We start from the raw sequence: 72,089 nt of genomic DNA on the forward strand, positions 1-72,089 counted from the left end.
AATGAAAAAGATTATTAATACAAGGTTTATAGGTTAATTAATTGAATATTTATATTAAAACAGGAAAAAATAATATTTAATTTACGGCAAAGAAAAGCCACACGGCGTAATATTGTTAATTGTATATCACGGAGCGGCTCTGATGATCAGTTACCGGCATGTATAATAATAATAATAAATATATATATTATATATATATAATAAATAATAAAAATACCTAATTAATAGAGTAGTGATCAAAGTGTTTTTATAAGTGTTAGATAAATATATATATTACTGTTGAGCGTCGTCCCATTGACTCTATTTTACTTGGGCATGTTCGGCGAGGAGGACGAAAGAAAATAAGAAAATAATGTCCGTCGTCGGGTATATCACACACTGCACAAAATAAGACGATGACGTTATGTAATAAAATAATAATTAACACAATTGGCCGGTATTATCTATATTATATTTTGATAATTATTAATTAGCTCAGTGTCGGCCGGTTACATCCGAACCACGGCAGGTACGGATCCAAGGGGTGGCAAGGGGCCACGCACTTCCCCACCATATACTCTGCCACGCAGGTAAATTTTAGGATTTCTGTTTTTGGCCGCCGATAAAATACGATACACATATGGTATTGCCTCTTCCCTCGCCCCCGTAAATATATTCTGGATCCCTGCTTGAATCACAGGTACTAGACAGCGGTGATAGTGTGTGTACACGTCGATTGACCGATATCTGTGTTGTCTCCGTGCGGCGGAAGAGGGGCCTGCGAGACAGAGTCGCTATTGAATAATATTTTATAATAATAAAAAAAAAATGAATTTTGACCGTTACAAAGTATAAGATGTTTAAGTCACCGTATTGTATTATATGTTAATATAAATTCAGTGATAACCAATATGGCAATGTAACTATATAATGAAAAAAGATTTTAAGTGGATACGGTCTATCAGCTAACCAAATAATTACAAATGTAGACGAATTTCGATAACATTTAAAGTTTAATAAAAAAAAATTTAAAACTTTCAAAGTTTGATTGGCTTAAACCGACTGCCCACGTTATTTAAAAACTTTATACGAACGTCACGTAAAAATTCTTTCCAAAATTGAAACAAATGCTCCTAAACATAAATAGGAAACTTAAATGGCAACTAAAGACTTGATTATTGTGTAGTACTTATCTTATAATCTTATCTTTCCACTATTTTCACCAAAAATAGTATGGAGTTTTAACCCACTCTAAATGTGCGGTAATTTGTTATAAAATGACCGATAAGCTGTGCGGTTTTTGTTTATCAACCTTTTTAGGGTCAAAATCAAAATTGTGTGGTTTTAGGATGCAACTGTTGGCTCACCGTTCTAGTCCATACCTGTAGGTACCTTATTACAAATGTATGTAACTTTTAGTATGTTTTTTTAACGTCATCAAAACTGAAATTTGTAGGTAACTAATTATTAAAGACTATCATTTCAGCTTTGAGAATATCTACTGAAACATTTATAACATCCTAAAAATAAAATTTTAATTAAGATAGTAAATTTTATATTGAAAATTAATTTCAAATTGTGTAGTTCTCGGTGACACCTTATAACAATTATAATAAATTATCTGATATCATTTTTGTCAGATTTGAAATTGATATGTTTGGGTGAGATTTTAAAAGTATTAAAATTATATATTAATATACTTCCAACTAATTTTTTTTTTCTGTAAAAACTATAATTTGTACAGAAATAAATATATTTTAATGTTGTATATTAAATAAAAAAAATAGCTTTATATGAGTAGGTATTTAGGTATAATTAACTAACTATTAACTAGTACGTATCATGGAACAAAATTAACTCATTAGTCATTTCACCTACGTTAGAAGTACAATGAAAAAAATAAGTCTTATGTAACTTAATTAAAGTTAACTTAATTTAAATTTTTCACTAACAAATCGTCAGTTTTGGGCCACTGTATTCAATGTTTTAGATTTTAATTGAATGAAATAACTTGACAAAAAATAAAATAAAACAATACCTATATAATTCAATTGTATACAATTTAATGAATTGTAATGCTGATTACAACCTATCAAATTGTTTATGAGTTATGATTTAGGTAATTATTACTTGTAATCTATAATATTTGTATCTACCTATTACTATATTTTGATTTACTATTTGTCAATTAAACTTCAAGTATGCATAATTATTAACCAGTTTTAATTTTTTAACATTTTTAGAGAAAACCAAATTTTAAATTTATACGTTATAATTTTGTTCCAAACAATTTTACTTCAAAACGAACTTCAATAGTAGATAGACTTCTTTTAAATGAAGTACATTAAAACCAATATAAATATATTTTTAATAACATGATTTTTTTAAGAGTCTAGGACTTTAGTTTCCTGTGTACAACGAACATGTGTAGAATATTTAATTATTTAGGCTTTTTATTCTATAAAGAATATTTTTTTATAAATTAGATTTTAAAGCCTAAATTTATAGTCTATAATTCATAAAAAAAATAATCTTTATGGAATAAAAAACCTAAATTAATAAAAATGAAATATTAATTTTTTATTTATGAGGGGAAGGAGTGTCGTGCAAATGTCGAACCTAGACTTGCGAATTCGTGCAAATTACGTGTTAAATATTTGCATAATTTTTTTTTACATTTTCCATTGGGGGGGGGGGGCTGGCAAAACGTACGTAAAAAAGAAGTTGGTACAATGTATTATATTAACAGAAGTAATTGTGCTGGTGACTGGTTCAAAGTTAAACAAAATGAGAAATAATTAATAAATGAGGTCAAATATGTTAGGTAGTTGACATTTTTTTATTTTTGTAGAATTAAAAATAAACCGTATAATATGTGTATTATTTGTTCATACACGACTCATCATTTTTATAATATGTATGACTAAATTGAGTACTTAGTTGTTAATAATTAAACACCACAGTGTAATATCGTACTATTTGTTAATAGTTATTACTAGGAAACGGATTTAAATGCTCTAAAAAACAAACAAAATGCCTCATAAAAATATGACTTAATGCCCTCACAACAGAATTTTTTTTTTAATATTCTAAAATTATTTTCAACATTGGCGAAATTTGTATAAATTAATTAAAAAATATATATGTTATACATTTTTATTTTTATTAATTATTCTTATTTTCTTTTTACCCTGAAAATTATTTCCCAAAAATGAATATACAATTTTGATAGATATCACATTCGTTAAAAAAGCTGGCGTTATATTTTTCTGATCGATTAATAACATAGATAAATAATATTATAATGCATTTTAACTAAATTGTTATCAAATTTTATCTATTTTTAATTTTTTATACAATAATGACTTAAAACATAAAAATGTCAAAAAATGCTATAAAAGGAATAGTTTTAAACATGAAAAAAAAAAATGAGAAATAAAAATCACATTTTTGCTCGGAAAGCAATGTTTTGGACATTCAGAAAGAAATGCAATTAGCTAACTAATACTTACTAAGACTTAATTATAAATGTTGTTTGTGCTGCCGCCAATTGACATACACAAACAAACAGCAGTAGTAGCTGCCCCAGGACACCTAATGGACCAATGTGTTTACTCTATTTTTAAACAAAAAAAAAAGTGTAAACAAGTCTGAAGTGTAAAGTTAAACGTTGGCAAAATCCGTTAAACAGTTATTACTATATATACTTTAATTTTTAGTTGTTGTGTAGTGTATTATGTATTTATGTTAATAGGTACAACACAAGTTATATTCTGAAAAGTTGATTAATCTGATTAATCTGGATTCATTTTTAATTTATACAAAATATAAATTATTATATATAACTCAAACATAGGCGTGCGCACGGTGTGAGCCGGATGAGCTCCGACTCGAACGGAATCTTTTTAAGGGCATACTAAAATTTCAAATTTATGTATATATTATATTTACTCTATCATGATATTCGTAGAGATGATGAACATTATATTTGTTCTAATAGTGATATAAAATTAAAAATATTTGTGTAACACTTCATAATTTTTATTGATTTATTTATCTGACTAAAAAAACATTGTACACAAAATATCAAAATATGTACCTAGTATGACTACAATAGAAGTACTACAGAGTCTATACTCTATACTCTATACCTAGTATAGACAATGGCCTATCGTCTATAGGAAATAAGAAAATTCATTTATTAGTTATTACATAATTTATTAAACATTTATATATTACCTAAGTACTAAGTTTATATGTATAGTTACATATAACAATATGCATTAGGTAGGTAGGTATTAATATAATATGTATTTTATTTTTAACTTCATACATAGGTAATATGTTATATGTTATATTGTTTGCACATACAACTTAATTATTTTTGTATGGGTAGGTGTATACATTGTATACAGTTTTAAATTTAAAATTAGAATATATGTAGTATGTTAATGTGTTAAACAAATTAGGTGCACTGTTCAAGTATTGAGGCACTAATTTTCACAGGCTCGACCTCTAACTCAAATAAATATTTTTAAAACCTTTAAATAAAATTAATTATTTTTTTAATATATCTTGTCAAACTCATCATTTGTGTATGAAGATGTTATTAATTTAGAGTTAGGGGAGTGTGAAGGGCGAATCCCTTACGTTTTTTTTTATTTTAAAATTATTTTGCACCTATAGTGAGATACTTCTGTGTGGGCGTCTCCGATTGTATATTTAACTTTTATACTTATTCAATCGTAATAAATTCAACAATACCAGTTTTGAATTACATTATGTAATTTATACAATATTGATTAGTATCCATTAATTTAAAAAAACAATATAATGATAGTAAAATATATAGGTATTACATAAAAATTAGGACGTCATACCCGCATGTGTTGTCTCTGTCTTACTAACGTACATCATAACAAATTTTCGTTCGGCAGAATACATTTTGTGATGTTAGCTTTAATATTAGAGTAAATTTATCTATTATCAAATATAAAGGTAAGAATATTATCTAGACAATGATTTATAAATGTATTGATATTATCGTTTTAAAGTGAGTTATGAACATTTTAAAGTTGTAATATTTTACATAGCCGTAACTCGCTTGTAAAATAACAATATCATTAATAGTATATGTCATTGTCTAGATAATATTCACACCTTTATATTTGATGATATGTAAATTTACTCTAGTATTAAAGCTAACATCACAAAATGTGAACGAAAATTTGTTATGAATATGATGTACGTTAGTAAGACAGAGACAACACATACGGGTATGGCGTCCTCTTAATCTTATCTCTTACATAGTAAAATATAATAGTTTAACCTAGTTTTCTAAACTTACTAACTAAAACTTATTAACTAAGACTTAATTATAAATGTTGTTTGCGTTAAAGTCAACTGAACGACATACACACACTTGCGCACCCACCAGCTATTATGTATATTGAATATTTATTTTTGCATTTTAATTGTGTCTTTTGTTAAATATAATATAATATAATAGCTGAATAACCCGGCTTCGCTATTATTTTTATTTTTTTATTATTATTATTTATACCACGTCCATATTCAGGCACGTATACAGGGGGTGGGGTTTTGGGGTTCAACCCCCCTTTCCCCTAAATAATTTTGAGTAACGAGGAAAAAATTGTTTTATTTTATTGAGACATAATTTGTATTGCTAAATTTTTGCCCCCAAATTTTTTTTTTTATACGTGACTGTCCATATTATATTATTCTATATATTCCGCGGTACTATTTGTCGCCGTATTATTATTAATTTATATCGTTATAATTATATTTATTGTTTTATTGTGTGTGATTTTTTTAATGTTTAGTCATCGGTAGCAACTGCAAGCCAGCAGTACACCAATAAAGCTGCGAGCTACTGTTTATAATGTTATTTACTTTATTGTGACACTATTATACATTTTCATTGATGAGTCAAAAGGACTATCATTTTCTATATTTAGTATTAATTATCTGAAGTAACAGCTTTAATAGCTGTTCCTGTTCTTATGTTATAATTATGTTATCGAGCCAGAAAGGCCATAACTTATTGTTGCTTATTTTATACTTATATCAGTTATATCTAATTAACACCTCCTCTAGAGAATGGACGAGGAAATTTTCAGAAATATATATTTCTTTAATACATAATGATGGAACAATCATTTTTCAAAAATGGAATTTTGCATAATATAATAATATTTTCAAAATTTTTAACCTTGAAAAAGTGCTCCAGCGGTTCTTTAAAGGTGATGTTAAAAAATGTTTTTATTTTAATAGCATTAAAATAAAATCATCTAAAGTCTCACAATCTTGTCACTGAGGAAAGTCTAAAAACGATTTTATTTTAAATTGACTAAAGAATATATTATATCACTACAAGGCCGTGCATTTGTCATATTTTATTATTTGTACGTTTATGTTAAGTTAATGTTAGTTCTTTATTTACTTGTACTTATCAATTATTACGCATTATTATTATTATTTGTTAAATTATTATATTATCGTTTTTATTTGTTTGTTGAGCCATAAGGGCCGTATTCATTATTTTATATTTCTTATAGAATCTAAATAAGGATTTATTTTATTAATTATTTTTATTTATACCTTAGTTATACCATATTTATGACTACTTGTATTTGCCACTGAGTTACCCTTCTTTTCTATTCGCGTTAATAATTATTTAATCATATTAAATATGACATAATATTTATCCTCTTTGAAAAAAAAAAATAAGTACAAAAGCAATAACAATTTATTGATTTTGTTAATAGTAATTTACTATTATATATATTAAAAAATGCTAGGATAAAATAATAATAAAAATTACGTCAAATTAAATTTCTTATTTGAAAGGTTGAATGTAAAAAGTTAATTTAATTCATATAGTTGACCATTTTATTGTTATACAATAATATTATAATGTTTTAATATTATTGAAGAAAATTATTATTTTGTAGTATTAATTTTAGTAAAGTCAATTATTATACCTTTTATTAGATACGATTAGATACAAATATTATGAGTGTATAATAATTTTATCTTAACTACCTACAGATATGGACATGATAAAATAAGTTGATTATGTACGTATTTCTCTGTTATTGTAAAGTGTATGTCACTATGTTAGTGTAGTATTAGTGTTCCGACGTTGTCACGTTGTTTAATTTTTTAACAGTTATAATTTTGTTCTATATGTGTAATAGCTTAATACTTATTTGTATTTACTATTGTTTTTAAGACTAATAATGAATACTAGGATCATAGACGTAACTAGAGCCATTAAATTGAGTGGGTTCAAGCCTCATGTCCATAGTTAAAATGTTTAACAGAGAGATTGGGTTAACAAGAAAATATATTAAAATTATCAATAAAAAAATACAATTTCAATAACTTGCTTGTTTTCAATTTCTATTTCATTTTAGGGGGGCTTGAGAAGTTGAAGGGTGGGCCAAGCCCAACCAAGCCTTCTCTATTTACGTCTATGACTAGGATATTACGTGATAAAATATATTTAGTCGACCATTATACCAATGAAGTAACTGGAAGCAAATTAACGTCCAATATTCAAGTGTTAAGAACTTTATTTTTCAATCTGCATTCTACACGTTGTAAAACTTAATGTAAGAGATAGTGCAAAGTTTGTAATTAAAGAAGTGTTCATATTTTGGAAGAAAGCATGACTACCAACTAAAACGGATAAAATTTGTATTAATAAAGTAGACTTGTTATACAATGAATAGAGAGAATTACAGAGATATGCAGGTTATTCTGCATACGAGTATATCTGCAATGTATGATACATTATTAAATAGGAATATTCAAAAATCTATAAAAGCATTAAGTTTCGATACAATTGCGGTAAATACTGGTCGACTAAATGGTAAATGTATATTATTGGAAAAATATGTACTACATTTATTTCGCTATGAATTTAAATTAACCGAAACAGAAGAGAAAGGTCTATGTAACATTTCAATATTTTTGTTCTTTGTATAATATATTGAAGCGAGGTTTGATACAACATTAGCTTCGACCACACCTTATAAATTATAACGATCTTAATTTTACTATAAAAACTTTACAACTATAAAACAATATTGACGAAAGAATATGAAGAAATTCTTCATTTATTTCTTCTTTATTACTTCTGTTCACCATTTCGTTTTTTTAGTAGACCCTTATAGAATTCAATTTTAACCTATTAGTCGTCTTTATTTGTTAAATCGTACGTACTGACTATAGATAAAATTATACTGATTTTTATTATTAGGGATATGATTTCTATGAATTTACATGTTTTTTTCCTTAAGTCCAAATTTATTGGTTGTCAGTTATGTCCACGATTTGGTTTATTCTTGATCAAATAGTTCAATTTTATTTTTGCATATTTTGAACACAAACTTCCATTACAAATGTTACTATATTTGTTAAATAGTCCTGTTACACTCTGTGTATAATGTTATGATATGTTTGAGAATCTTGTTAATTTTAAATGGCATTTATTTAATGAACGTCTATAATTATTGGTTTAAGAATTTATTTTATTGCGGAAATGTTATCTTAACTTAGTTTTGGGCAAATATATCATTTTTATCATTTTTTTTTTTGTTATGTTGTTAGTTATAAAATCATATGTTTGTTTAATTATAACATAATTTCTTTAATGCTTTTTTAATATAGTTTTTACGTAATACTATTTTGTATCGCTAGTTAATTTAATCTATACATAATTTATATCTTAATACACCAGTTATCGTATAGCAAAAAATATGACCTTACATTTTGAATTCCTCTCTAGTGTTGTTTAAAATCGTTTTTATTTTATGTTAAATGTGTAAAGGAATATGTAAAAACGTGTGTGGAAATATGTTGGCTTAATTTTGTGTTGTTTGCGTATAATTTAAAGCCTAATACAACATAAGGTTGAAATGTGTATTTAATCGTTAGTAAATAGCCGTGTGTTTTCAGAAAATAATCACATCTACTTTAAACTTTCAATAATAAAGTATATTCTTATTGTTCTTTATAATAATCTAAACAATAATAATGATTTCTTCTAAAATTATAATAATATTAACAGCGATGAGTATTATAAGCTACTGTGATTCCAACAAAGAAGGTAACAAAAATAATTTTTTCGCACCGAGCGAACGCGCAATCAACGTGTCTCGAACAGTCGTCGACTGTCCAGACATCTAAGTTCCAACTAGCTATCAAAAAAACCAACTTTTTAAAAATAAATTCTGAATAAATCTTGCATTTTTCTTCGGACACAAATTAATTTAATAATTTAGATATTTTTGTATAAAATTAACATTGAAAGTCGATGTTAACACGTTAACCTTAATAAAAGTAACTCAATATGTTAAAAGTTCATTTGAAAAAAAGCAATGAGTTAATTAGCTTAAAGTTTAAACTTAATTTTAACTTTTAATTCGTTAATGCCTATCCTTGATAATATAAAATAATTACAAATACATATGAACAATTTTTATTTATAAGTTTTTTTAATGACTTCATTTTTCTTTTTTTTTAGTCTGCATTGGTAAGGCATATCATATAAGTAAATAATATATTTTACAATTTTTTCATACAACATTTACTTTACATTTCCGGCTCCCGGCGTAATTATACCACATTGTCCATATATAATATTAAAAAACTACAACCATGTACTATGGTCTATGTAATTATGCAAGCACAACATTTAATCTCCACTTCTTGAATATTTTAACTATATTTTCCTTCAGCAGCCTCTCATGACTTGTACGGCCCATAATTATTGTCGCGTCCCATCGAGTTTAACTCTGTAATTCGATTAATTAATCCGGCATTGAACATTACTATTTTTGTATTTAATATACTGTTAAGCATAACTTTATGATACATTGATACTTAAAGAATAATATAACCAAATACAACTTTACCTACTTTATTCGTAAGTCGCATTCTATATTTAACAACCTTTTCCCTCTAAAAACACACATAAGCAATAATTATTTGAAGATTAATATTATCTAATTTATTTAATTCACATACTTTATTATACCTCATTATTTTCAATATAGTTTTATGTTTATCAATATTATATATTTGTAATACTGGTATTTAAACAATATAGAAGCTTTAGAAACCACTGGGTTTAAATGTGAGTAGTTATAAGTTTATGATATCAACAATCTTTTATGAACTTAATTTTTAAAATTACGAGTTATCAATTCAAATTGTTTAATAATTTAAACTATTTTATAATAATTGAATCAAATTTAGACAAATCAACTTTGAAACTAAAGAAAAATTATAACGTGTAATGTATTATCATTTTTACAGATGAAATTGGATTTTTAAGCTACTGTAATGTTATGCATTTTGGTGAGTTTTTTAGTGATAATAATTTATAAATTAAAATTATGATAGAGACTTTTGTAATTTAACAAAGTTTTGCGCTTGGTGACCGTTTTAATTTTGTTCTTTATTGATAACTTACATTTATAACGAATTTTATATTTAACTCTTTATTAATTGTTACCAAATCCTTTATGACTATGAATAAATATTTGAATTGAATTAAAAAAAAAAAAAAAAACAATAATAATATGTTTATATTATATCACAGTAAGTAATACATATTACTTAATATTATGCACATAAAAAATTAATTTTTATATAATGTCTATATCAAATTTGAAACTATTATAAACAGTTTAAACAAGTGCATAGTTTATTAATTTATAAATGAACAAAAAATGACACCTGATATAGTCACCGTATCAACGTCCATACTAATTTATACGTTACAAAAAAACATTTCTTTTTCATTAATTATGTGATACTCTGTGTGTGCGGATGACTATATTTAAAAAATTAACAATTACAGAAAATAATGTTGAATATAGATCATATGTAGAAAGTCACGAAGAATGGGATATAAAAGATTTAAGTAAGTTTTTACATTTATTATCGTGAACTACGCATTCTAGTTTACAACCCGTTAGAATTGTTAGATGCGTTAACAATTAAATAATTTTCGCTTTTTCATCATAACCAACGCCAAACCTTATATTGCCGATGCCAATGTCAAATGCTAGTATACATTAGTATTATCTCCAAGATAATGTAGTAGAAAAAAGAGAGATAATTAAAAAGGACGTCTGTACCTAATAACGTGTAAGTATAATAAAACAAAATGAATATGTGTATATTATGGATAGGGCTGGGATTTTTATTGTCTTAAAAAATCTCAACAAATGCCCTTAACAAAATGCAAAAATAACTCAAAACAACTCATAAAATGAATTATAAAAATGACTTTAAATTGATAAAATATACATTATAAGTTTATTTTTGCTTTATTAAATAAATATTAGCATAAATAAAAAAAAATCGCAAAGAGAGCTAGATCCAATCGACTTGTACTTTGTTTAATCTGAAAAAAAATTATTTTCATAAGTTATTTAATTTTTATTTTCTTAGGTTTGAATTGTATATTTATGTATTGTATATCCTATTGTAATCCAAAAGAATAAACCAATAACCAATAATAATTTAAGTAATTTTTATAAGTCATACAATTTTGGATATTTTATTATTTTTATTGTAAAAAAACTTTTCTTGACTTTTGAATAATATGTGTATACATCTTTCCTGACCTACAACTATTTGGTGTAGACAATAATCGATTTAATATAACAATTTAAGACAATAATTTTATAATTATGTAGATCAAATTATATATTAGAAATTAGAGTATTAGACACATTAGTAATTTCTAATAAATATTAGTTCTATAATATTTTTTGCAACCAAAAAATAATATTATTAATATAAAATTTATATTTAATGTAATTAAAATATCAATACAATTATTTTCTAGGCGACACATATAAATTCTTTGATGAAATAAAAGCAGCAGGATGTGATGAGAGTGGTTAGTATGAATAATGTTATTGTTTTTATAATTATATACATTCAAAGTTCATTATATTAACCCTAGTAATTGCATTATTTTGAGATTCCCGTATAATTATAATGTTTTTGTTTACAATATGTAACCCAACTAAAAACTTTCCTTATTTTTCATTTTCTTACAGATATTCCAATGTCTCCAATTAAATATTGTGAAGACTTCTGTAAGTAATAGTATTAACGTGATATATGACATATTTTAAAGTTAATAAATTCAGAAGTATTCTGAAACGATATAATATTTCATGATGAATTACTATGGTTTATGTAAAATATATTATAACTCGATATTAAACTAAATATTTTAAAAATATGATTGTTCATAGAAAATAATGAAATTATAAAAAATATGAAATCTCTATGATTAAGAATTTTTAATTTACAAATAAACAAAGAAAAATCTTTTGCAAAACATTCGTTACTGGCCAGTTGCATTAGGCCCCAGGGGCGTAATTTCGGGTTTTTTTTCGGGTGTGCGAAGTATCAAGCAGGCCATTTTGAAATTTCACCAGGCCATATAAAAATAAATGTACTACGTATATGTTCATTATTCTGCTTCCAATTATTTCCAATTTCCATACATCATGGACCAAATCAATGCATTAACATAAATATTAAAAACTAAAATATAATAAAAATTTATAGCATAATATTTGTGTATAACCAATGTATTTAAAGTTGTAATCATGATTGACAGTATATCAATGTTGATAAATGTCAATATAAAAATCAAAATATTTAAAATACAATTTAATTTAAATCATATTGATAATCGTGCATTATTTCATCAGGGTGCAGGCCAATTGCAACTATTTTAAAAGTAAGGGGTGCGGTTGCACACCCCCTAATCCCCCAAATGACGCCCCTATTAGGCCCTATACACAAAATAATAATGTAAATAATGTGATATAAATCACGAAACTCCTAATTACCTTTACACCACCACGACGGCAGCACAATAAAAAATATGGGCTTATGGCCTATATATTTTGTCATCGACTGCAGGCCACATACAATTTATAACTAAACATATAATTATACAATATTATCTATCTCTATGATTCCATGAATTATTTTTGTTTTATTCTAATACAAACGCAAATCGACACTGCTTTCGATTTATATTTTAACCACTAATTGCCATTATTTTTCATATTTATATTGTCACACTTGCGAATCGATACGTTTTTTTTTCGTGTAGGTAAAATAAAGTATAGTGGTCAATACTGAAACTACTAATACTGAGAATGTTTTTTAATTAATTGGTCGTTTGTTATAATTTATATAATTTGGCTATGCCAGGAAAGCATTTTATTATTATGATGTTTATTTATAAAACTTGGTTATATCAAATAGGCAATTACCTTTTTCTTTTTTCATGATTTCATACATTTTATCCTTTGTTTATACATAATACATACATTATAGACACTACACACACACCCACCGTACACTAGCATGCATATTATGTTTTGTAGGACCTTAGAGGTCCTATTCATATCCTTCGAATACATTTCTTTACCCATATACACACAATACTCGGTCGGCGCGTAGTGGTGTGTACGAAGGTTTTCAGTGACCGAGCGTACCGACTATTATTATTAAACGTGCCCAGTCTGTTTATTGTAATTAATTAAGCTTGAAATCGTTTTGATTTACTATAAATGGAATTAAAAAACGTATCAAATGCAACTCTAGGTCTCTACATATAGTGTTTCAAAAAGAACGATTTTTTATATCGATTGCTATTTATTAGTTTTTATGTTTACAACATTAATCTCATCGTTTTTTTAATCTACTACCTATCATCTTGGTTTGTTGGTGTGTAATCAATTTTTGTCAAGTGTTACCATGGACCGAATATCTACTGATACACGTGTGTTGTTGAGTCAAACGAACTTTTTATTTTGTTTTAGTTAAAAAAACGAATAGATACACAAAAATTATTTAACCTATTAAAATATTATTTTTTGTTTGTTAGAATATAATATACTTCAGTGAATAATATTTATTACAAATCCTTATAATAAACTTACAAAATAAAACATTTAAATTTATAGATTCAACAGGAAGTTTGCAATGTTTTGGTATTTATTACATTATTATTATATTTTTAAATTACAATAATATAGATTTTATCAACTATACATTTTCAGGAACTGCATTAATTTATTTTATGGAAATATTTTTTATTTGTTTAGGAAATATGTTGCGCGTGATATAATTCATGAAATATATTAAAAGCTGTTTTTAATAAGAGTTACTTAAGAAGGCAATATAGATTTTGGACTTATTTACTCCGACCATAGTCAAATTTGTATTGGCTGAAAAAATGTTTTACTATGTTAATTTCAATATAATGTGAACTACGTGAATGTTAGAATGCATTTATGCTACCGATAAATGCCCCGTTATCTTGAGTACGATTTCCAGATAGGTTAAAGCCAAATACTGGTGTTTAGAGGTTACTAACGATATTGGTTACTCAACATAAAATAAGGTAGCAATTTATTAAAATGTAATACATCGTTAAACGTAATTTTAGGCGAAGGAATGTCCACTTTCCTTCATCTAATTTTTTAATAGTTATACTTATAACTAAAATCTATTGAATACATTCTCTAAGTATTTCTATATGTTATCGATTTATCATTGTAATTATATCATGTTAGCGTATACAACACATAAATTATATCACATTTCTTAATATTATAATATAAACACAACGTTAATAAACAAAATAATTGTTAAGTATTATTACTATGAATAACAACTTAGACGTGTTTTATAGACCTTTATTATTAACAGCATAAATCGTAATGATTAACATTGTAATTTTACTCGATAATAATCGACGGACAGTCCCCACCGATCGTAATATGATTATAGTTAATATAAATACTATACGTGTAATATGATGTAATATAAATGCTGAATATGCAACAATAATAATGTATGTTTTTAATTAAGTTAAACCGTTATTCGAAATTTATAAAACATGTATAAATTTACTATTTTATTGCATTCGCGTAGGTTATTGTTTGGCAAAAGGTAAGGACACAAATGTATTCATTCATTCATTTTTATATATTTGGTAATTACTACAACTATTGTTAACAATGTTAACTATTACACAACACTACAACAGTTGTAGTAAATAGTAATATATACTTAGATAAGAAATAACTATGATCGATTTACAATCAGTGGTTGTATGATCAGTATTCATTTTGGTGTTCATTATTTTAAATAATACAGACCTAACCTTAAATATAAATACAAAAAATTTTATGATTTTTCAACTACAAAACTACTTGCAATTTTCGCGATTTTGATCTATTTCGTAAAAATTTGAACTATAAACGCTTATATAAAAAAATTGTAACCAACGATTTTTGATTTTTTTTAACTACATTAAGAAAAACACCTAAGGAACTTTGCATTAAATTTTCTAGTTTTTTTACTAAGAAAAATCGAAAATTTCAATTTTCTATAAATATCTTAAAAAAAGTCAAAATATTTTGAAAAATATTTCGTAAATAGATAACGCTAATATAAACATTTGGTGAAATTTTCAAGCGTTTACAATGATTCGTTTTTGAGTTATAGCAAAATAAAAAAATTGATTAAAATTCCCGTTTTTCCGTTACTTTATTAGGTATTTTCCTACCCCCTTTGAAAACTACTGGAAATTTCTTACTTTTGACCCCCCCCCCCCCCAAAGTACCAACTAGACGAATTTTCGTTTTCAAAGAGGGGCTGAAGTCAAAAATCAAAGCATTATTTCTACTCGTCTACTCTACGTTTTAAAATTGTTGTATGTAAAATTTGAAAAAAAATTGAACGTAAATCCACCAAAGTTTTTATGAAAACTATGATGATGTTCAGCAGTCTTCATTATCATTTCTGGCTTGCTGTCTTATGTAACACCACTAAATTAAATTAATATTTTTATATAATTACCTGAACATCACAGCTTTGATCTTCATCACTTTTTTTCTTTATTGATTGTAAATTTTTCAATCTATGTTTTTTTAACTTAGGTGCACTTAACTTACACCTAGTTTTTCGGCCAAAATACCCACTTTTTAAAATAATGAAAAAAACACAAAACAATGGAAACTTACAAACAACTTTACTGATCGAAGTGTACTGAGTGTGGTGTTGAAATCAAATGATTCATAGGCGCCAGGCGGTATATACTGTATATTTCCTTATAATATAATATGGGTTGTATTAAATTATGGAATAATAAAATTATTATTGATTATTATTGTGACCCATTAGTGATTTTTCTATACCTATCCAGTAATCCTTATCCGCTAATTGTTTCCAAGAATCGATGTCTCGCCGCACCGAGCAACTGCAGCGCCGCGCGCCGAAAGCAACTTTCACACGCGCACGCACATGTCAATGAATTACGAAAAACGAAATATATTCTTGTATGCATAACTATAAAAACTACTAAAAGTGGTAGTAAATTAAACATACTTTCTGAAGTTTGATTGAAATTTCAAAAAAACCGGTTGAATTTATTATCTTCTAGACTATGCTCTTTAGGAACCACTTTTTTGATTTAAAATCAGATATGCTCAAAATAAAAACAAATATAATGCAATTATTTCATGGGATTTTTGAAAATAATATCTTAATTTTAAAGTCTTTAAAAATTGAAAATCAAAAATCGACTTCCTAAAAAGCCTAGACATTTTGTCAACGAATTCATACATGTATTAAAAATTTAAATAGGACAATCTGAAGTATGTGTAATTTATCACTGCTATTGGTCTAAAACGTATGAAAAATACGCGTGCTGCAGTCCCCTTAACGTTTATGTTAGTAATTTGGTAGTTTTCGATATAAAGTTGTTAGATACTACATTACAAAGGTATGATAATTTTAAAAATAACATGGCCAAATTCCTTCTAATACGATAGTAACAAAACCATATTCCTTTTCTTTTAAATAGGTATTGTGACATTGTTTAAAAAAGTACATAAATGTAATGTAACTATGTAAGGTTGTGTAAACTTGAATTAAGTCTTAAAGACATATTTTTTTATCAATTATATTTAAAATAGAAGTATTTTAATACCTAACCATTAAATATATTTAAATTTATTTTATATTTATTAAATTTGTATGTTTATAAATTTACAGAGGAAATGACTAATACCACTTATTATACTTACACTACACATTATTATTATATACACAACTTTCTTATGACAATAAACATTTTTTTCATTGTTGAATAGAATAGCACTTCCTTGTTAATTAACTGATAGATTCTTATTCACTGCAAAATAGAATATTGTTTACAGTATATAGTTTTTATTCGAATTTAAACCAAAATATGAAACGAAGATTTGTATCTATATTATGAACGTGATAAACGGTTAGATAATTATTCTTGGTACAGACTTAAGATTTACTACAAATGTATTTTAGTTAAATATTTTATAAATCAAATAACAGTATCATATTCGTTCTGTGAATTATCCGTTATAAAACTATTGTAGAATTATAATAATTTTTAATTTATAATATTAATCAATTAATTACGTTTATACATTCACAGCAATAACAAGTAAGCTCATAATAGTATAATATACTAATATTATTTTAGCTTTATACCTAATTTATAATCAATATATTATGATACACTGATATGGTGGATATGGCAGTAATTTATTACCTATACAATTCATTTGAAAATTGTGATTTAATTTACAATTATTTTATACGTTTAGATTGTGAAAGTAAGACAAACGATGTTACTTTAAATATTTTTAAATACAATTTATAATAAACAAATTGCCTAATACATAAACTTTTATTATTAAATTTGTTATTTATTACCATTAGTATCTATAGTACTTAATTACGTTTGTGTACAACATAAAAATTGTAAAATTATACAATTTTAGGAATAATAAAATCAAATGATTTTTATGGTGAGTTTAATTTAGTTAGTTAGTTATTTATTATTTATGTTGTATGATAAAATATTCCTTGATTAATCCAAATAAAACATCATATATAATATATATAATACTGACAAAAGTCAATTAAATATCTGTATAATATGAATATTATGTATTTTTTAGTTGATAATCCATACACTAATATGATTAAGACATATAATAATCGTAAGAAAATTATCATATAATATAATATGTACTTAACTTAAATTGTTAATTAATTAGTATTTTATAGGTTTTATTTATATATTATTAATACAGCTCAGAAATTGTAGAAAATAAATAATTAAATATGGAAATCACCAAATAAATCTATTTTATTTTCTTCTTATAATATTTTGATTTCTCCTATATGATTTTATTGAAAATATTTAAAGCATAGAGCAGGAGGGTTATCTATTAACACTTTACTCGGGCCACATTAAGAATTTGGAAAATTCTTGCGGTCCATAAAAATTCAAAGTTTCTACATTGCAGTATTTATTATTCATGGGACGCTATTTGGTAACCCCTGCCATAGATAAGTTGATGAGTATATGTGTATTTTCTTCTTCGTCTGGCTTGCGAAATGGCACATGAAAAACGTACTTTGAAAATTTGTTTATCTTGGAGCATTAATCTTTATATTCTGTAGATAAACCGAGATAAAAGCGACAGCCATTATTCATATTGTTGTGGAATTGCAATCGTTAAATATAACAGCATATGAGTAGTTATATAACACTGTAATGGACAAATTTTTCTATTTAAATTTATATATTTTTATTTCAATTGACGAAACAACACATTTATTCTTGTGTAAAATATCGATTAGTACTTATGAGCACATAACTTGTATAAAACTTAATAAAACAGTTGGTATACCATTCGCGTACCCCACTTTTATCATTGGACAAAATTCATGTAGGAGAATTTTCGTAGGGACACAACTTTTTAACTGCGCTTTTTTCTTACAAATATTCTCTCTGAAGCTGTAACAATGCTTTATTTATAAATCGTAATTGTTTCGCTGTTTTTTGAACTACAAATATCTGAGCTTACTTAAAAGATTTTCTCGTACATACTATTTTTAAGTCTGATATGACCATACTTTGAATCCTAAGATTAATTAATATAGACATTGACAAAATTTATCACTAAATTTGTTGTTATTTCATTTATTAGGTGATGTGTTCATGAATGAAGAGGGTAAAAACAAATTAGTCTAAAGCATAATATACTAAACTTAAAAAATAAAATTTACTCAACTTTTCTTGAAATAATGCTACTTACAATTATAAAACCTCTAATTTTTGGTACATTGCTATTATTTATCACGATAATAAATTATTAAAAAAAAAAAAAAAAAAAATGGAATCGGCAACAATATAATTAACCGAATTAAAATAAAAAAAATATTTTAATCTATATAATTCTGTGTTTTAGATATTCGAGGTTATTATAATCATCTAAGCGATATTCTTAGCAAAGTGCAAGAAAGTACGTATTTTTGTTACAAATAAATAATAATAGTAATTATAAGTTTTAAGTTAAATAATAAAATAACGATACAATATTACTCTAAAACGTTGATTATGGAATAGACTATTCTATTAATTGTAACTTTATTTAAATGAATATACTTGACTTTTGCATTTGTATTTAAATCATAACATTAGAAATCAATAGTAAACCATGCTATAATTTAAGCAGTCAAATAAACTGATTTAGTAGTTTAGTATTATATTTTCATATGATAATATAAGTATAACTGGTAATATATATTGTACAGTAAATATTTATATACTTATACACAAGGCTGGTAACTAACGAATTAAATATTAAAATTAAGATAAAACGTTAAGTTAATTAACTCGTAACTTTTTTTTAAATTAACTTTTAACTTAATAAGTTTATTTATTTTTAAAATTAACGTGTTAACTTCAAGTTAATTTTATTCAAAATCAAGCTAATTTTCGTCCGAAAAATAATGTAGAATCTTACGATTTATTTTAGAAAATTAGGTTTTTTGATAGCTAGTTAGTACTTTGATTTATTATTTTAAATTTCCCAGTAATTTTCTTGAGCGTAAAGAAAAACTATCTAATAAATAATATTATGTGTCTGGAATTTTTTATTTTTGCAAATTAGAAAATTTTAATTATAAATAATGTTGTTATTTTTTTTTTTTAAAGTTTACGAAAAAATTATGAGAAACTTTATTAAACGTGACTTCATTATTTTAAAATAATTTAACTTAAGGAGTTAAAAAAATCGTTTATTTGCCCAGCCTTGCGTTATTTACGTTGTATAAAAAGTAATCTTGTTTTATATCATTGTTTTTAGAAAAGAGATATTTGACTACAATAGAATGGTGCGAAAAAGAAAAATCGTCGAATGAGTCTGAATAAAATACACCGTATCATGAACCTGAATAGTTGAATTGTTGTTTAATTTAATTAATACCCTTTAATTGTATTTTTAAATCTTTAAAATTAAAAGAAAACTGAGAATCTCGGTTTTAATATATTAATAATTTCAAGTAAAAGTCGTTATTCGAGATTATTTATTTATTATATTTAAATAATAATTGTAATCTAATTTATTGCTCTAAAATTATTTTTAATATTGAAAAAATTTGTTTTGTTATTTTATAAATTTTTATTTGTATTAAATATTTGTTTTCTCCTATTTTCTTTTTACTCTGAAAATTATTTTCCGAATAATTAATTTACAATTTTGATATATATCACATTAGTTACCTATACAATGAAAATGTTAAAATGTTAAAAAATTTTGAAGAAACTGCGTGGTATTAATAAATATATACAAAATACAACTTTTTGACATTATTATTTTGTAATTTTTGTATTTTTGGATGTTGCCATTAATTATATAATATATAATTTTTAGTCATTACATTATTTCATAATGCTTTAACTATTTTGGTCCAAATAAAGAAAATTTGCAAATTATTTTTCAGTTATAAGTGTATAATATTTGCTTAAGTTTTGTGTAATAGGTATTTATAAGGATTTAAAATGAAATACAGGAAGTTTTTCTTTCTGAAATTTAAAAATAGGTATTTAAAGTTTAGATTTAGACAAAATTAGATATTTAAACGAAAAATTACTATCATTCTTTTTTAAATATTTTAAGTTATATTGTTGTTATTTAAAAATATTAATCATATAGATTTGGAGCATTTTGCTATATTAGTCTAGAGCATGGATTTATATGCATTAAAAATCAACCAAACATGTGTTAAAAAATCTTAAATGTGCATAAATATATGCACTAAAATGTTAAAATATGCATAAAAAAATTTGTTTTTTTGAACATTTAATTAATATGATATATTAATATATTATAATTTTTATAAGCTGTTATACTTTTATTTGTTTTCAGTGGCGCAACTTGATAATAAGGGGCCCATGTGAAAATTTCCGGACCGAGGTCCTTACCTATTAATAAAAATTAAAAACAGTTATACCTTATTATAACTTTAAAAAATATTGTTTTTTCACATGTAATAGTTAATATAATTATTAGTTAAATTAATTTTTTTTATAAAATTAAACATAAAAATTAACTCTTTTTGTTTTTTAGTCATTAATGATTTTGTTTATATCCAGTTCATTATGTCTTATATCGTAAGACACATAATATTGTCACGAGTCATGACTTACACACACCAACATAATTATTATTTATAATAAAAAAAGAAGTTTCAAATTTTCAATTATTTCCTACGCGCTATACACGCATTTTGGTACCTATATATTGCTATATTTGTCTATGTTGCAACAAACAGTGCGCTGACATCCTCTTAACTGGTTTCCCACATAGGTGATCATAATTTGAAATATTCTCTAAATTCAAAAGAGTAAAGGCATAATTATTTATTATATTAAAATAAATAATATAATATGTGTATTTTACAGATTATAGTAGGAATATCGTACATGAAATGTTTAATGTAGGGGCCCCTGTGAATTGCACACCCAACACTCCCGATAATTGTGCCACTGTTTGTTTTTTCATATTTAATATATATCTTTATGAAAAATAATATTTTTCCAAACAAGAATATTTATGCATATTAAAGTTTATTTTGGTGAAATTATAAAGCATAAAAACATCTTATTTTTATGATTCTAGACGCATATAAATCCGGTATCTATTTATAACTTATAATATCTTATAAAATGTATTATTAATCACAATTCACAGGTCCAAATAATAATACTTATATATTTCTCGTGGGCCTGGCGGACCTGTGGGCTATGGTTCCCCTTACTCCGGGCCTGAAAATCAGTATTGATTTATAACTTAAATAAAATAAATAAATTACAATAATAGGTATATTGTATAGCTAACATATAATGTATAGTACATAATTTATATTCTACAAACAATATTTATAAATTATAAAGAACCTAATGTTCATAATATTCATGATCTATTTCTACGTTATAATTTAGTTTTCATGTATAAAGTTAATTTTATAGATTATTGTATACAACATAATTACAAGTCTACATAACAGTAATTATAGTATTAGGTTAGTGTAAAATTGTAATATTAATATTCCTTTTTGTTCTACCGTATTAGCTTCAAAAGCCCAATTTATTTCTATTACCTACGAGTACCTATAGGCTATATTACAAATTATAATATTAAAATTGATAACTTCATTAATTTTAAAGAATATAAAAACATATTTATGGTATAATTTAACTATTAAATATTAGAAATTATCAGCGGCGTAGCGTGTGCGTTATGCACAGCATACACTTCACAAATTGAAATAATTTTTTTTGTATTAATAATGTAATATATTTATAAAAAATTTTTTGATTGTATTAATTTAGTATTTCATAATATAATATTTTGTGAATTTTCTTCTAAGTTCATTAAGATTGATTAATCCGGAACACTACGACCACGTCGCGCTATAGTCCGCTATATCTAATAGCTAGTACCTATCATGTTCATTATGTACGCAGTATGTACGTTGGCGATTGCATACGGATACAGACATTCGGCGACAGCTATTTATATTTCTTATCGATAATATTAATAACAAAACACAGAATGCTCGCGGTCGTATTTTTGTCATTCGTGTATGCAAGATCAGTTTTGCATACGCTATCGTCAGCTGTCGTCTATCGAATTATTCTTATTTGTTTATTAAATATAATATTGTGTTATGTACTTACTTAGTAATATATATTAACAAACACGTAAAACATTGTGTCAGTGTATGTTTCAAGTTAAATTTTAAGAAGAGTATAGGGGGGGGCGGGGCTCCCACGATTTTAATAACTTACTATTTCAATGCATACACTAAGCTGAAACCCACGTAACGCCATTGGAAATTATTTTAGTATTCATATCTTTATCTTATTTTATTTTTTTTGTATAATTTACCTATTAGCTATTTACTTCGAGCTTTGTTTTTTTGTTGGGTTTTCGTAATGAATTTTCTTGTTTCTTGTATATTTATATTTACGGTTTGTTGCTATAAGAATCCCGCAACCCTTCTATCAAATGGTATGTTTATACCTATAAGAGACTACATAAAATTAGGGGAGAGAGATTCATTAGTTTTAAATTTTTTTGCACATTTAACATTTTTGTCGGCATGTACATACATTTATAAGAGAGGTATTTAGACTGGTGCTCTCTATTTTTGAATATATTTTGTATAGGTAGCCAGGTAGGTATTATATTGACAAAAGCAGTAATAATAATTATACTTTTTGCGTGACTCGCTAGGTTGAAAACAGATTTACCAAATCAAATCTGTATATATAATAAAATAATTATAAGAAAAATAGTATAAAGTATAAACTATAAACTTATTATACATGAATAATGTACACTACAAGTTAATATATTACAAAAAATTAAAAATCGCATCATTATGTATATATTAATTATTTTTATTATTTAGCATTAATAACAATGTACCTACCTATATATTAATGTTTAGTATTATATAATTATACTTTTAAATGGATTTAAAACAAACAGTCTTAGTAAAAATATTAATAAATCATATTCAAACTGTATAAGTAGAATAAAAAATATTGATAGATAGGTAACTAAATATTTAAATATACTAAACCAGTATTATTTTTTTACAAATCAAATTTGTTCAATTGCACAAATAATAACTTATCTTTAAATAATTGCTAATAAAAAATAATTAGGTACCTCCTACTCCTGCAATGAACGATGTGAACACTATCATAAATGGGTTCGAAATAAAATCGTGCAACTCGTTCCAGCCAACATTCTATTATTAAATTAATTATATAAAATAACAATAATAATGTAAAAGTAGTATACATATGTGATATATTATAGTATAAGTATATTATTGTTATCGACAAAAATTATTTTAAGAATAAAGACTAATACTGAAATAAAACCAATTATATCCATATATTATGGATAGCTTTACAATACCTGATAACCTACAATAGATTTCAAAACGTTATCTTAAAATATAAATATATAAATAATATATATATAATAATTTTTTTATCGTTTTTATTATTTTTTTTTTTTTTAAAAAACAGAAAAATCGAAAATTTTAATTATTAATAAATAGCTTTTAGAAATTTTTTACTTTTGACTCCCCAAAGTACCAACTAAATTCATTTTCCTTTTCAAAGAGGGGCTGAAGTTAAAAGTCACAGCACTATTACTACTCCAAAACATGATAACACTGATAGCAGACACAAAAATGAAAAAAAAAACATACAGTAGAACCTCATCGATTATCTAAACTAACTGGGACCGCGTTCATCACTCCGTTCAGAATCTAAAATTTATAGTACTCATTATATAATTAAAAGTAATTTAAAAGTTATCAAAAATTTGGAATTTCAAATTTCTCATAATTCGCTTAAAAATTAAAATATCGTTAAGTCAAAAACCTAAATTTTCATAATAAATAAAAGGATATTTTGACTAATTGACTGCGCTTATTATAGCTAAAAAAAATTTTAAAAATATATACTGCAAAATATTGTAAAACAATTTGTATGCTTTATTTTTAATGTAATCGTAAGTTTTATAGTATGACTTGATTTCACATTATCTTGTAAATTAGTTTTATTTTAGAAATTAGATATCATTATATCTTAGTTAATTTTATTTATAAATATTACTTTATAACTTAACAAAAAAGTATAAATTTAAAAATTGTTCGAGATCTATAGTAATTTAAGTATATTATAAAATAATTAAATTGTAAACAATTCTTACATTCTACAGTCAATTGTAAACAGGCTAGATATGTTTTTATGTTATTGTAATAAATAGACCAAATTACTTCCAATATGGAGAAATCTGTCATTTATATTTATAAATAAATAATTGGAATGCAATCAATTAATATATTTTATTAAAATTATTAATTATAATTAATTCATAAATGTATAGTAGGTATTTAATTTTTTTTTTTTTTTGAATGTAAAAGTTAATTAAATAATATAAAACTCATTATGCTATTATGTTTCTTATTTATAAAATTTATTAATTTAATATATTCTATAGTTGTATAATCTATACTAAAACATTATTTCAAATGCTTATTGCTTACATAATTACAATAATAAAGTACATTTTTGATGTCAGACCTCAAGTCACAACTCAACAACTGTCTATATTCAAAAAATTTAACTAAATTGAGTAAATTTTTATTAAAATCATTGATTTTTTATTTGCTTAATGTATAATTGCAATTTCTTAATCATAATGACTTTATTCCAAGCCAAGAAAAGTCCTCCTTATAATCTATGGGCTCTATTAGTCAAGTTCATGAACTAAAATGTCTTAGGACTTAGTTCATAGTTAAGTTTAAATGTTAATTGTATAGTAAAATACTAAAAGTATTACTAGCAGTCATAAACATATATAAATCAAACTTTATAACATTATTTAGATAGTTATGAATTATATGTGTTATATTTACAACAGTGTGTACTCTAATGTATACAAATTCAAATGCTATAAGTCTTAATATTCTTATTATAATTTGTTGTATATATGTTACGGTAAAAGTATGAATACCAGTTAAACCTAGAATTTACCGATAAATTAAGGAACGGATTTTAATTTAAATAAATATTTTTATAGGTATAGTTTTAATATAAGAAATTTTTTGATATATGTGTACGTTTCGTTTAATTTTGAACAAGCTAATACTAATTTTATTTTAAATATTTTCAAATATTTTAGAATAGTTAAATATTTTTAAATATTTTACAAATAATTAAATAATAATTTAATATTTTACAAGTAAATATACGTAGGTAATCTGTATTATAGTAGAATTTCCCGGAGAAATTGGAGTTTTAACCAATTCTAAATTACAAAACATATTGATAAAAAAACTTAAGATTAAACGTCGTAATGTCAATAAAAGATATACTATTAAACAAAACTTCAAAAGCAATATTAAAATAGAATACAATCCAAAAGAATTAAGGCATATGAAATATGTTCTATTGATGTGGAGAGGTTATTTAGCCGTTATAAAGAAATACTAAGATCAAATCACTGTAATTTTAAATTTTAAAATCTAAAATAATATGACGTTTCTGTTTCCCCCACAAAAATTATTTGGATCATTCAGAACAAAAAATTTTAATTTGTATTATGTATTATTAACAAATTAAAATGAATTCTATCTTATTTTTAATTTAAATATTTCAATATTATAAATAAATATTTATGAAGTAATAAATAAATATATATTTAAATATTTTTGATTTTGTACTAAATTAAAATCCGTTCCCTAATAATCATATATAAGTCATATGATGTTTAGACAAAAATATTAAATACAATTTTTAATTATAAAATAAATTATAATTTAAATTTATTTAATAAACAATATTTTAAAATACAATACAGAATGTAAAATTTAAAACTAAAGTAGGATTGGATGTACTAAGTAATTACTAAATACAGAACTAACAAAAATAGATTTAATAGCAGATATTCTTGGTTACAAAAGTTCATCCACTAATTAGAAGTGGCACATTTTTGAAATTTATAAAAGGTAAACATGAAAAAGAAAAAATATGCGTTAGATTAGATAAAATTATAATATTATAGTCTAATATTTTAATATTTTAATGATATAATAATTTTAATATTTAAACAATATATATTTAAATAAATACAAAAAGATATGAAAAAATAATAGAAAACACAAAAATATAATTCAATCTTACTTATTATTATTTTTTTAATATTGTATCACAATAATTAGCATTAAAAATGTATTAATTTTAGTTTTAAAAATATACGTTTTTTCTAATATTTTTACTCTAAATTATATTATTTATTTTTTAAGTGTTAAGTTATTTATAATATAAGTAATAATATAAATATGTATAATAATATATATTTTAACATACAATTGTTCAAACATGACTAAAATGAAAAAAAAACAGATAAAAATAGTTTAATAATAATCGCACAATTTAAATACATAAAATAAGCAATGTTAAGTACTCGGTACCCTAAGCAGGTAATACATAAAAAAAAATATAATGAATAAAATATGTTTATAAAAACTTGTATTCCTACAAACATACTTATGAGTTAAAATAGAATTTCGAATATACTTGAAACAGAATAGTCAATTAAAATATTTGTATAAAAATTAATTAAAATATTATTTTATTTATTTTATCTAATTAACATCAAGTTTTATTGTGATTATAAAAAATAGAAACAGAATTAAGAATATTAACACGTTGACCGCCACGGGTTTTTCACCATGTTACTTATTTTTGTTATGAGATCTAATTAGAAATCTCAACAAATTACTAAAAGTTGTTAGTGAGATCTCATATGAAATCTCACATATAGGAATTTCTCGTCAATGAGATCTCGTTCTAGGTCTCAATAATCAGTACTTTATCAACGGATTCTAAATCTACAGTGTTGCCACTTTCATTTGGTGTTCGTAGCTTGCCAATAGCGTTTTTAGTTTTTTTTTTATCAATATTTTAAAATCAGTGATAATGTCTTGTTTGATATTGTTCTAACCGATTATTATTTTACCTTATGAAAAATAAATGTTTATACGAGTTTTTAACTTTAAGTTAACACTTAACGATTATGTTATGTTTTTTGTAATTTGTTTTTATACTGACATACTTATTACTCAATAACTATGAATTCTAAAAGTATAAGTGAGATGTTAGAATCGTCTTTTGATTATAGTTCTGTTGACGATTCAGATGATGACCCCAGTTGGGATAAAAATGTTGAAGTCATGTCTACAAGTAAGTTATTTTACATACAAAATATAAAGATTTTACGTTGATCAAAGTTATATATTATAATTTTTAAATGTATTGAATTTAATAGGTACTACTTCTAGTACACTAAATAATGGCAGACATGTGAATATAGTGGCATCAGATGGTATTTTATTTTTTTTTTAATAATATTTATTATTCAGTTAATCATATTAATTATTCATTTGTATTTTATAATTTTAAAAGTTGAATTATCCGGAGTCAGTGAAATTAACAGTGATGGAAATGATCCAGATTTTGGTAATGAATTATTAATATTCATGTTATTGTAAGAAAAAAAAAATTTAATTTAATTTTTTATTTAGACATGGTATCTCATATAAGTGCATCAACTGATGGTGATTTTGCACCAATTGCTCGTGGACAAGGACGCCCAAGTGTTCATACTAATGATCGTCAGTGGAGAGATGATGATAATGTTGTTGATGATTTTATGTTCAACCCTGATATTAAAAACTCAGGTATAAATCCTGACTTATTTGACGTACTAATGCACGGCTCACCGCTCGATTTTTATATGCTTATAGTAGATAGTAAAATTATAAACAATATAGTAAACGAAACAAATAAATTTGCTGCACAACAAAAAGAAGCTAAATTAACATCACCTTTTGCACGTTTAAATAAATGGTATGATACAAATGTAGCAGAGATAAAACAATTGTTTGGAATTTTAATTTGGACTGGCTTAGTTGCATTACCATCGTATGAGCTTTATTGGAGTACTTCTAACATATTTTCTACAAATTTTGGACTTATAATGAGCAGAAATCGGTTTGAAATCTTAATGCAAATGCTTCATTTCTCAGATAATACAACTGCTGATACAACAAATCGCTTGTATAAACTTGGCTCAGTAATTGATGATATAATAATTAATTCTAACCACTGCATGCAACCGCAAGAAGATTTATGTATAGACGAATCACTCGTAAAATTTATGGGTAGGCTTGCATTTAAGCAATATATTAAAAACAAACGTGATAGATTTGGTGTAAAAGAGTTCAAGCTGTGTATTCCTCCATGTTACACAATTGCTTTAAAAATATATGCTGGTAAAGAGGCTAGCGCTGAAAGTAGTGTTGGGACAAAAATTGTGATGGAATTAGGAGAACCTTTTTTGGTTTGTGGAAGGACCTTATATGTAGATAACTGGTATTCTAGTGTTGAGTTAGCTGAACAGTTAAAAACCAGACAAACTCATCTTGTAGGAACTATTAGATCGAATAGAAAGTCTAATCCTAAAGATGTAGTCCAAAAAAAGTTAAAAAAAGGAGAGATAGTATCAAAGAGAAGTGACACCAATGTTTTGATTTTAAAATGGAAAGATAAAAGGGATTTGTATATGATATCCACAAAACATACTAGTGAAGTTGTAGAAAATGTTGTAAGAGGTAAAATTGTTAAAAAACCTAAAGTAGTAATAGACTACAATACAGGAAAAACGCCCATTGATCTTTCTGATCAAATGTGTTCCTATTCGAACCCTCTTAGGCGAAGCACTAAGTGGTATAGAAAGGTAGCTCTAGATGCGCTTTTAAACATAGCTGTTGTTAATTCTATGGTATTATTCAACAGAATTACTTCATCAAAAATGTCAGTCACAGGATTCCGTACTTCACTTGTCGAACAATTAATTAAAAAAGAAACTGTTGATGTTGACAACTCTTTGCAAACAATAAAACACCAATTAGAAGTCGTTGGCAAAAGCAGGTGTTATATGTGCTATTCAATTATGTCACAGAGTAAAGGAAGAAATCATGCTCAATCACATAGTACAAAAGTACAAACTAAATGTTTAGCGTGCAACAAATATTATTGTTTGAAGTGTTTTTTCAAAAATCATAAAATCACCAAGTAATTGACAGAAAAACAATACAAAAGGATTATGAATTTTTCTGTTATTTTTTATTATGTTTTAAAATTTTAAATACAGTGTTATTGTTTGTTATTATCATACTTATTACTTAAGTTTTCTTAGTCACTTGATTGTTTTTATATACATATAATGTTAATATTCATCATAAAAAGTCAAAAGTTTTGTTTTTCATATAATTATGTTTATATCATATAAATTTTTTGTTATAATTATGCAATTTATAGGAATAAAGGCAACATAAATTGTATGCAACTTGTTTTAATATAATACCTTTATAACTCAAATAATATATTTGATGCAATAAATAAATACCTATTTAAGTTTAGTTGAGTAGATTTAACCTCAATTGAAGTACTTATTCAAAGTGAGATTTAGTTTGAGATCTCATGGCAATGGTCAAAAAATTAATTTTTATAGTAGTGACATCCTACGGCCATGAGATCTAATTTGAGATCTCAGTTTATATTAAGTTAAAACCAAAAGGAACATTTTAACAGAAAAATTTTAAACTAAGGTACAAATTTTGAATGAAATCAGACAATTTTTTTTCCTTAAATTTTTTTTAGTAAACCACATAAAACCAGCTGTGGCGGTCAGGACAATGTTTGATGAGATCTCATATAAGATCTCATGGCGGTCAACGTGTTAAATAATTTGAGATAAAAAAAAATATTGGTTACATTAATAGTGGTTACTATTAAATATACTGTTTTTGACTAAGTGTATAATTTTATACTTGCAGACAAAACAGAAAAACATCATTTCAAAACAACAAACATCTATTCAATGACTGAATAACATTCTTAGTTTCAATTTGGAATTCCTATGAAAAACATTAATTAAATATTTTAACTCAATTAATTATGTGTTATATAAAAAGTTACCTGTTTTTTATTTCAGAAATTATAGTAAGATATAATAATGGTATCATTAATTCACTCTTTTAATGATAACCTTCATTTGAAAAAAGAAAACAACCTTCATAATCATTATTTTTTAACTGTGCACACAATAAAGTGCTATTGAATATACTACTGTTAGACATATAGTAGACTTGTGATTTGAAGATGGTCACCTATAAAAAAATAAAGTTTAAAAAAAATTGATATAATTTTTCATCCATAAAATGTTTACCTTTTTATAAGAATTTACCAGAATATTAATTTGATATAAACCAATCACATAATATTATAAATTATAATACAAATAACAGTTGAATTTCTAGTGTAATTTCAAACATTTATTAATTGATTGTTGTAAGTTGTAACATCAAACAAATTTATGAATTTGTTATTATTCAACCTGAAAAAGAAAAATTGACAAAATTAAAGAAATGTCAAATCCACAAATCCGACAGATAATATATGAGACCATTGCCTACCTAAATCTGATTTTAAAATCATAATCATCATTATAATGTTCAGACGCATTAAAACAATATTATGATCACAATATATTCTAGGACTGGGTAGATTTATTAACACTTTCAAAACATATTCTTCATCAAAACTGTTAGAATTTGATGATGTAATGACTGACATTTTAAATTATTTATTAAAATTAAATATTGAATGAAAACAGTAATGGAAAATTAAAACGATATGATTGAACCGTCGGACACCGCGAATCGATAATCTTAATTATTAATTATTATAATTAGAAAATATGAAACGAGTAAAGTTTAGTTTACTATTTTTTATCGTGAATCAAAGCAATTAACCAAATAAATTTACGGTCTTACAATATTGTACGTATTATATTATCATCGTTATCATCTACTATCGAACCGATCCAAAAAAAAAAAAAAATAATGCGTCGATAGCTGCTGCTGGTGATAAAGAGAGTCCTTTGTACAACTGATAATATTCGATTAACCAGGTCGTATTGTTCAGTGACCAGCAGCCGCTGCATGTGGTATCCACACAATATTATTATTATTATTATTATTATTATTATTACTATTATTATTTTGACTACGTCTGTGATACAAGGAACGAATGTATTACGCGTACACTGTATGAGTGTATAGTGAGTGTTTACTACAACCGCAAGCTGCAACTATACCTTCGTTTTGTAATTTTTATACACCAGTCACGAGTATCGGCCGCGGTCACGACACACGAATACACGATCCGTTCGACGTGAGTGAGTCAGTGAGCGTAACGTTAGCGTACACCGCGTCCAACAGCACTATACGTTTCGCATTTCCGCCATTTAATAACATTTTTTTTTCTTACCAATCATTACGCCAACAAGCAGTACCTAGTGACTATTTAGTTTACATTAAGCTTTTAACTATTTTCGTGCATAAATCGTGAAGCATCCGCTGTACCAACTAAGAAACCAATCGTTCTTCAATCATTTTGCATCGATGGTCCATAGTACCGTGACGTTCTGTTGAGTGTTTCTCTTGACATTTTACACGTAAGTACGCCATGCTATTACATACACCTAGCTGGTGTTTAATTTTGATGACATTAAATAAACGTTTCTAATCGCGTAGTATTATCATTCGTTTAATAATATATATTTTAATTAAATTATTTATATTTCCAGGTAATTTAATGGTTTTATTGTGCAACAGTGTGAATGATTGGATTGCATAGAGATTTTAAAGCCAAAAAAATCACCGTGAAAATTGATAATATGAAACGCAGAAGTTATGGTGATTCTCCTCCTATGTCACGTAAAAAACGCCATAGCAGTATTAACAGGTATGATGGTAGTTCTGATGAGCGTGGATCGCCCGAACGTGTTCGCCGTAGAGCTAGATCGCCACCCAGTCCTAGAGTATCTAGATACTCGGAACGAGATGAATTTGGCCGCTCTAGAGATTTGGACCGATCACATCCTACTTATAAAGTATTGTCAGTGAGTGCTTTACATCCCAAAGCAAGTGATGAACAAGTCAAAGAAATATTGTATCGAGAATACCGTAAATTTGGTGAATTTTCTATTAAAGTATCACATGAACTAGATGAGAGAGTAGCATATGTGTGTTTTAGAAGCTCAGAAGATGCTAGGGATGCCAAACATAGTAAGCCTAGGATAAGTTTGTTTGATAAAATAGCTTTAGTTGCACCTGTTTATGAAAGTCGTAGTTCTAGAGATCATTATGAATCAAGAGCTAGGCGCTCTCGATCTCGAAATTTTTCCCCAGAATTTGAACGATACTATCATAGGTCTCCTATGCCTCCAGAAATTCATAGGATACATCCAGCTGATAGGTTTTATGAAAGGTTACCATATGGTACTCTTCCCCCTATGCTGCCACCACGAGACTTTCGAGAAATAGGTTTACCACCGTTACATCCTCATGAACTTATGATACCTAGAGGACCGTTATTACACCATGTGGCTCCTATTCATCCTCATTTAGGGCCAATTCATCCGTTGTATGGACCACCAAGACATTTTATACCACCATTTAGACCACATCCTCATCCTCATTTGATACATGACAAAAAAGATAAATTTCCAAACTATTTGCACCACATTCCACCAGAAGATGACCCATTAGCCACACGTACATTATTTGCTGGTAATTTAGAAGTTTCTATTTCGGATGAAGAACTTCGTCGTATATTTGGCAGATATGGAGTTGTAGAGGATATTGATGTTAAAAGGCCATTACCAGGAACAGGCAATGCATATGCATTTGTTCGCTATCAAAATTTAGACATGGCTCATAGAGCAAAAGTTGAATTATCCGGTCAATATTTAGGAAAATTTCAATGTAAAATTGGCTATGGAAAATCTACACCAACACAACGAATATGGGTTGGTGGTTTGGGTCCTTGGACATCACTTGCTCAGCTAGAACAAGAATTTGATAGATTTGGTGTTATTAAAAAAATTGAGTATGTCAAAGGTGACATTTGTGCCTATATACAGTTTGAAAGCATTGATGCTGCAACTGCGGCTGTCAAAGAAATGAGAGGAGTGGCTTTAGGAGGCTCTGATCATAAACTGAGAACAGATTTTGCTGATGGAGGTGTCTGTGTCAGTCCTACATTAACTTATTCATCAAAGTCTAAGTCATCTCATGATGATGTTGCAGCATCTGCGGGAGATTTACGAGAACTATCAAGACAAGATGAATATCCTTATGGTTGGCCAGATGGTGAGTATCCTTCTTACAGTTCCAGAAGCTATCGTAAAAGTCGTACAGAATATGGTGAAGAAAGCAAAGAATTTGGGAATTATGAAAATGGTCGATCATTCAAGCAGCATTCTGTTTCTGATATTGGTTCTCCTCGATCACCTGAACGATCACCACTTCATCAATCAATTGACAGTGATCTAGAATCCGAAGAAGGAGCAATACAATCAGCAGGTCTTTTGACATCTGTTCGTACACTAGGTGATTTGGCTCGTAAATGTACTGATATATGGCAAGGCAGTCTTGTATTGAAAAGCTCACAGTTCCCAGCTAAATGTCATTTAATTTCTGGTGATGCAAATGTTATAGAATCAATGATGAGAGATGAAGATGGTAAATCAACATTGCGTATAACTCAACGATTGCGTTTAGATGAACCAAAGTTGGAAGATGTGTCTAAACGTATAATAACTGCTGATACACATGCTATATTTTTGGCTATGCCTTGTTCTACTAACTCCATTTCCAACGATGATGCATTGGTACAAATTAGACCACTGCGTAATTTAGTATCCTATTTAAAACAAAAGGAGGCTGCTGGGGTTATATCATTAATAAATAAAGATCCTGAACCAGCTGGTGTTTTATATGCATTTCCTCCTTGTGAGTATTCCGCCAAATTATTGAAACAAAGTGCAAAAAATTTAAGCAGTGATACATTAAAAGATGATCACTTAGTTGTGGTGGTAGTTAGTGGAGGGGTTTCATAATAATATATTCTTTTTTTTATTCAATTTTCAAGTAGGTACATTAACTTATTTGAGGACGCTACACACATATGCATTATTTCCATCTTACAAAGGCATATTATAACAAATTGTACATTCTGAATAATCAATTTAACTCTTTATGTTTAATATTCAAAGGAATTGACCAATTAACAGATTTAAAAGTAAGAATATTATCTTTATGAATCTGTGCAAACAATTTAAAATGTTGAAATGCTCATAATTTGCTTTAAAATTAAAATATAAAAAAACAACATAGGCAATTCATTAAATAATATTCTTAATTTTAAATTGTATAATACTTCAATTCAACTTTAATTAAAAACCACAAAGTTAAATGGATTATTAATTTATAACAATTTGCTATTGTATGTTTGTTAAGCAGTGACAATGCATGTAGCATCCACTTAATAATATATACTGGATGTATACATATTTTTTTTATATCAATGTCATTTAATAATTAGATAATATTAATAATTATAAGTTATTATAATACTAGAATTTATTTTAGATTAAATATTTTTTATTGACTTTTTGATGCTACAATATTTTTATGTTTTAAATTTGAACGCAGAAGTTCATAACAAAAGAAGTTATTGTGGTTTATTTAAACTGTGTAAACGTTTTTTATTATGTGCTTAAAATTTCAGTTTAATGTATTTGTTTATTAATTCAAATTTACACTCACACAGTTTAATTACTAATAAAACATGTGGAGTGCGTAATATTATTTATACAGATTGTGCTGCAATGTATAGTTCATAGAACACTATTCTAAGTTTATTAATGTGTACTAAAGTGATTCAATATTTTTACATTTAAAATAATGCATTATTTTATTATTGATAAGTGTTAATATGTATACCGTTCTTACATTTTAATTAAACTGTTTCTCTTATATCTTTGAAAATACAGTGTAAACTATCAAGCAATCAAGTTAACTTGGATTGTCCAGTAATCATTTTTTGAAGTGTTGTAACTATTTAAGACAAAATAATTAATTCTATTATTTACTAACTTGTAACTAATCATGTGCGTTATATTAGTCTTATAATAAAGTGTAATTCGCGATTCAATTGTTGTTATTTTTAAAAATGATCTTAATTCATTACATATAAATCATGTATGATAAAGTAATGATAATTTTGCTAATTTAAATTAATTGTACAACTATTTTTTTCAAAAATTTGTATTGATAGCATTTAACATGGAAGTTTAGTAAATGCTGTGTCGGGTATCTACAATTGTTGGTGTTGTGTTCAGTGTTTACAGAGTTTGGTGTTTTTTTTTTTTTTATGAAAATATGTGTAATTAATAATTTATATTGGTTTGATTCAATAGTGATAATTGAGATTAGCCAATTTTAATATTTAAAATTTGATTACATCCTGGTTTATGGCAGGAATTAAAATTATGAGGGTTATTGATAATTTTTCTAAATTTCTATTTGATGACTAAAATCTTTAATTTACCATATTTTCATATTTTTAATATTTAATTGCTCTTCAATTTTGCATCAGCTATATTTATTAAATTGTTTAAAACTTACATATTATTATTTTGTATCCCCCCTCCCCCGCAAAAAAAAATTATGATAATTTATTTAGTATAAACCCATTTAACATTTTCTTAAAATTATGTTATTTAAAAGAAAAAAACCACTAATTAGCTTAATTATTAGCTATCATATAATTTTACTGAATACATAATATACGAGTATATAATTATATAGGTTTATAGGTCATACTTAATAATAATATTTATCTATATTATTATAACCAATTAAAAAACAAAAAATTTTAAATACAAAATTTTAAACTTTTACAATATACGTGTAGTAGCACAACTACTATAAGCGTTATCTTGTAAACAAAATGTTCAGTCTTACATTTACAAAATATTAAAAATTGAAATTGTATAACATAAGTGAGAATAATATTATTAAAATAAGATTATTTACTGCGTAAGTATTAACAGGAAAATTAATTTAGTACACACAATGTATATTTAATAATTTAAGGAAAACAATTACATAATTAATAAATTATAATTATTTACATTAGAATAAATAAACTATAGATATTTCTTAAAAATTATAATATTTAAGCTTAAAATATTAATATTTAGTTGAACAATCATTAACTCATACTATTGAAGGATTAATTTTCTAGAAAGTGGAATTGCACTTATAATTTATTAAATTGATATTATTTTTATGTCTTATAGACTATAGTATAACTATGAGTATAAGAGTTAATTATGTGTTTAATTAACTAATTAAATAGTAAATATCTATTTAGTTATTTAATTCTTGATTTTAGATAACTATAAAATTATGATTTACTTATAAAAAATATAAAAATTATTAATTTCTTTAATACGTATTTAAAATACAATACTTAACATTAAAATATGTTGTACAAAGAATGTTTAAATAATATTATGTTTAAATTGAAGATTACAAATAATGTATCTTACATCCTTTAAAATATTTAAAAATAATGGTAGGCAAGTGGATATTGCTCTGTTGTACATTAGATGTCAAGTGGGTCATTATTGTAGGCGTGTTAAATTTGAATTCAATAATATATCATTCTATATGAAAAACGATTCTACGCGGATACAATCTAATAGTCTGTATCACTAATAAAAATGTTGTAATATGTTTTTTTATATAGCTATTAGTAATTTATCTATTTATTTTATCTTATTTTTAGTGTTGTAGTAGGTTGATAAAATATTGCGATTGCATTTATAATATTATTTATTTATATTAATTATTATAATAATACTTATTTAAGCCATATTATATCAACTTAAATAACTTAAAATTTAATATAAATTATAATAATATTTAAATAAAAACATAAATGTCATTGCGTATAGTAAAATTCATAGTAATATATTAAACCTACGTTGAAGTCATAAGTTATTGCGAATAATGTTTTAAAATTAAAACAAAAAAATTAACATCATTATTTTTCTTCAAATAAGTAATTTCTCTAAATTTGAAATTAAAATGTCATATACAATTATTCCATTAATATATTTATTAAATTTTATAATTTAAGTATGAATTTTTTATGAATTTCTAATTTAAAAATAGTTAGCAATTTTGATGAATTTTGTCACTTCAAATATTTATTAATAATTGTACTCATATATTTTTATATTTTTTTATAAATATTAAAACAATCTATTTGGGATTTTGTATACCTCTAAAATATTTTAAAAATTGTATGGTAAATAGAAAATGATAACACCAACATTTGGTGAACATTTCAAGTATTTATGGTTATTTGTTCTTGAGTTACACCAAAAAAAACAAAATTGGAATTTCTTAAAAATTCTTGTTTTTTTAATCATAAAAAAAGTACTGTGAATTTTTATTTGACCCTTTTAAAGTACATATACTTAATCCGATTTGCTACCAGAAACTACCCTACATTTTTAAAATTAAAGCATTTTATCAACTACTTATTGTGTACACACACACACACATAAATACACAAAATTTATAGTAAAGTCTGAGGTTTTCTCAGTATCTAAAATGTCTCAATTTTTCTAGATAGAAAATGAATACAAACATTCAATTATAGCTCACTTGTGAACTTAATGTGTGGTCATTGACTAATTAAATTAGTATAGATAGCATATATAAATATTAAAGATATTACATTTTGGACAGTACCAAGAAATTTTAACAGCAACTAGAGATTTGGTGTAATAAGAAAATATTAAAATGAAATCGAGTAAGATTTATTTTTCAATTATTTATAAAATGCAACATTTTCCAAGGTCTAATTAAGTTTTAAATTATATGGGTGTAAACTCACGAAAAATATATTCATATACCTTAGACTGTATTTTACTGTTTATATGTACAGATACAGTAATCTTGTGTATACTGTATTAATACTATGGTCTAAGCCTATATTGATCAAAAAATGTGATTATCAACTGGATACTGATCAAATGAAATTTAACTATACAATATATGACATGGAATTAATAATTGAATAAAATAATCTATTAAAATTATTAGATAATAATGAAAATTTGCTTTCATCAATTAATTACTGTATTTATATGCATAAGTTTAATGTAGTTAATTGGTGTATGTATCATAAAAGCATTTTTAATTTACATTAATTATTTCATACAATTTATGTAAGAAAATCAACTCACAAATAAATGATACAACATTTGTTATTATATTAATATGATAACTTGTATCAAATAGTTATGGCTCGTTTTTTATTTTAATAAGGTAAAAATTATAAATATTACTTAATATTTGATTTGTTTAATTTAATTTTTATAAACTGACCTAAAAGACACATAACGGTCAACCAATCATAAAAATTAAAACTAAACAAAAGTATTTTAAACAACATTAATAAACACAAAATTGTTCTCTTTAGTAAATGTTACTTTTATGTTGAAATAAATATAAAAACAGAACTTTTGATATCTTCTTCTTATATTTCTAGTCTACAAAATAAATTTATTTAACACTCCAATAATATATGTTTTATTCGTTTTGACAAAAAGTGTACACTTTTCACAACAAGTGTATACCAAAGTGTTTGTTTTGAAATAGTGTAGTCGTACACGCTATTTGTTATAAAAAAGTTTTACATCAGTGTACACTTTTTTCACACCGTCCCAACAGCAGGTATAGCCTGTGTAGGTGTAGATCGTTATCATTTCTCATCAGTGGATAGAAATCAGTTTGTTTTAAACACAGATATCTGATCACACCTCTTACACTTTACCTAGACACTATACTAATTAGTGCACACATTTTTTCAAAACAAACAAACCTATGGTATATTATTAATTTATAATACAAAAATTATACAAATAATGTTTATCAAGTCATAGATAGTTGTAAAATAAATATCAAAAATTGTGTGGTATTTTGAATGTTTGGACTATTTTGTTAGATGACTGAAAAAAATAAAAAAATAATATTATATGTTTAGCTTTAAAGTAATGTAAGTAGATAAATTTCCATTAAACATGCAAATTGAATGGTAATAGATACAATTTGATAACATACAAAAGCATCTTCACTACCAAACTCTATTTACATTTCTATCAACTAAATCACTAATCACTAATCTAACAAAAATGATTAAACCATTCCATTCATTAATGCTTTATTTAGTAAAATATATGAGCCTACTCTCAGTTAGTATCCTCACAATTTTCACATCAGTAATTAATAATTATATAAAGCATTTTATGTTCTAAGGCAATTATTTGATAAGTACAAATGATTAAAGAATTTGTATTCAATTTATGTTGAATATCTATTTACTGACTTCTTGAGCATTGCAATATGACGGTTTCAAGAAGATTCATTTTCAATTGTTTCTATAATAATTCAAGTCTCAAAATGAATTAGTTTTGAAAAATATGTATTTTATCACTCATTGATATACATAAAATGTATTAATTAAATACAATTGTTCAATTTTTAAATATAATATACATATTATGAAGATTAAATCGTGAATTATTTGCTTGGGCAACTGAATAACAATATTATTGAAGTCTGGAACTGTATTAAGCCAATAACGTGTAAATTTTTATTTTTAATTGCTTTAACGTGTCGAGGTTTTTGTAAAATTATCCCTCTCATACATAATTTATAGACAAGTTTACATAAATCTCAATAGATTAGATAGATATATAAATTAGAATGTACTTCATAAGTCAGAACTAAAACATCTCATCTGTTATTTACTATAATTTCCAAAATCACTTGATTTTAATTTTAAACTAGATTCTTTTTTTTAACTAAAAATATCTCTATAATTGATCTGTAAAAACTTTTTTCTACACTTCACTAATTTACTAATATATTTTACTAATTTTTTAAATATTATTCATAATACAGTAGGTATATAAGATTTATACTAACATGAGTAATCATCCTAAATTTGATTGTTATATTTAGTTCAAACTTCAACAGGTATCTGAAAAAAGATCAATTGGCAATTAAAAATGCTATATTATGTAAAATAGAAACAATTAATTAACTACCAAAAAAAAAAAAGATTAAAAAATAACATAAAATCTAGAGTTTACCAACAATGAGTAAAATACCGAGTGGCTATTATCTCTCCTTGTCTTGTCAGCGACCACAGTACACATACTACACACAGCAACAAGCTAATAATAAATTGGCTGCCTTGTAGTATAAAGTTTACCTATTTTCAATTTTATTTTATGCATTAATTGGTAAAGTGGCAGTTTTTATTCTGATAAGAAATATAGATTATTAAGTTGATCATATGATAAAAACTCTAACCACTTCATAAAAAATATGAATTGATACCATTCATCAAAATGTATGAACTTTGTCATCACAAATGATAAGATAATTTATCCTTAATTTTACAGTACCTGGTCACTGCTCGTTGAGATCTATAATTGTAATGTTATAGAGTACTATACTATAGTTAAATACTTAGGTTAGTAGCTAACTTAAGTTATATGACCAATATATTATACAGAATCAGTTAAAAGTTATGTCACCTGTCTTTGTGGCCTGTGTAAAACATAGTAAGTAGAGATAGACAATTGAACCATGAAAATTATGTCTATATATTGAACGTACAATATTAACAATTTAACTTCAAAAATTTCAAAAGTACTCAGTGTAAAATGAGCACAAGGAAGATCTCCGACTCGATCCATCTTTGCTGTGCCAAATATTTAATTTAAATCTACATTCCACCTACAATGAAATGCATATTTAAGCTGATCAAATTAACTATCACTGCTATTATATACTTTTAGTAATTTATGTAAGAAAACATAAATAAAAATACATCTAACGGAGGACTTGAGCTTCTGTCAAGGTTTGTTAAATTACATTATTCATGTATACATATGTACAAAATAGAATATTCCTCACTTTATATTCCCAAAAATCATTGTAAAAAACCGTTTATGATAAAAATAGTCTATGTGGCCCGCTAAACCATGATACTGGATGTCAGCCGTGTTTGAGTATAATATTTAGGAATTTTACAATCTCAATGGTATTGCTATTATCGTAAACTTTTTGGTTTGATATAAAGCAATCTAATAATTGAGTCAAGTTATTTGTTTCATTATTATATAAAGATATTATAAAATCATTAGCTAATCAAAGAATAAAATTCTAAAATTAAAATGATTAATTAAAAATATTTATTATAACATTTGTTCTATATTACTATTCTTCTAAAAATTATTTTAATGATTTATGTGTTAATTAATTATTCAAATAATGATTTTAATTATGTTTTATTAATGATGGATTGTAAAAATTATTATTGTAAGTTTTCATTTAGATTTGATAGACATCCATTGACATATTTCCAAAGAAAGCTAAACAACTAAAAGCAAGAAAAAAATAGTCTAAAAATTCAAATGAATTTTGTATTTAGAATATTTTTTTTATGGAGGGTAGAGAGAAGAGAGGGTATTATAACTTGTTTATTTATAATAGTGGCATTAAATTTTCAATACCTATAGGTTATAGCCATAATCTGTGACCAGGTAGTGTTTAGTCCTCCAGAGCACATTCCTCTAATTACTTTCACAAATTTAACACAGATAAGTTAAAGTTAATGTTAATATTTAAAAATATATGTTTATATGTTAATTACAATTTTAAGAGCTTATTGTTTTATTTTATTATAATTTTAATATGTTATAACTAAATTAAATATTTAAAATGTCCTAAGTAGAATTTTTAGTAATATTGACCATCATAACTTAAAGGGCTACATAAAAAGTGATTGACTAAAAAAAATTTTTAATCAAAATTAAATTAAATTTTATTGTTTTTCAATATTTCTTTTAATATTAATAATTGTATCTTCTATAAATTTCTTAGCTACACAAATATTGAAATGCAGACAGCATTGTAAAATAAATGTTTCCTAAGTATACTTGCAAGTTAGGTTTGGCTGTATAAAATTATGATTAAATAAATATTTTCCATTATATTATGTATAATATTTATTTAACAGTGAATAATTCTGTCATTGAAATAAAACTGTTATAGTAAGTATAATTCCCTTTTAATTGTATTTTATTGTTAATAAAATAATTCATTAATTAAAATTTAATTTAATGTATTTATTTTTCATAAAGTAACAGCTCCAATTAAAAGTTATTATTTTTATTAACATCTACTAAGTATAACCTAATTTTATGATCAATAAAATATGTTTAAAATGTAATCTTATAAACAATCAGTATGTATTAGATAAATTGTAGCGAGGTCATCTGCAACATTGATATAATTATATAGAAAAATGCCATTTAATTTTTTGATATTTTTATAATATGATATAGAAACACCAAGCTTTTTACAATCAAACGGTGGGATTTTTTACTATAATAATTGTTTTATTCACATCACTTGCTTTAGTTAGTTATACAATATTGTTTTCTTTTTTTCTTTTTTTTTTTTATAAAACAGTATCAAACACTAAATTGCATTATACACTTAAAATATTATTTTTCACACATACAGAACCAAATTATTTAAAAGTATATCTGAAATATAAACCAAATTAATATCAACTAAATGCAGTTAAATAAAAAAAAATTATGTAACACAATTTAATATTATTTTTATAACATATACAACTGCATACCTAATTAAATTATTAGTCTCATCCATGAAAAGTACAATAAAAATAAATATCAAGTATAAATGTGATTCATTGAGACTCTAATTTTATTATTAACTGAAGATAATTATAATAGCTAGTTAGAACAAGGCTAACTTTGGCAATTTTTTTAAACAATATTAATAATTTGATTGTATACTTTTGACAAAAAAAAAAATAATAATAATAATATAAATTAAAATTAAAATCCTGATAATGGTATTAATTTATAAAAATTAAATACCTAGTCTATTTGATTGGATAACAATTTTTAATTTCATACATAATATACAGCATGAACATGAAATCATTAGAATGGGTTATTACAAAACTTCAACCATTATAAGATTGTTAAGGAAATTTCTGTTTTTATTTTTTATAATTAAAAATTGAACTGCTCATGTTTTATTGAAAGTTGATTAAACAATAAATTATAAAGAGGTAAGAAGGTTGGTTTATAAAAAAAAACTGAAGTATACAACGAAAAATTTCAATGAAATTTTCAGAAATCAAAAAAACCAACATAATATCATTAAGATTAAAGTAGACAACTTTTTTTAAAATTAAAATCAGGTTAGTGTAAAAGTATAAAAGAACAGATTAATTCAATTGTTAAATAACAAATATCATAAATATGAATTATTAAAAACAGAAAACTAGAATACATCTTTTAGTATAGTAAATCTATGGAAGTCAATTAACTCTCTGTGTGTTTTTGTAATTACTTTCTAATGATCACGAGCTTAACTTTCTAACAGTATTTTTATTTCAATCATAAAATTAATGTGATTACCACTTTAAAAATTTAAACAAACAATTAGAATGTATTCATAAATTGCAAAATTAATAAAAAATAATATAACTAAAAGTTCCATTTATATAATTAATTCAAATTTTCCATATCCATGAAAATTAACCTTGAGTCTCTCAATAATATATTAATAATATATTTACTAAATGAGCTAATACAAAAATATAATGAGAGTAAAGGAATTATGTTCAAAAAAACATTCCTTTTTTTTTACCAATTATGAACAATTTCTAATATCTAAAAAATTAAAAACTAAAATAAATTAAAAAAAAAAATTCCATTATTGTATTATCTTTAAATATAAATGGCGACTAAACAGCTTCAAATGGTCAGTTGTACTTATTGTGTTTGTGTAAACTGCTGCTGACTGATCGGTGTATGATTGCATGTACTTCTCCAGTCTATAGTATGATCAGTTGTTTTGTAGAACCGGGTTGACATCTTATTATAAATTGGCAACAACTCATTAGCTTCATTTGATAAAGCCTAAAAGAAAAAAAAAATATTTTAACTAAAAAAATAGTAGTAGAATGGAGGATATGATATCAATTTTGAGCTATGCTCAAAGGTTACTATAAAAATTAGAATTAGATTATTTAGGAACAGTTTTTTTTTTAAGTTTTGGATTAAATTATCTTTTTATTGCTTATCTAGATCGAAATGAACATTTTCTCACTAGATAACCAGTTAATGTAAAACATTGCACTTAAGAACAATAATTAAAAAACTCTACTATTACATAAGGTATGATAAAAAATATTGGTTATTTTTAATATTAAAAAATAATACAATTACTATTTATAGTGTTATAACTTTAGAAGCCATAATGGAGTGTTTACAAAGGAAACTGAGAACATGAAAGTAAATTTTACAATTCTCAACAATTGTAAATACACTAACAAATAAATATTGAAAAAAATTAAATAAATACAAGTATAATTATCATTATAATTTTCTAACGATATTGATATTTCACGTAATAAAATAATTAAATTTCCAAATATTATGAAAATGTCAATTTAATAACTAAAAATCTTACCAATCTAAACTTGAGAAAAAAAATACTATGATTATTCTTTAAGTTATACACTACATAGAAATTATAAGTGAAAATCTGTATCTATAAAAATATTTACAGCATTTATACTTAGTAAATATAAGATACAAAGTTTTTACTTAGCACTATATTATATTCATTTTAATTTAATTTTTATTCTCTTTTAAGACATTTCCAAGTAATGTTGAATATGGGTTGTTGGCTTATTTAATAATATCACCAAGTGTTTATTTCTACAGAAAGTTAAAAAATGAGTGTACCCATGACCTATAAAATACTATAGCTAACTCATTTTTTCTGGTTACGGCACTTACTGATCATTTATTAATGCAGATTCCTCTAATAACTTTAAAAGACATATTATCTATTATGATATTTTTTTAAACTATCCTTTTTTCTTTTATATATTTATTCATTATTGTTTTTTATAAAGAATAATAATGAATGTGCAGATGTTGGTTCTATTATAATTAATATAAAAGCACTGTACCAATTATAAACTAAATGTATCATTTTGAAACAGTAGAACTTTTTTATAAACTACTTAAAAAATGAATACTAAACTATTTTTGAGATTAATATTTTATTTTAAAAATAAAATAAGTGTAACCTAAGAGTGATATTTATGGATCTTTCAAATTTTGAATTTACTAAATTTTAAAGTATAGATATATTTATAAATATTTTAATAGATAAGAGGTTATAATTATTTGATTCCTACATTATAATTGAAAACTATAATTATAATTTAACATAATTTAATATTTAAGCTTAATAATATAAATTTTTTCTTACTTTCAAGTAAATAATGGCTTCAGTACCAAATCCATCACAAGATAACAAAACTAAATCCCCATGCAAATATCTTGCGTAAAGTCTAGATATAGGAAGTCCATAACCATACCCTAAAATAGTAAACACAATTATATTAAAAATCTGCATATTTTTAAATATTTTAAAAAGTAAAATTTGTTTAAAAATACTTTCCTGCTAATGGCACTGTATGGGCATCTGATTTTGAAGGTTGTGGTGCAGTTGAATACATGTAGTGAAACATGCGTTCACTCAAGCTCCTTGGAATGCCACCACCTTGATCAGACACCTGTCAAGAACATAAAATATTCAATATCTAAGTTTGAATATTTGCTAGTTTTATTCTCAAGTTCTTATAACTTTTATATCATAATTACTGTACATTTTTAATGCTGACTTAATACACAAGTATTTGATTTTCTATGTTTATACCAATAAGTAAAGGCTATTAAATATAACATGAAATAAAACAAATATAAAAAATATTCAAATATTATTTAAAAATTAAAAATTAAATCTTTTCTGAAAAGTTTCAAATACTGAATGATTTCCAGCATGAGTGCAACTAGGAGGGAGCTTGGGAGTGCTTAGCACTCCCAAATTTTCGATACTGTTTTTTTACAATATTTGTAAAATTTCTGTTTTGATAATTAATAATTTACAAGTATTGATCAGTAAAATTGATAATTTATCAAAATGTTATAAATGGAAACTTCAATTGCATTTATTATTGTAGGCTGTAAGGCATACAGTATACACAAATATGTAGAATCAGTAGGTTTTATTTTTAAGAGGACGTAGTATCCGCATGTGCTGTCTCCATATTACACACATACGACATGGCAAATTTTCGTTCACCAGTTTCAGTATTGTACTGTTAGTTTTGATATTAGAGTGAATTTACTAATTATAAAATTTAAAGGTAGGATTATAATCCAGGGCCCCACGTAGCTATTTAACGATATTATTATTTTTAAGTAAGTTATGATCTTTTTGAAACTGTACATTTTAAATTGATCATAACTGTTAGATCCTTGCAATTAATAATTGCCCGTGAAAGATATTTTTCTGTAATACGAGGAGTAAAAAATTGGCTTCTAACAAGTATGCAACAAAATCGTTTTTAAAATCTAGCTTCAATATGTATTGAAAGAGAAAGTTTGCATTAATTAATAACAGAAAAATTAATTTATTATAACAATATATGAGTATTATGATATTATATGTTATACTATATTACATTTTTTTTTGTGTATAATAATTTTGTTTATCATAAATAAGGGGGGCTCTCATGTTGTACTATAGGTTTTAGCACTTCCATACATTTTACTCTAGTTGCGCCCATGATTTTCAGTAATATTACACAAAAATGTGTAACAATTTACAATGTTAAATATTATTTTAGAGAACATTAATATGTGACAAATGACAATAGTATAAAAATTTAGCTTTAACATTAATTTTTAAACTCACTTTAACACAGACATCTTCTTTTCCTTTTACAATTGTTACTTGCAATGGTGGCAAAATATCAGTCTTATGATGCTCAACAATAGCTCGCATTGAATTTTTGAATAATTCAAAGAGGATATGATATAAATGTGATGGCACATAAACAATTTTTATTGGCTCATCATCAGCATCTATAAAATTAAATTCAATTAAATATCTGGGAGCATCAATCTTAAGCAGGTTTATCCTTACCAATACTTTTACAGATTTCTAATTCGGGTGAGGTCAAATAATATTGGTCACACAAAAATCTAGCATTCTCATATGCATCTTTCACAACACTTATCACATCACAATATGGATCAATACATCCAATATGTTGATGATGATTATTGCTGTTTATATGGTCACCAAATAACAATGCTTAAAAACAAAAACAAATAAAGAAAATATTAAAAAAGATAAAATTTTCAAAATCGTCTTTAAACTTACTATGCTGGTTAATAAGCATACGAATACCAATTCGAGACATATAAAAACGATCAAGAAAATATTGAATACTGTTCTCAGTATGCAAATCGATTTCATGTGAATCTTTCAGCTCTAAGACCCCTTGTGCCATTGTTTGGACAACATCTGAATGGCGATTACGAATTTTTACTAATATTTTACAAAATCTAAAATATATTAAAAAATACTATTAATTTTATAATAAACAATAAACATTAAAGTATTAATTATATGAATAATTTAAAATTAAATTTCTAGTAGATATAGAACAAAACGTTTTATCTTTCAAGTGTGATTTTATAATTATTAAAAATTATAATATAATTAACTCTAGAAATTAATTATATTTTAGATTTAGAAGATTTTCCATGAAAATAAGATTTATAAATAATGTATTGATCAAAATTCAATATTAAGTTAGTATTAAAACCAAATTATACATTGATAAATAAAGTAAGTATATATGTAAAATAAAATCATGTTATTAAAAACGAGTAAAAATAAATGTATTAAGTGTACAAAAGTAAACAAGAATTACCTATTTAATTAACTAGTATATTTGTTTAATTTAGCTTTCAGTGTTTTAAAATAACTACTGAAAATGTTGTGTATTTATATTAAATTTTAATAATATTTTTTTCAGGGTTAAATTTATACTTACTTATCTAAAGTTTGTTCTGTACATCCATCGTCAACTTCAAATTCAATCATTTCATTAAAAGATTGTGTATACCAGTTATTGACTAAATTTACAGATGGCATTTTCAACAGATTATCTGGTAGCAAGTGAATTTCTTTCATAATATTTGCTAAACGAACCGGAAGTTCTTTCTTTAAAAATTGATATGATTTTTGTTCATTTGCCTTTAAGCCTATTATATTGATAAATAATAATAATAATAAAAACAAGATTAGGATATAACATTTTTTTTTTTTTTTTGTAAATATTCTAAAGAACATTAGGTATATAAAAATATTATAAATTACTAATACAATGATTTAATCTCAGATAAATCAATTTAAAAATTTTTTTTTTTTAATATTTTGATGATGGAAGTATATAAAGTATAATTGTAATAATAATCCTAATTGTTAAAATACAAATAGTTTTTTTTTATGAGGTTTATTATTTTGGTCACCCTTTGACACTTATTTGATAAATTTAATTCAATGACATTTAATTATAATGTCATTAATTATAAATATTTATTAAAAATTATTAACAATGTATATTTAAATGATATTATAATTGCTATTAATAATATTTCTAACTATTTATTAAAAAAAAATACATTTAGTACAACTTTCATAAAATATTGTTTTTAAGAGGTTTAGGTATCAGTATAACTCTTCTATTGAACAATTACAATTAATAATGTTAGAACTAATTTCAAAGCTGTATGCTTTATATGCTTCATATGATATATTTGAGTATCTGAGTGGAAAAACAATATAGCTTATTTTTTTAAATACAGTAAATTCCCGTTACAACGAATATCAATACACTGAAAAATCCCTTAATAACGAAAGTCATAGAAGTCCCCGGCTGAAAAGCAAGGCTTATATAGAGCTTATTCGAATTTTCGTTAATTTTAATTTTATTTTATGTAAAACTGAACAAGTTGATAAAAGAAAGATTTACTAATCATATTTCACAAAATAACTAAGCTATACATTTTTTATTGAAACTTATAAATTATGGAAAAAAAATTTGAAACATACCATTCAATTAAAATTTTTATACTTATTATAAAAACAACATTTAAAATAAAAATTAATATAATGACTTGAAACAAAGATACTCGGAGTGATATCTACAAAACTCTTAGAACATACTGTATTCATCAGGAATTTATAACCTATTTATTATTTTATAGTATTATCCAAGGTACTAGTCTAATGTGCGACTTACTATTGAATTACTGTCACTAAAATATACAATCTACTAAAAATTTAAATAACTATCTGAATTTATCTTTTAATTATTATCAATATTTCTTTAAATTCTTCACCACATATTAGAAAATTGCTTAAAAAACTAATATACTTTGATCTTAAAAAAGTATTTTAAATATAATAAGAATACTATTATTTACTATTAATTAATGTTTTGTGAAAATAATTATATAATTATATATTTTTTGTACCCAAAATTTAAATTACTAAATTGATAAAAACAAAAAAGATAATAAAATATAAAAAAGCATAATTTGGTGAAATTATTTAACTCTTCGTACATTAAATCTTATTAGTATACATGCAATAATGATGCTATAAATAAAATAGTATTTACTTTCTAGGTCAGTAATGAAATGCATTACAATTGACCTTCAAATGATTATAATTGCAATACAATTATCAGTAGAATACCTTGTACCAAACTATAATAATAAAACAATCCTTGAAAATTTTGATTGAAAGTAATACCCAACTTGTTACATATTAAAACACATATTACAAAAAGTAATTATTTTCATAAAATGTGCATTTATTTTATATGGGCCTACCTATACAAAATATTTACATTGGGAAATGAAAATGTATGCAATACAAATAGACTATAGATGTGTCCACAATGAATATTATTAGTGACGAGTACCTAATACTAATTTTTATATTATCAATAAACACATGTAATGTAATTGTTAACTATTGCAAACGCAATGAAAGATAATACTGGTATTTATTTAATATTGTAAATAACTAACCAAAGTCAATGAACTGTTTAATGGATAATGATGATGGATTGAACTGCGAGTAGAAATCGACCATTTTCTCCAGATTTTTGGCCAGTCTATAGGTAATCAGCCTCATTTTGGATGAACGTTTTCAATCAGCAAAATGTTACTGTAGTATGAACACTCTGGTCTCTGAACAGTGCAGTGATTGTGAATTATTTTCCAAGATGAAAAAAAACAAGCAAATCAATTAAAATTAATAACGTAGGTTCGTCGGCTGTAAAATCACTGATTAAAATAAAAAATAAGAATTAAACTCAATCAAAACAACTACCAGCAAGTTACAGGTAACGAATAAAATTAATTATTTATCAACAATAATGATAACAACGTTAATTATTGATGTATTTATTGTAATAAATACATATATATGCGTGCGTATTATATACTATGAATATATGTATTTTATATTTTGTTATAATAATATTTATGGTAGGAAGATAAGAGATAAGTGGATATGAATTATTATGATCGAAAGCGACGAGCGAGGACAAAAAAGTTATCGTTGGTGGCGCCATCTAACAAAAACTTATGAAGCCACTTAACTATAACTAGGGCAAACTCGATTGTTGTCATTCGACAATGTATAGTGTAAGCTTTAAAACGACAACCGTAAATCGTAACATTTAATTATGCAATTTTAAACGCTAATAATTAAAAAAACAGGAAAAATGATCTCGTTATTTTTTACAGGCCATGTCTACTATAATAGCTAGTGTTTAATGAATACATTTAGCTTCATGAAAATTTATCCGATAATATTAATTATTTCGAATAGCATTTATCGGCTTAAACTCATAACACAAAAAGTTCATTATTATTACTGTAGGCTGTGGGCAGTCTCTAAAGCACCAGCATATAATGTATATAGGCTATCTCCCAATGCGGTCTGCTTTTGTTTTGGGAGACCGCATATTGGAAGATAGCCGTACAGTACTATAATACAGTGAATATTATGCGATCGGATACAATAAACCAAAATATTTTTTTATGTAAATAAAAATATATTAGGTATTACAATTTGTTATTTAGTCACAAATTATATATTATAAATTATTTTATAGTAATGCAACATCAGGCATACCGATATAATATTTATTACGCCGACACTATGCATAGTATACTTCTGTTTAAGCGATATAGAATATTACAAAATACCCGTTTCTGATGATAGACTAACGAACGCATTACAAAAAGGCTTTAATGAAATTTATTTTTAGAAGAAAATAAATAAGTTGTGGAAATTTATTCCGAGAGAAAATTAAAGCAATAATATAATAATATGTTATCACAAAAAAAATCATAATAACAATATTCATTGTTCGGTACCGACGGTACCTACATAATCAGTTTTAGAAATGGGCTACTCAATTATGCAATAACGATAATGAATAAACCAATATTGAGTGTAATTAATAAATAAGAACACTGTTTAACTGTTAATTACTTTGTGAATGCATTTAAATATATTATGTTGATTGACAATAGACGAGACGATTGTTACTTTTTATATTTTACTAACATATTTAAAACCACCTTAAAAATGGATGGGTTTAAGATGTAACTATGTCCTCTTAAAATCGAAATATTTACGAACACCAAAAAAAAAATGAACGTGGATCGAATTCTTCTTTTTCAATTCGTTAATGTTGTTTCACTACGATTTAAGCCATAATTAGTTTAATATTTTCCGTGACGACAAAGGTCTCTCTCTATCTCTTTTTCTCCAGTCTATCTATCTCTTATTGTATATATAATATATCTAGTTTCTCTCTCACTCGCCTTCTCTCTGTATACTCATCACGTATACAGTTATACAGGCTATACAACAGTGTAGGCATATATGTAGGTATGTAACTGAAGGTAATATACCATACACGGCGTGTCATAAACTGCGGTCTTGTAAACTGTCAATTATTCGAACACAAACAGTTTTTGTAATTTTGTATGTATACCTAAATATCTAAATACCTAATATACTTTGTAGTAGTAGTAGGAGTAATCATGTTAAAAAACGTTAAAACGTCATTTTAATTTACTCGCTTAGTTATAGCATATATATGTATATAGGCAATAGGTATTAAACGGCCTGAAATAATAATTATGTGTAAATCATACAACGACATGTTATGAGTTGAGACTAAAAAAATGAACCTTATTATCATTTAGATGTTTGAAAAATATAGGTACCTATAAATAAGAAATACACGGAAGGAGTTCAAAATTAAAAACCTATTTAACTGTACATTATAATCTGCGAAATTCGTATAGGTACAATTTTTAAAAAATGTAATCGAATAATTGTATTGAAATAAAACATGTTGGTACTCACCGGCTACGACGGGACGACGGATGAGAGTGCTGCTGTATATACGTTGATCGGCGGCGTCGTAGGTGAGAAAGATAAACTACACTGTTTACACTTATATAATGTGTAGATCGGTGGTAATAATATCACGAATCTGTATTACAAGTTATTACAGTTCTGTGACGGCGTGACTGCCATCCACGACCACGAAAAACACAAAAATGATGTAGGTACGCGGATCGATGTGATTTTGATATTGAGATCGATTTCAAATGATTTCTGCAGACCAAAGCTACATCAGACGTACATTACAGACAGTAAAGAATTATATACATACCTAATACACAATAATAATATTATATTTCGCGGGCTTCTCGGCAGCGTAGTATTCAGTTGTACATAATATCGTATTTTGTATACAAGTGACTCGACACACGATGTCCCGCGCACGGTGAGCGTTTGCTGTTTGTATTTTCACCACGGTCGCGGTAATCCGGCGTAGTCGTTCGACCTTTGGTAAGTAGACGTTGGTGGCAGTGGCGGCAGTGGTGCCGGAGACGACGTGTATATATATATACAAAAGAGGGACGGACATACATAATATTATTATTATTATTATTATTATCATCTTCACTATTATATGAACGACGCGTACACCGTGCGCGTCACAATGTATGTTTTTAATTTTAAGTTTCATACCGTGAGGCATGTACGCACCAGTGCAGCACCACTACTAACGACAACAAAAATAACAAAAGCAAAAATACTTATTATAAGTATTATATATACATACATTATATGGGGTGATCGATTTAACGTAAAACACTCATTAAATAATTTTCAGTCATAAATTTACAAAACACCAGTTTAGGAATAAATTATATTTTTTCTATTTTTCATCGTTATCATTTTTTTAATGTTTTAATCTTTCTACGTACATTGTTAATTAATAATTTCATATTCCGAAGTAGAATATTATTTAGAGTATTTCGATCCGATCTTTATAAACACTTTGTACAAGTAATGAAGTAATTCATAAGTTATAAATTATAATAGTACCTATTTAAATTTTAAACGGGTGGAGTATTGAACTAACATTGTGTTGGTTCTTATTAAGTTATATGTAAATGTAACTCATAAACTATTCGTCTAAACTTATATTGCATGCATCGAAATACTCCAAAAATATTCTTTTTTGAATAATGAAGAGCAAAAATGCATGTGTTGTCGTTAAAAAAATAAAAATTTAATAAATGTTAACGATAAAATATTGTAAAATATATTATTTTTAACGACTTAAAATTATAGGTAGATACCTACAACAAAATTATATTCAAAAACATAGACATTTCTTGAAATAATGAATGTGTTACACTAAATGAATCACCCGGTAGTAAATATCATACTATGTTGTACAGTGACGGCGAGGTAGGTTACCTGCGTAGACATAATTTTAAGAAATGTATTGTTAAAAACATTGGAAATTGTGAGTCGACGTCGAATAGACAAGAGACAACTAGTTATAAATATAATACCAGCCGTGTGAAAATATAATAGTATTATAAGAAAATATAACTGGAATTAGGCAAACTATAGTATACTATTTTTTTTATTTTGAGTATCTACTCATGTCAATGCCCATCGGATCGAGTTACCGAGAGTCGATCGTACATAAAAAAGATGAGCGATGAGTACCAATAATGTATAAATATATATAGTTTGTGGTACAAGGTTAAATATTTAATTTGAGATTCTGAGCGGAGCATTATTAAATGTAACTATTGGTTTAACAATAATAATATTATAATAATGCGTATGTATGTTTGTGTGTGTGTGTGTGTGTGTTACAAAATTCTCTGATCTTCAATTTTAAGATTATTACTGATAAAAAAAAAACATGTAGTTTTTACTTTGATAAGTCAAAATATACACCAACATTTTTTACTTTTTACTAGTTTTCGATAATTTCGATATTGTCTTTTGGTGTAATAACTCAAAAACGAATATCTGTAGATTCCTGGAATTTTAACCAAATAATACTTAATAAGTTACTATACAATTACTATGGGTACATAATAATAAAATATATTTTATTCTGAAAAATGAAAAATGATTTAAAATTTGTTTTTAAAGAAATACGAAGTAATTAGAAACGAAGGAATTAGCTCTTCATAATAGTGGTTCACATATAGCATAACAGTATTTTTTTTTATCAAAGTTCAAAGTTAGAATTTTGACAAAATTTATCAAAATTGAGAAAATTTACAAATTATTTTGCAGTTAGAAATTCATAAAAGTATTTCTTTTTATATATAATAGATTTTAAAATGTAATCAAGAATTCTTATAAATCTTTTCATTTATTACAATAAGAAAAAAAAGATTGCCAAAATTCACATTTATTTTTTTTTAAGTGTTATGAAATTGTATTAGTTATTATTATAAAGAATTAAAGATATTATAATAAACTGTTGTAAATATTTTGTATTTTTAATTGATTACCTGCTGAGTTCAAAGTTTACCGAGAATAAAATATTGTATTGATACAGTATAATATAATAATATATAAAAAATATTAAACATAATAAATATATTAATATTATGTTAATGTAGTGTATACCATACTACTTTTAAACCATTTGGTATAATTATTATTCATGAACAATATTGTAAACGAGATCATGAATTTACTGTTATGGTTGCCACGGCGAATCAACTTTTTCCTATAATATGTCTTTATTATTATAACAGAGTAGTAAGTGGAGATAGCGTGTTACGCAAAATAAGTTAATGAAACGCAGAAAAAAGTTGTTTCCGGAGTTTTGAGTGTTCTGAGGTTCTAACTATACATTATTATATACATAGTTGGTAATTAATACCTACGTTTTATTTTTTGTTAAATTTTTAATATATGAGTAATAACAATTATACGATTTTATAATATATTATTATTATAATATTTCATGATATCATTTTTAGATGTTATTCTTTTTACACATTATATATTATGAAGCCTGGTCCAGGGACTCTACACACACACACACAGTGTGCATGATAGATATTATTACTTGCAAAAAACGATTCTGAACGGAGGTATAAAGAAAATGTAAAGGAAATGCCAATCTTGAACTATACTGGTGAAAGTTTCAAGTGTTTCTACGACTTATACTTTGTGAATAATCTTAAATATCTTAAATCGTTTTAGGATATATCGTTATTTTACAGTTATTTGAAGGAAACTTAAGAAGAACCTTATATTGGGTTTAATATTTATATTTAACCTTAGGTATAAATCACAAAAATGTTATGAATTTTCAACTTAAAATTTCCTTACAAATTTTCACGATTTTGTCATATTTTGTAAACATTTGAACTTTAAACGCTTATAAACAAAAATTGTACTAACAATTTTTGATTTTTTTACTACAATAAGTACAATTATAATAAACCTTGTATTAAATTTTAAAGATTTTTTGGAATAGCGATTTTTTTATCGGCATTTCAAAAAAAAAAAACTTAAAAAATTTAAAAATTTCAATTGTCTATAAATAGCTTTAAACTTTAAAGTCATTATATTTTGAAAATTCAATCGTAAATAGATAACTCTAATGTAAACATTTGGTGAAAATTATTGAACTAAAACAAAAACTATTGGACATTTTTTTTTAACCCCTCTCCCCAAGTACAAACTAGATTCAATTTCCTTTTAGAAGTAAGGGGCTGAAGTAAAAAATCATAGTACTATTACTACTCCAAAACGTGATGACAGGTACAAAAATAAAAATAAATCATAATTTATCACTCCGTTCAGAATCTAAAAAATTTAAGACCAGAACGCGTATACAGAATTATTATTGATTATAGAATAGTCTATCGCTATTCGATTTATTTATAAAAAAAATAATAATATGAAACATGATATTATTATGCTCGGGTTTGATATGGGTGATATGAGCCGTGCCGTGCCAGAGGTCGACACGTATCACCGATGATCGGGCCGTTATGAATAATTAAATGTATTAAATAAATTTAATATGTGATAAATTGCATTGACTTTAATGTGTAAAAGACGAGTTCAATGTTTCGCGTTTTCTATATATGTATATATTTTCTATATTGCCTATAGCGTATGATACATATTATATCATTTATAGAATAATATCGCTGATTGAGCACACGCGTATACAAAAATACAGAATACACTATAATACTCGCATAATGTAAGTGTATTATTGTATATTACGCGTAGGTTTCAATTACGATAAGAACCGTTCTATATAATATTATATACTTATGTATTTTTTTTATCAACACCCACGTCCTTAGAAGTTAACACTGTCACTGATACTATTGTCTATTATTATTAATTAATTATTAGCTTATTACTATTATAGTTTTACGATTTAATAGCGTGCGCACTGCGCGCAGTTTGTCGTGCGACGTGCAGACGTGCAGCTATAATATTTAATAATTAATAAGTAATAAATAATAATAAAAATAATCAAGCGATATGGTTTATATACAGGGCGATTCACCTTGAATGCTTATCCTATTTTTCTTCTTTAATGTATAGTTCAGTTATTCAAAACCCGATTTTTGATTTTATTTTTTTTAAATAGGTACTTAATACTTAGAGGTCATATTTCCAAATTGTTATAATTTTTTTGTACTGAGTTCAAGTCTCTTTGAATTATAATAAATGCTAAGGTATTTAATCAGCAGTGAACTAATTAATTATATACCTAGTTTTAATAATAATGTACCTTAGCTATTGCCTTTTATAAATAGTGTTGCTAAAAAATAACTACAAATGTATCTATATAAAAGAAAATAGATACAACACTATTAATCTGGATAAAAAAAAATGAAATTTTAACAATTTATATAATTTACTTTTTACTTTATACATTTATTCTACATAATATAATTAAAAATAAATAATTAACTTATTTGTTATTTAATAGCTACAATTTATTATTAAATAATAAAAATAATTGAATAAATCAACATTCGATAAAAAAAAAAAAATACTAAATAGGTTTTATGTTAATTTTTATGTATTGTTACCTACTATTAACATTTTAAAATTTATAATTATTATTGGGTATTGTATAACAGATATTAAAAATATACGTATATAGATGTGCTATTGGTCATTATTGGGCCTCAAAGATTTTTGACAAAATTTGTGATCCGCACAAGCACAACTAAAATGGTTGGAAACCGCTGATTTAGGTCATTAATGGTTGTCTTTAATTATTCTATTTAATTCTGTAGCATTACTTCTTCTATATTTACAGAGTAAGAGTGTGACTGATCTTTTATAGGTACTTTCCTATAGGAAACAATTTGCTGGCAGGTAGCATATTTATATTTTACTACATGATTACCAAAATATTTATCTAGAAATTAGAATCTAGATTTAAAATAATGTTTAATACTTAAAGTACTGTTGAAATTTCGAATATTTTTTTCAGAATAATTGAGCAAGTGATATGAGTTATGTGTTTATGACGTACTATTTGAAGTAGAATCGTCCCTCATTCGTCTGTATGAGTGAAATTTTAAAGTGTGTAAAATTAAAATAGTTTTCTGTATCTATGTTAATTTACCATATTAATGTTGTATAGGACATAGGTACTCAATATTCACACAAATAAGTGATAATTTATCATTTAAGATTTAATGATATGGCCAAATGCATAAAAAGTTGTCTATAAAATAATTTTCAGAATCTAGTAGTTTCAAGGCCCTTACTTTTTTTATGCAATTACACATACACTATACACATGTACGATAGGCATTGAATACAGGTAAAAATAAATGTTAATTAAGTTTATTAAGTAAGTACCAATTAAAATGGTAGTATTATAGTAATGTAGTATAGTAATTTAATACAGGCTATAGCCGCAACAGACTACAGATTTATTTAATTAAATTAATTTGCTGAATGCTGATTACTTACCATATCACAACTCCATTATCACGTTTTATCTCAGACGTTGTGCTTATAAAATAAATATTAAAAAACAAAAAGTAATATTGATATTACCTTGTAGTGCTTGTAGGTAATAAATATTCTTGTGTATTTTGTAATTTTGTGTTACTAATTAAAATTACACTTATAGACGTCAATACTTTATAAATTAATGATAGACTTCGCTTAACAAGTGTATATTACCTAGGTATGTCTGCGTTATAATATTTAAAATTTTACTTTATATTTAATAATTTAATATTTAACCATTAGGTATGCTATATGATTGAAGACTGAAGTGAGTAGATATTTAGGTACTGAATGCAGTCATCGTTTGATGACTAATTCGATTTATTCTATTTTTCTATATATTTACCTAGTTAAGTCGGTATACAGAACATAGACTAATTGTTGACGTCCTTATTACTGTTCCTTTGTATTGCCCTTGTCTAACACTATGAACTGAGTAGTAGAAATGTTTATAAATGTATATATTTTGGTAAATTAATAACCATGTCAAATACATTAAATAAATAGTACATTTAATCGTGCATTTTGTTTTACAATTATATTAATAACATCAATCATAAGATTCATAGAGATATGATAACATTCAGACAATCGATAGTCACTTTTGACCTTAAATAAAATTTAATTCTCTTTAGTACAGTACAGAAGAAGATTTCTCAAATGAACAATTTAACATTGGGCAGCAAAGATATATCCTTAATATGTCTTTTGATAGTCTATGTATTGAAACAGTTCAGAATGTTTGGATATTTTTCAGTCCTTATCACATTAAAAGTATCAATTTTAGTTTTAGGTTATTTACTTAAAAGTAAAAGTTAAATTAAAGTTACAGTACTTAAGTTGCTTAATGTTTTTATGAGATTCAAGCCTCAAAAATATTAAGGCACAATTTTCTTTTATGAATACTTGAAGTTTAGTTTTAACAATATATAAGATAAAAAAAATATCAATTTTCTAATGATTTTAGATATTGCATTGTAATTAAAAAAAAATTATCATTGGGGGATTTGAAAATTTTCACCATTATATATAATATATATAATATATTATTACTCTCCACACACGACACACATTACATTGTTCAAAATATTTTGAAGCTATTTAAACCATTAATCTTTTCAAACCAATTTGAAATATGTCTTATGTTAACTTATTATATAATAACAGAATAAAGATACTAATATATCATAATTATTGTATAAGATATGTGATTTGTTTTTGGTCAAAATTAGTTTAACCTGCTGTATTACTGTTAGAAAAAATAAATTATTTATAAGTAATAACAATTTAAATTTTAAACGTATTACAAAATATCTTTAGCAAAATGACAGACAGTGTTTGCTTAAAATTATAGACATTTATCATTGAATTCAAATTCAATAGACATAGCTGAGCAATTCCCCTGTTTTTTCAAATGTATTTATTCTGTTTAAAATGTCAGTAGTTCCCTTTTTAATAATAAAATATGTATTTAATTGCCTAGTTAAGTCACCCTTTTTGAAATGTAACAAGGCATAAAACTGTCATGTTAAATTAAGTAAAAGGGAACTAAAGCATCAGTATAATAAACAATAACCAAGTTTTAAAAACTTTTAAATATTAAATTAATTTTTTTACTAAAATTATCAAAAAATTACAATCGTATTTTTGTATAAATTTGTCATTGATAAAAATAATTGTTTAAAGAAATTAATTATTAGCTATTACCTATGACATGATGACATGCATTATATTACCGTTAATAAAACTAATAGTTTTAATTTTTGATCCAACCTTGTAACACTACGTCATGTTTATCCACAAACAGTATGCTGGTGTTGCAACCATTCTTCATCATTCATACAATCAAATTCAATTTTTAAATAAATTGCTTAAATTTTTAAAACAAGTTATATTTTAACTTTATCAATTATTTTTATTATTTTTAATTTGTATTTACAAAAAAGAAATTATTTACAGAATTTATTTTTAAATTTACTATTTTACTTAATAAATAATAATTATTTGAAATTAAAAAAATATTTAAATATGTAGTTACTTTAAAATACAACATTATGTACTGTTTTCAATAAATTTTTTATTTAAATATTAGTTGTTGATTAAGTTAAAAACAAAATTTAAATTAGATAATAAATATGTTTAGAAAGCATGAGACACAATAGTATTGGTTATAACAATGATACACCTAATAATTTATTATTTTTAGTCATATTATCATTTATGCATAATTATTGACATTATTTAAAATACTTTTGATCTTACTGGTCTGGTACATGTACATATTATATGTGTGGTATGCTGTAATATTATGTCAATTAAAATATGAAAAGGTTGTTAGTGTTGCTTATTGAATGATTAATGTTTTTTTTTTTTATTATTGTTGTTTAGTCAGTGACTTTTTCTTAAAAATAATATCGCCTATTACAAATAGTAAATAAAAATTAATCATTGCCATTTAAAAATAAAGAAACAACCAATACAATTGTAATTTGAGATGATTGAAATTGGACAGTATTTTTTAAAGTTAAGTTAAATAATTTTGAAATTTTAACTGTTGCTAAAAAATGTATAAGCAATTTTTAATAGTTAATAAATATTTATATTGAAAATATTACACATTTTTTAAATTCTACATGTGCATTGAACAAATAAAAATTAATAATATCAATAATAATATAACAGTATAACACTATATAATTTAAATTTAAAATTATTCTATTGTCTTATTATAAAATAATGGAACATAAATAGAAAAGTTAACATATATGTATTTAAATTTTATACATATTATTACTACTCTTTATATAGAATAATTTATAATTTATATTTATTTAATCACTTAAGTTTATACAGTTCAGTTAACATAATCAAATATTAATTATTTTGTAATTAAATGTACTTATCATTTATTAGTAGAGTAATTATTACAACTTAACATGAATAATATCTCGAGGTTATTTAGAAAAAATACAATATTAAAAACATATACCATTATATCAAATAATATTCAATATATACTAGAAAATTCTTTATAATATTATGTAAGATAAATTATTAGCTGGTATACTGAATATACCAAGGAAAATGTTATAAAGTTATTTTTGCAGTATTAAGCATGCTTAGACTAGCACTACTAGTGCTCAACCCTATTCTTACTGCTCTCTATGTCTTTGAATTAACCCATAATACGACATAACCAGTAGGCAGTAATTACTATTAATAAGTAAGAATTATTAATAATAGTCAATGAGATTTTTTTTATTATATCCAATGATATTTTCTGATCCCTGTTTCAACCTAAAAATATGTCAATGTTAATAATCATTACTTTATAATATTGGTAAATATATCTTGATTGGTTGATTAGTACCTAATATTACTTACTCTTGGATCATCTATTTTTGATTATAACTCATAAAATTTAATTAATTGTTTTGGTTATAGTATACGTTTTACGTATTACCTATTTATTGTGAATATTACATTTAATTAGCATAATATAGGTAGGTATTTATTGGCTTATTGCTGTTTAATGTATACTTTATGTATATGCATCATTGATATTAGAATATTTTAAATTGTTCAAATTTCTTATTTAATTCCACAGAAGAAGAATTTATAAGTCATAATATGCAAATAAAATAATCATAACCAAAATTTTGTATAGATAACAATGCTTGTCTAGTAAGTAGGAGCTTTCAATTTAATTTGATTATGCATACCATTTATACATAAATGACATAAATAATTTATAATTGAAATGTTTTATATTAGGTATTGCAAAATTGTTCAAAACAATAAAAATTGCAGAAAATAAACCTTTACAGTAAGAAATAACAATAATAGTATAATAGCTAATATAGTATTTTTTTAGTATTAATGGCTATCTATTATTTTATTCACTCCTACACATGCCACGTGAACAGCACAATTAAATACTTGATCGAGAATCTCTATAAAACTAGCTTAGTTGAACAAGAACGAGTGGTACTAGTGGTACTACTGCGATAAGTAATCTAAGCTAGACGATCATTAAATAGTTGAAGTGCCAATTTCACATTTGTTTATCTCAAGCTAGATGAACGTGGATTATAAATTAAATGCAATCCATTGCTATAGGTGTGTTAAGTAAGGACAATATAGAATATCAAATAAATTAGACCAATTTACTAACTTCAAAAGTTAAAACAATGTGGCAACGTATCTTTTTAGTACTTAAAACAGAAACGTGATCACCTGTGTGAATAATGGGTGCCTAACTAGTAATCACATAAAACCACACGGGTCAATTTTTAAAACTAAAAATCATCAGTGTCTTATGGCACACACTGCTGCGTGTACGAAAGCCGACGAGACGAGTTGTTAACGACGAACTTATAGAATTTTGAAATTAATAAGCATTTGAGTACAGAGCAGGTGCTTACACTTAGGTATCTATCTACACACAAAATATTACCTCATTTCCACGACAACCGTTTCCTAATTATAGTTGCTAGTTTATAATTCTAATCAAAACGATGAATGTATTGATTTTAAAATGATTTATATTTTTTTTAAGTCATCATCTTTTAAGGCAGTAAAATTCGTCAATTTTCAATTTTGGGGGTGATTTCTAGTAGCGAATTAGATCTAGTTGGTATTTTGAACAACAATATTCATTAGGTGGTATTTTGGTATAATTCAAAAACATTAACTGTGGGAACTTTTACCATAAAAGTTATACGTATATTATAAATTGTACTACCTATATACCTACGCATTACGACCATTACGTAATGAAATGTTCAGTTGTTCAGAACATTGATATATTTATAGAATATAAATAAATGTATTTATATTACGAACCAAAAGAATGCTCAGTACTTTTCAAAAAAATTGTTTTATTTATTTTGTTGTAGTTTAAAACCCAACAACGAATAACTTACTGTTGTAACTTAAAATTTTCACTAAGTGATTATATCAACATTTTTTATACATGATAAAATTTTCAAAACACTTATTTATATATTATTAATATAAAAAAGTTTAATTACCTATGTAAATCTACAAAAAAAAAAAAAAAACAAGTGTTTGAAGGTAGAATTATAATTTATAACAAATTTGGTCAAAATCGTTGTTTTTGTTGTTAAAAATTCATAAAATGTTTATAATTCATATCTAAGATTTAAAAAATAAAAATGTATTTCAAAGATCTTTATAAGTTTTTTGTGCTGTATTAAAACAAATATTTTGTGTTCGTTAGGTGGTCCAAATGATGAAAGATGTAACTAACATCTTTAAACTGTCCAGTTGTCTAAATTCTATATTTGGTGATATGATTAAAAAAAAAACACTATATATTTATAAATTATTATACTCGGTATAACAATTGACGATTGACGGCGTTTAAAATAGAGTACCAAATACATAGAGTTACTCTATGATTTTTAAGGTAAATATTTTTAATTGAATATTAAACTTACAGAATACTGAATACCTATTCATTATAACTGAAAGAGGTACCTATAATTTAAAGAGATATTTATATATTAAATAAAAAATAAAATGTTGACTGAATTAGTTCTAGTTTTATCACTTATCAAATGTATACAATTATTATTACTTATTCACTTACATGAATTATACATTTATAACTTATAAATAGTTATATTAATTTGCCTACTTAGTTACCTTTAGTCTTTAGGTAACTTATAAGGTTCTTACTTATTAATAAAATTCATTAAGATAGTTTATAGTAGTCCATTATATTATTATAATTTAAAATTAAATAGACTTTTACAACTCGTATATATTTTTTTGAGATTGCAAAACTCAGTATGAATATTAAATCGCTAAAATATTGAACATGAAAATGTTAAATATAGAAAAATAAAGGTTGAGTTAAATAGTTGATAATATATAAATAACTTATCTAATATGTACCTATATTTTAAACTTCGTTGCTAAAAATGAGTGGAAATAAAAAATTAATTGAAAGTAGTTAATAGCGTCATTTTAGTAGTTAATAGGGAAAAATAATGACTTATCCATTAACTATAAGATAAATTAAATAATCTTAATTATTTTTCGCAATAATATAGCTGTGAATCAAAAAAGAAAAACAAATATAAATAAAACGACAGTGACTCGCTGCAGTACCTATTCCCAAGCGATTAATTATGCCCGACGCTGTTATTGAACTTCAGAGATCAGACGAGAACAGGTGTATTCAATGTGTATCACGTTGAAATTTATCATTAAATACATTACATTATTTAAATGTGATAATTTAATAGCATGTCATAGGAAGGTGAGTAATAAGTATAGTATTAATTCTAGCCCAACTACTAAACTGTATCCTATGGGCCACTCAATAGTAATTTGTTTAGTTATATAGCTGAAATTTAATGCTGCTGTTCTCTAATCAAATAAATAAAATCAGTTTTTAATAGATACCTAGTAAAAATCAATACAGGTACGACCTAAATAGTTACTATAAAATAATTTTGTACCTATCTACCAATTTGAAAATCAAATATAAGCTCTAATTTGTTGAACTGCTAATCTATTGATCAATTAAATATTTAACCAGTGCCGCAACTATTAACTCTGAGGTTCGTGTGCAAAATTTATTTGGAGGCTTCAAATTAATATTATTGTTTTTTGTATTACTACGGCAATTAATCAGTATTTTTTTAGTATTTTAACTTGTATGGAATAATTTCTGTTATTATACGTACATTATACTAATTAGACAAGAAGTTTACCCTGCATTATAAATTTGATTATATGATTATATTATTAATTTGAAACTTTTTTCAAACCAGAACCAATTTAAATAATGTTATGATTAAGCACATGCATGATATTTTGTAAACTTCATAATATAGTATTTATAATTAATAATTAAACAGAATAAAATAACTAATAATATAAAAAAAAACATTCCTATTTAATTTTCATTTAGTCATTTTAGCAAAATATAATAGGTAATTAATAAATTACAAGTAGTTTCATAAAATATAAGTTAGTAGTTAAAAATTAAAACATTATAAATAAAATGATATTATTAGATAATATTAAATTAAAATTATTTCAAATTTTTTTTTCTGGCTTTTACGTTTGAAAAGTGTTATTATTTCATCAATATTGAGTTCGGCGGTCCGTTTACTTTCAATATTCAAAACACTTATATTTTTCAGTCGATCTTGACTAGAAGAATTTCGAAGATAATATTTTATTAATTTAAGTTTTGAAAAGCTGCGTTCTGCAGGCGTGAATGTTATTGGTAGAGTTAAAAATATAAGACATGCTGATAATATTATATCTGAATAACAGATCCATTTCAATAATAAATACACATAACACATAGATCTTTAATAGTTTTTAGATTTTAAGATAGAATTCTTGTTTTTATGCACACAATTTGCCGCGTGAAATCTGAATTTATATCATCTTTATAAAATTGAATGAAATCATAAGAAGATTTAATTAGGGAAGACTTATCATTGTAAAAAATTATAAAACGATCAGAAACACATTTCATTCCATTAAACCGTTCTTTGAATTCAAATATTATACAATATTTTATCAGCATTTTCACTTTGATTTATATAAGGTATTTGTCCTTGTATTGATCCATAATTTTCAGGGATTTCAGAAACATCACAACCTAAAATAAGTTATTAAAGTTCTAAACTGTGATTTATCTTGTGAACTAAAACCCATATTATTTTTTTAAAATTCAATCAAATAATATACATGTTTACGCATATAATATTTTAATATCTAGTGCAGGGATAGTGGGATTTATATGTAATAAAAAAATCAAGAATTTGTACACATATATGCAGTTAAAATGGCCAAAATATGTAGTATAAAATAAAAAAAATATGTAATAAGAAAAATTTTAAATTATTTTAACGTATACAATTAAAATAAAATTCTAAATAATTATTTAATAATATACAATTAATTATTTTTAATTTATAATCAATTAAGTTTTAAAAATATAAAATATAAATATATTTTCACAACCATGCAAACACAAGTAATGACACTGTTGAAAATTCGTAAATATATTTTGTCTAATAATTGTTGAATATAAAGTATAATCTAAGATCATTAATAATGTATAGTTTTCGAACAGAAACAAATCAGATAAACTATACTATCAAGTTATTAATATTTAACTAATGCTTTCGTATATTTATTTCCCATATGCATTTTCATGAGCACTATTATCGAAGTATAAATGTATAATAATATTACCAAACCACCGAAATTATCAAAATTTAGATATTTTACAAATATGTTAAAACGTGTATTTATGACGAAATATGTAAAAACATGTAAAATAAAATATGTTTTATTTTATTGCAAATCACTTGAAATGAATTTATCATTTGCAATACTTAATGTATCATGTTTTAATAAAAATATGTATTTACATCCAAATTCTAGCCCTACAGTAATATCAATATAAATATAAAAACTAAATTAAAAACCATTTTAAGTGCATTTAAAGGTTTTTAGAGTATTAAATTCATAGCCCTACTCATCACATAAGACAATATATCATATATATATATAATGCATATAATATATTGATTATCGATACCCGTATAAAACCGATTTTTTTTTTATAATAGACATTGTAAAATGCTTAATATTATTTTTGTGATACTTGGCAATTGCATATTATATTTATCCTCTACTTAATAATTATGCCTATAATTAATTTAACCCATTAAGTCCGGAATTTTTCTTTTTAAAATTTGAAGTTGATTTTGATTAAAAGGTCACCTTACGTACTTAAACAATAATTTTCTATAATTTTTTTTTTTTACCCTGTTTTTAAGATAAGTTTCGTAACCATATGGTAACTCTAGGAGCATATACTACCCATTTTAAAATCATCATATTTTTTTTTAAATAAATATCGTTATAGATGGTATTCAATTTCAATAACCAATTATTATTGACGAAATCAATTGTATTATTTTAAAAATAAAATCAATAAATATATGAAAAACAAAAAAAAAAAAAAAACAAAAAAAAATATCGAAACAAACAATTAATTTTGAATTTTGAATTTTGGTTGTAGAGGCGCCTTAGATCTGGAGGCCCGTGTGCATTGCACACCTTGCACACCCAGTAGTTGCGGCACTGCATTTAACATATATATTATGCAAAGATGGAAAAAAAATACTGATCTAAAGTTGAATATAAAATGAGTAGATACTGTTATTTGTTTAAAAAAATAAATTTCATGATTATATGTCAATTTTTCTAAGAATAGATATAACAAGGTGTGTTTATTTTAAAAATCACTATTATACCTTTACTTGGTATACCAACCCACATTCTAAAATTAATTCAATTTTAGTATGAATTTTTAATTTATATAGTTTCAACATTTAAAACCTAAATGAATCAATATTTTTAATTAATAATAGTTTAATATAAAGTTATATAGTATAATTTTATTGTTTATCCTTAAACCTTATACTTGTACAGTTATACATAAAACTGATGGTATTCCTTATAGGCCGGTTATAGCTATTGGAACTTGGAAGCAAGAAGAGTAGAAGAGAGTCTGAAGAGGATTTGTATTACGAATATTGGATGTGAACGGTGGTAGTAGTTTGCAGATGAATTATGAATAATTTCCATGCAAAAAATTGCAAATTTACGGTGCCACTGCATGTAAGTTGTATAATACTTAGCAACAACTTTGATTACCACTACCTACCTATTTAATTTTTTGATAAATTTACATTTCGAGCATAATGAAGTAAATTTTAAGTTAAAGGCCTATAATCTGTTACTAAGTTACTACTTTTAATTTTTGTCGATAATACATGAACTTTTCATTGTAAATTTAAACAATATAATATATTGTAATAAAAAATACTTTGTTTCATGGTTAAAAACAAAATACATAACATATTTTGTAAGTTGTAATTATTATATATAGTATATTAAATTGATAAGTTAAAATAAACATGTATATATATCACCGTGACAATATTTTTGTTTGTACATTTCTATTCAATTTATACAATTTGTTTTCCAAAACATAGGAAGGGAAACAGGTACTTAGGTTCATATATTATTGATAATTTATTAAAACTAATAATTGTATAACTTTATTAAACTTTGTAAATACTAAACACAAAAACTACAATGGTCGTCTGCAAAAAAAATACAAGTGCCTATTACACCATTATGATGTGCCATTTATCAGAGTTAATTTTAATTTTTAAACTGTTTGCAAATAGATAAAGATGAATGTACTACGTTATCGACTTTCACGACAACTGAACCGAAGGTTTCAAGATTTATCGATTCTTGGGTACACAGTTCTTCTCCATTGGACATAGATTTGGATAATGCAACGCCAATTATTCTTCCATCATTAATTTGGTCGGAATCAGAGACGATACCTTTAAAAATGTCTATTAGAAATATAGGAATGACATGTAGGTATTAAAAATTTTTTACCAATTATACTAATTATGTTAACAATTAGTAATAAGCTAATCGTAATAAGATTTTATATTAATTTTATCATATTAACTGAGTATTTTTTATTATAATAAAATAGTATATAATTAACTTTTAATAGTTAATATATAGATTTCTCTAAATATAGAATAAAAAATAATATACCTATTCATTTTATTTTAAATTCAAAGGTAATGTTGATGCCGAATATTCCGGACCAAGACCTTCGTTGAGTGGTTCTATATTACAGTATCCATACGAGTTTTCAAGTTTTCATTTTCATTGGGGCACTAAACATGATAATGGTAGTGAACATCGTAGAATGGGAAAATGGTAACTCAATAATATAATTATATAGTTATCCGTTTGATTTTGTTTATTTAATATTAACAGTTCCCCTATGGAAATACACTTGGTGTTCTATAATATCAGCTACTCAAATACTTCCGAAGCCTTTAACGCTCAAGATGGTAAATTAATATTGACGTACATGTGTAAAGTATGAAAATACCAGGTAAAATACATTTGGTATCATTGACAATGTTACATTTTAAGTTGGATCGCTATGAAAATATCATGTTGGACAATTTGACGTCAAATTTAAAAAATATTAATAAGCCAGGAGAATTAATCGAAATTGATTCATTTGCATTATCAAGTTTATTTGATAATGATTTAAAAAATTATTATATGTATTGGAGTGCATGTGAAGTAATTCATGAAAATATAGTGTTATGGATAATTTCTTCAAAAGAAATTTCAATCAATGAATCACAAGTTCGTGTAATTTATATCAAAATTGTATTTGAATCAACTAAAACATTATTGTCATAAGCATAAAAATCTTTATACTTTTAAAATTAAATACTTCATAATGTAACATTTATGTTAAGTTAAAATTTTAATGATATACATTATACATTAATATAAATGATATTATATATTGGGTGATTTTTTTATCAATTAATATTTATTATTTAAAAATCTATAAATGTTTTTGAAAAAAAATTATGAAGTAGGATATTTTTTAAGGTATTTCAATACATAAAAACCGAAATTCGGATGAGTAATTTATGAATTAGTTATTTATTAGTTTTCTTAACTTTTTATTTTAAGTACTTAAAGTTTAGGTAAGCGAAGTAGTAGACCAACATTTTTGAAGGTATCCTCTTACTTCTCCGCTCCGCTTACCAATATTTTAAATACTTATAAGTTATAATTCATAAACTATTTATCCAAAATGTTATTTTTATGTACCTAAAATACTCCAAAAATATTTTACTTCAGAATATGAAATTAAAAACATTATCATTTAAAAAAATTAAAAAACTTAAAAATGTATTGTGTAATTTCGACAGGATATTATGTAAAAAAAATATAGATTTTAAAATAATTATGATTGCTGTTTGATAAAAGAGTCACTCTGTATATTATATTAACGTATTCATAGTTTATTTTTATATTTATTATATTTAAATAGGCAATGGGTACAAAATTATATATTTGATAAGTTGGTAGTTATAGTTTACAGATAGCTTATAAATAAAACAAAAGTATTTAAGTATCACAATTAACATAACAATAAAATAAAACTATACAACTTAATGTTTAAATTGATAATAATAATAAGAAATAATTAATTAAAAATATTAGGTATTTAAATAAATAAAAAAGATTCAAAAGAGTTAAAAATAAATAAATGCTAAGTTGCATTAAACGATTTAAGGGGGCTAAGACTAAATTTCAAATGCTGGAGAGGCACATAAAAAGTAATTAACTATCTGCTTATACGAAAAGTAACTTGAAAGTTTAACCTAATAAGTAACTAAGATCAGTTAACATCATCATTAGATAATTTAAAAAAAACACATATTATCTAGTTTAAAATATATTATTTTAAATTTAATTCATGATGTAATCACATTAATTATTGGTACTATTGTACACAATATATTTATGATAAAAATTATAAATACTGTTATCAAAGGTGAGAATAACCATTTTGTTAAAAAAAAAAAAATAATAATAATAAATAATTAAAACATAATTAATTAAGATATTACACAACTGGTACTGCTTAAATTATTTATATTTGTGCTGATTTTCAATAGTTATCTTGTATGCGATCTCTAAGAGGATTTGATAATAAGTATATACTGTCAAATTGTCGA

General features: G+C 24.7%; 7 protein-coding genes and 1 long non-coding RNA gene across 10 annotated transcripts in view; 6 read left to right on the top strand and 2 right to left on the bottom strand.

The window, feature by feature from the left end:
- Positions 1 to 8,983: 8,983 nt before the first annotated feature.
- Positions 8,984 to 20,434, top strand: LOC113558784. Of its 3 annotated transcripts, XM_026964321.1 has the most exons (7): positions 9,009 to 9,115; positions 10,327 to 10,368; positions 10,874 to 10,936; positions 11,870 to 11,923; positions 12,087 to 12,125; positions 19,371 to 19,424; positions 20,271 to 20,434. In XM_026964321.1, exons 1-7 carry the CDS (start codon positions 9,043 to 9,045, stop codon positions 20,333 to 20,335), a joined length of 390 nt encoding a protein of 129 aa, XP_026820122.1. In that variant the 5' UTR covers positions 9,009 to 9,042; the 3' UTR covers positions 20,336 to 20,434. The 3 variants fall into 3 exon arrangements, with proteins under 3 accessions (XP_026820124.1, XP_026820122.1, XP_026820125.1); XM_026964323.1 differs by lacking the exon at positions 10,327 to 10,368 and having other exon boundaries at positions 8,984 to 9,115; XM_026964324.1 differs by lacking the exon at positions 10,874 to 10,936.
- A 7,697-nt stretch (positions 20,435 to 28,131) lies between these two features.
- On the top strand, positions 28,132 to 29,040 carry LOC113557817. The gene is made up of 5 exons (XM_026963363.1): positions 28,132 to 28,243; positions 28,329 to 28,385; positions 28,466 to 28,519; positions 28,585 to 28,805; positions 28,972 to 29,040. The coding sequence occupies exons 1-5, from the start codon at positions 28,132 to 28,134 to the stop codon at positions 29,038 to 29,040; spliced, it is 513 nt and encodes a 170-aa protein (XP_026819164.1).
- LOC113557819 (piggyBac transposable element-derived protein 4-like) lies at positions 29,040 to 30,204 on the top strand. The gene has a single exon (XM_026963364.1). The coding sequence runs from the start codon at positions 29,040 to 29,042 to the stop codon at positions 30,138 to 30,140; it is 1,101 nt and encodes a 366-aa protein (XP_026819165.1). The 3' UTR covers positions 30,141 to 30,204.
- A 65-nt stretch (positions 30,205 to 30,269) lies between these two features.
- LOC113558748 lies at positions 30,270 to 31,347 on the bottom strand. The gene is made up of 3 exons (XR_003405691.1): positions 31,293 to 31,347; positions 31,043 to 31,233; positions 30,270 to 30,981 (listed from the first exon to the last, which is right to left on the bottom strand). It is a non-coding gene; the product is annotated as an uncharacterized LOC113558748 (long non-coding RNA).
- A 784-nt stretch (positions 31,348 to 32,131) lies between these two features.
- LOC113557405 (RNA-binding protein spenito-like) lies at positions 32,132 to 36,127 on the top strand. The gene is made up of 2 exons (XM_026962900.1): positions 32,132 to 32,582; positions 32,715 to 36,127. Exon 2 carries the CDS (start codon positions 32,748 to 32,750, stop codon positions 35,028 to 35,030), a length of 2,283 nt encoding a protein of 760 aa, XP_026818701.1. The 5' UTR covers positions 32,132 to 32,582; positions 32,715 to 32,747; the 3' UTR covers positions 35,031 to 36,127.
- An 8,152-nt stretch (positions 36,128 to 44,279) lies between these two features.
- LOC113555897 (pyruvate dehydrogenase (acetyl-transferring) kinase, mitochondrial) lies at positions 44,280 to 53,911 on the bottom strand. The gene is made up of 10 exons (XM_026960508.1): positions 53,762 to 53,911; positions 53,449 to 53,703; positions 51,087 to 51,248; positions 49,040 to 49,250; positions 48,361 to 48,545; positions 48,121 to 48,291; positions 47,890 to 48,059; positions 46,591 to 46,705; positions 46,399 to 46,508; positions 44,280 to 45,032 (listed from the first exon to the last, which is right to left on the bottom strand). The coding sequence occupies exons 3-10, from the start codon at positions 51,190 to 51,192 to the stop codon at positions 44,886 to 44,888; spliced, it is 1,215 nt and encodes a 404-aa protein (XP_026816309.1). The 5' UTR covers positions 51,193 to 51,248; positions 53,449 to 53,703; positions 53,762 to 53,911; the 3' UTR covers positions 44,280 to 44,885.
- A 15,089-nt stretch (positions 53,912 to 69,000) lies between these two features.
- On the top strand, positions 69,001 to 70,566 carry LOC113559069 (carbonic anhydrase 7-like). Its single transcript, XM_026964669.1, has 4 exons — positions 69,001 to 69,117; positions 69,693 to 69,893; positions 70,110 to 70,251; positions 70,312 to 70,566. Exons 2-4 carry the CDS (start codon positions 69,866 to 69,868, stop codon positions 70,421 to 70,423), a joined length of 282 nt encoding a protein of 93 aa, XP_026820470.1. The 5' UTR covers positions 69,001 to 69,117; positions 69,693 to 69,865; the 3' UTR covers positions 70,424 to 70,566.
- Positions 70,567 to 70,608: 42 nt separating this feature from the next.
- LOC113558908 overlaps positions 70,609 to 72,089 on the top strand; it is a 2,959-nt gene continuing 1,478 nt past the window's right edge. The window contains exons 1-2 of the mRNA XM_026964489.1: positions 70,609 to 70,695; positions 72,030 to 72,089. The exon at positions 72,030 to 72,089 is cut by the window's right edge and continues 431 nt beyond it. Coding sequence (XP_026820290.1) covers positions 70,609 to 70,695; positions 72,030 to 72,089 — 147 coding nt within the window. The remainder of the gene's footprint in view (positions 70,696 to 72,029) is intronic.

Source organism: Rhopalosiphum maidis, chromosome 3, assembly GCF_003676215.2.
Source record: "Rhopalosiphum maidis isolate BTI-1 chromosome 3, ASM367621v3, whole genome shotgun sequence".
Lineage (NCBI taxonomy): Eukaryota > Metazoa > Arthropoda > Insecta > Hemiptera > Aphididae > Rhopalosiphum > Rhopalosiphum maidis.

Excerpts from the sequence above, each read along its gene's own strand:
- LOC113559069 (XM_026964669.1), top strand. The coding sequence starts at position 69,866 with ATGTCTATTAGAAATATAGGAATGACAT. Across the intron at positions 69,894-70,109 it reads TAGAAATATAGGAATGACAT|GTAATGTTGATGCCGAATAT; the intron begins GTAGGTATTAAA and ends TTAAATTCAAAG. Across the intron at positions 70,252-70,311 it reads CATCGTAGAATGGGAAAATG|TTCCCCTATGGAAATACACT; the intron begins GTAACTCAATAA and ends TAATATTAACAG.
- LOC113555897 (XM_026960508.1), bottom strand. The coding sequence starts at position 51,192 with ATGAGGCTGATTACCTATAGACTGGCCAAAAATCTGGAGAAAATGGTC. Across the intron at positions 49,251-51,086 it reads TAAACAGTTCATTGACTTTG|GCTTAAAGGCAAATGAACAA; the intron begins GTTAGTTATTTA and ends TCAATATAATAG. Across the intron at positions 46,509-46,590 it reads CCATACAGTGCCATTAGCAG|GGTATGGTTATGGACTTCCT; the intron begins GAAAGTATTTTT and ends TTACTATTTTAG.
- LOC113557405 (XM_026962900.1), top strand. The coding sequence starts at position 32,748 with ATGATTGGATTGCATAGAGATTTTAAAGCCAAAAAAATCACCGTGAAA.
- LOC113558784 (XM_026964321.1), top strand. The coding sequence starts at position 9,043 with ATGATTTCTTCTAAAATTATAATAATATTAACAGCGATGAGTATTATA. Across the intron at positions 10,369-10,873 it reads CTGTAATGTTATGCATTTTG|AAAATAATGTTGAATATAGA; the intron begins GTGAGTTTTTTA and ends TAACAATTACAG. Across the intron at positions 19,425-20,270 it reads TCTTAGCAAAGTGCAAGAAA|AAAAGAGATATTTGACTACA; the intron begins GTACGTATTTTT and ends CATTGTTTTTAG.
- LOC113557819 (XM_026963364.1), top strand. The coding sequence starts at position 29,040 with ATGAGCAGAAATCGGTTTGAAATCTTAATGCAAATGCTTCATTTCTCA.
- LOC113557817 (XM_026963363.1), top strand. The coding sequence starts at position 28,132 with ATGAATTCTAAAAGTATAAGTGAGATGTTAGAATCGTCTTTTGATTAT. Across the intron at positions 28,244-28,328 it reads TGTTGAAGTCATGTCTACAA|GTACTACTTCTAGTACACTA; the intron begins GTAAGTTATTTT and ends TGAATTTAATAG. Across the intron at positions 28,520-28,584 it reads TGGAAATGATCCAGATTTTG|ACATGGTATCTCATATAAGT; the intron begins GTAATGAATTAT and ends TTTTTTATTTAG.